Raw genomic sequence first — 72,089 nt, 5'->3', positions numbered from 1 at the left:
TACACAGGAGTTTTAGCTATAGTTGAGAACCTTTATTCGATTTAAGTTACTTATATTGACCCCGAAATGACCTCATTCAAATAAAATCTATACATATCTCATTAATTTAATGTGATGATTAATTTTGGTTATTTTGACCGCAATTAAAAACACAAACAAAGGCTTAAAAAGAATAATTTCTGGATAAAAATTGAAAGTCATTCGTAAAAAATTACATATGTACTATTGTCCACATTTAAATTTGTGAAAAATTATCAAAAATGTATGAAATATTTCGCATAAAACTTCATATAAGTTCATCAGAATGAAGAATTCTATGAAGATTTTTTTCGTTTTTATAGGTAGAAATTGTAAATTAAAAATCCTCGAGAATCGGTCAAAAATAGGATCTCATTAAGCAATGGTGTCCTTGAAATAGGGAGCTTCAAAAAAATTATTTAAATACATAAAGTTCCAAAAATTATAGTTTTTTTATTAATTCGGATAAGGTCAACTTTTCACCTAAAAATAGTAGTTTCCTTTCTCCATATTTGATTGTATGTATGTATATAATGTTTCAATCCTACGTATTTTTGGTATGTAACAAAAATCAACATGGTAATCCGGACGGTTAAAAGAATATTGAAGGAATAACAGATTAGCTATCATGATATTGAATTAGATTAGCTGCAAGCAGCTGAGGGAGGAGATAAATAAACACAAATTATACTCATTATCTAGCAAGGACATATATTGGCAGGACTTACTCCGTTTTCGAACCTTCAGACTACTTTTAGTTCGATAAAGTCTGATAACTCCTCAAGAAATCATCAGTGTTACTCTCTGTCATTCAACTTATTTTAATTAATTTGTACTGAGCTCAGAAAAAACTAAACACTAGGAACATTTGGCACAATATAATAATTTTTGACTTGAAATGAACTCACAATAAACCAGGGGACTCCAGGAAAATATTGAAGACTTTTAATTTGTGAGCAAAAACTTTAGACCTGACTCGGACTTGAATTACAAGGGCTTTTATTCATCTTTAAGGTATAAGAAAATCTTGATTAGGATATAATAAGACATCAATGTATGTGATTTAAAAAACAAAACATACATTGCATTGATTATGAATAGGGCAGGTTTTAGCGTAAAGAAGGCCCGAGGCACTTTTTTTTTATATATATGACATTTTCACTTTTTAAGCAGATATAATGCGTCGTCTTTTTTATGACTAATTTTTTGAATGACCTTTTTATGAATATTTATTTAATTGTGGTTCTGTATAAAATAATTTTGTGTTTAATTTTGTTTAGAACTTATTTTTTAAATGTTCCTTTAATTGGTTAGATGGAGTTGCAGTGATTAAGTATAAGTAAACATTATAGTATTACAATTACTCCATATTACCAAGGAATCTTTTGGTGGAATCCATATACATATAGTATATTTCTTTCTCTAGGAATCACTTGGGCAGAAACATGCACACATTGAATTCAAGAGAATAACTTCTCCCGAGTACATTGTCCATACGCTACGGCGAACTTTTCTACTGGCTATTGAAAAAATACAAAGAGTGAGAACCCAAAACCTGCAGTAACACGACTATATTATGAAAAAACAGGATTTTTATTCAATCAAGATACGACAACTCAAAAACAATTTGTAATATGTATAAATATTATATTTAGCTATATTTTTTATTCAATAAGACCCCCTTCAAAAGCAATGACAGCCACAACACACCGGCGAAATAATTGGGAGCTCCTGACGATGAAGTTTGTGCCCATTGCGTACAACGCTGTCATGATTGCAGTTCGTAGCGAATCCAAATTTGGATGAGAGGTGCGGTAGGTATTCTTCTCCCAGATGCTTCAAACTGCAAAGCCCAGAGGTTAAGGTCGGGCTAGAGGAGAGCTTGATAGAGATAGACTATTGCTGCTCCAGAACTTTTGGTCTTTCTTGGCTGTATGAGGTTGTAATGGACTTCTGAATGTTATGGGAAGTCAGGATAGAGATGCAAGCGGCCCCTTCAGCCTTCTCGGCACTGACAATAGCTCCGAGGTGATTGTACAAACGTTGGTTCTATGCTGTTGTTTATTCTTCTTTCCGCTGTCGTTTGGTTGCATAATAAAACTTTGTAATTACGAATATCAGGGATTAAAACTTATTTAAATGCTACTTCAAGTTTTGAATCCTAAATCTGTATTCAATGTGTACATTTTTGACAAAAAATGTATCAAACTCGGGATCCACAATCAAGATAAGGACCCAGGACAAGTTGCCCCTTATTACGGCCCTGGTCATGAGCAATATTAATAGAAACAAGAGAATAGACCATCATAGAATTGGGCTTGCTAGCATTTTTAATATGATGTACCGTACCGACTGCTAGGCAACATATATAGATTGTGACGTCATAGAGTATAACATTAACAGTTAAGGAAGGTGATATATAGCTACTCTTGGTAACCGTTCTACTTATGACGTCACTATTAAAAGTGTTATTGACGTCAAACATCAATCGGAAAAGTGTTATGGTATAACCTTGTACTTCTATTATTATTGGTCATGAATTGAATTTACATCAAATTGTTGAGGTATTGTATTTACATCAAATTGTTGAGGCATTGTATTTTCCATTCATTCCCTTTGTCCATTGAAAATAATGATGTGTGGATCGATGCAAATAAGTATTCAAACATTTTCCAATGGGTTTCTTTATAATTAGAAAATATTTATAAAATACTAAATAACCGTTTATGATGTTTTATTTTATTTATGTACAAGACTTCAAAACAAATCAATATACTATTTACATAAAACACACCTCTTTCAATGAGAACTTTGATTTTTTTTCCTTAGGTATTGTAAATTTTTACATAATATGAGTTGGCGAAAAAAAAATCTCGCATCATCCTTCTTAAAGAAAAATTATTATTTGTTGATTAGGTTTGAGTTTATTTATTTGCTTTTTTTAATAAGGATAAGACGATTGTGAGTAATCAAAAAAAAAAAAAAAGAAGAATGTCCTATCAGAGCCATCACTAATTTAAAAACGAATGTACAATATCCATGTGTTTTTCTGATAACTACATACATACATACAAACTTGGATATTGAGAGGAAAATGAGGCACATTCATACTTTGTGTTCCTTTTTGATCGTCTGAATGGAAAATTCAATTATAAAATATCGTATAATAGCCTCCATTTAATGGTCTCTTTTTTGTTTATTCATCCCCAAAGAAATGTTTACCCGCAAGGTCAAAGTTAAAGGTTTGCGGTGAAGTGACCATGATTAATTTTAGTACAAATTTTTTGGTCTCCGGTACTTTCCCTATAAACTATTTTCCTTAAACCATTCCGCCTTAGAATATTTTGCCTTAAAGTCCTTTTGTCCTTACCAATAAGATCTCACACATCGTCCTTACTTTTATAGTATCTAACAATCGTTCCTCACACAAAAAAAAAAACATGGAAAAAGGGTGCTAAGTAATATTGCTTTAAAGTATTTTGTCTCAGGACATTTTGCCTTAACCCATTTCGCCTTAAAGCCATTTATCCCCAAGGATATTTCCCCTTAAAATATAAATGAATAAGGTTTATACGTCATTATTGTTTAGATGTGGTTGAAAAGGATGTTCCTTTTTAATTTCTTCAATCAAAATATGTAAATTGTATTACTATAAAACATATTAATGGGTTGTTTTCTGTTGGAGTAATGATAGAATTATGCTCTTGCCTCATATTATGCTATTTCGTAAATCCATCTTTTATTCGAATCGTTTCTTATTATACTAACTTAATTACCTATTTTGTCTCTGGTTTGAATTCATTACATAGTGAGAGTTCAATAGTCTATATGCATTGAAACTTTGGTGCATAATTCCACCATTTTTCCAATAGAAAACAACCATTTAATGTTTTTATCATCAAAATAATTACATATTAAGATTACAAAATTACAAGGAAACTTCAATTTCAACCAAAAATTTACAATAACAACGTTTAATCCTTATTCATTTAAATACTAAGGCTAAATATTCTTGTGGCAAAATGGCTTAACGGCAAAATATCCAGATGAAAATAGTTCAATAGGAAAATACCTTGCGCCAAATTTAATTTAAAGGACTGACGTAGCTCAATGGACAGTGTAATGGGGAGAAATTATTCTATTGAACTCAATGTGTGTAGGTTAGGGTCTCAGTGGTTCCTAGAGAAGGTAATAAATATACTTTATGTATACGTACTCAAAAAAATTCCTATGTCAGATGAATTAGCTGTAACACTATAATGTTTAATTGTACTTAATTAGTGCAACTCTATCTGGCCACCACTATGACTGGGTGTTCAAGTCTATTTGTCCTCCAAGATCCCCCTAACCTGAGTCCGATTGATTATTTTATTAGAAATACTTTGAGTTAAATGTTAGTTGATGTTTTCAAACAACAAACAAGTCATTGATCAACTCTATCGTCCTGTAATGCTAGAATTTAGATTGAATTCTAGTTTCCATTTTCTGCACAAATTATGTTACCTGAATTGAGGCCTGTATTGAGGCCAACGGAGGCTAATTGTATATGCTGCTCATTTTTTTATTTTTTCAATATATCTAATAAAATAACCATTTTATGTAAATTTAAAGTATATAAGTCAAAATCGCCGGATTACGTTGAAATATCCTGTATGTGAAAAAGTTACCAAGTCTGGTCCTACAAAAAGGACTGACTCTTACCGATACCGATGAATCCACTAGTATAAACTTAATGTACCCAATTCTATACATCCATTGGTACAGGGGAATGCGTCCGAATTGGAGATAGAAGTCGTCCCCTAGAGCAATATTTGTATGATGATGTCATCATCAATCAACCTCGAGCATCTAGGATCCAATATTTATAAGAATGATTAATACTTTAATTAGACTTATATGAATCACGATAACAAACTATTATTGTGTATTAAAGATACTTACAGATTTATTAAACTAATTTAATTTAACTTTATGTACAAAAATATTATTAAAAGACGCTTTTAAATTAAGGCCTTTTTTTATAGATAAGATCAATAATAAGTCCCTGACTGATATAAACCTATTTGATCACCATTGGTTGGATATTAACCAATATATTTAAGCAATATAGAAAACAATCTTGTAAAAATTTATTGTAAAAAGGATACCTTTCCTATGGCTTTGAAAAATATCCTTGACAGTAGTTTTTAAATGTTCATCTACACCAAGCCATAATACTCACTTTTATCTATATATTTATCAAACACCTTGTAAACTATTATAGGATTTCATTTCAAGGATGACCTTAAGCAATGATAATGTCAAAAGGGGTAGGGAATGGGCTATAAAAATTAGTTAATCAACTTTTGAAAGTCATCAAATCATAATTTGAAAAAAAAGAAGAAGAATATATTGGAAATTCCTTTATGAACATACAATATTAGATTTTAAGACAATCAAATATAGAACCAACAAGGAACCGACATTTTGATCAAAATGAAGATAACTAAAAATTGAGTATGGAAACTAAACATTTGGATATATTCAGTATGACAGTATTGATCTCTATTTTAAAACAAAACAATGTATCACTCCTGATTATTCATAATAACTCTTACATCCTTCAATCTAAAAGGATGTACCATTAAGAGAATAAGGGCATTTCATAATGGGATTATGAGGTTTCAGTGAATTGATACAATTTGACTTAATTGAGTGAAACATCTGTTCTTTTGCAAAAAGTATTGATATTTCTCGTGAAAATGACAGGAGCAATAAGTTGACTATTTCTAATGTTGTTGAGCACTCAATCATTTAAAAAAAAAACCCCAAAGGTCTACATAGCGTTTTGCATCATTATTTACATTGCAAGGAATGGCGGTAGAGGTCAGGTGGATCTCACTTCACTGCTTTGTCTATTTAGTTCACTTGTAGGTAAGCTTTGGACAAGGAAAAAATATCATAATTTGTAATAGCATTTAACTAAGTGTAACCAGAGCTACTAATTGGTACGTAATTGTGCCCATCTGGAGGGATTTTTTTCATCTTCTATTCACAAATTGGTACACCTATGTTCCATTTCATTATAAAATGTATGAATTTGTTTGTTTTTTAAATTTTCTTTAAGACATATATGAACAAATATGAATGCTAAATGCATATTCAAATTGTTTTACAAGAAAATAATTTGGCCCTTAAAGGGTTAATAGAAGTTGAACTAAACGCCTGCGAGATTTCATTCATTTGATAAAGTTTTCCCCGTATGTAAACTATACTCCCTTTTTCATAATACTCTATTGATATATAATATACATCAGGAAGCACTGTGTACCGTCCACCCTATGATTTCTTTTCATACACACAGATATTCATACAGAAAAACTTTCCTTTATTAATATAAATCAAATTATATGATTAAAGGTGAAGACATTTAAGAAGACATAAGTTAACTTTGTATTACAAATAGACGGAGATTAGGACATGGAACTCTACTTGGACTCGAGTTCATATTTTGAAGACTTGGAACTCTAGGTGTACTTTAAAACTAAGACTCCACACTTGACTTGGACTCAAAAGTTAATAAGTTTGGAAGTAAACCCTCCATTTGTCAACATATTTTTCTTTTACGTAGTGTGTGAGTATTTTTAAAAACATATTTTCATCAAAACACCATTTGTGTTGGTTCTTATTTTTTCGGTCCAGTTCTCTAAAGTTTTAGTACCCGTCTTATTGTTCTTTGGTACTGGTCCTTAGGACTGTTTGTGCTAGAAATCATTCAACAACAAAGAAATAAAGTTGAGTTACGTCATCCAGGAGGGACTTTTAAAAATAAGCTTTTAGGACTAATATGCAGGACTTTACTGGAACAGACCGAGACGGAACTGTACGAGACTGCAGTCTTCAATCCCAAAAAGGACAGACACAAGACTAATCATATTGGTTCTTAATCTGTTTCTACATTCTACACTGTTAATTCAATGTTTTTATAGATTCATCATGAGGAACATTATCTTTGTGGTTATTATAATAGTCTGCCCACAGTTCAAAAATGGATTGTTATTTTTTTGGTTCTCCGAATCAATTAATCAACTCATAAATTAATGAACCTGCTGATACTATGATTTTTTTCCTCTTCTATCCCTTTTTATTTGTTATTAGTCATGAAAAACAATAACAAAAAATGTATAAATAGTGATCCTCTATCCCCTCGCCCCCTCACAATCCTGGTGCTGATCTCAACGCTCAAAGGGTGTCCGGTAAAATGATTGTGGTAAAAAGGTTACAAAAAGGTTGCGTGGTAAAATCAATGTGTACGTTATCATTGAGAAACAAAATTGCTGTGGGTAATATCATCGTGAAGGAATTTTATTCCAAGCAATATGATTCTAAGTAATTAAATTGCAAGACATTATTGTCGTATTCCATTTCGTTGCAATTTATATAATATTCTCCCATTCAAACTAGCCATGAAAGACCACAGCAGACATGGGTACACACGTAAAGTCATTGCAGAATTGTTTGAGGCCGGCATCAGGTTGCAATGTGGCAAGAAACTCCGCCAAATTTGTAAGCCAAATCCAGTCATTATAAAGCTATTAACTCATAAGTCAAACTTCACCTTGGACGCTGTCTACAACCAAAAGAATGACTGTTGTCTGGCAGAGGACAGAGGTAATATCCCTGCTGTGAAGAAGACCAAGTTCCCTTCTCAAGTTGACCTCCTCAGTGTACTTGGACCTTGTTAGGGATGTTGTGAAGGCGTGGATGGAATCTACATACTCTCCAGTTACAAGGCTCATGAGGATTCAAGACTCAGGGCCGTGTCAATGTGCCGAGGGTGATCATATTGAGTGATACAACAGATAAATGTTCAATTTAAATTTCAAAAGGAATAAATTTTGTCTTCAAATATTACCTACTATTATTTAAACTTACTTGAAAATATTGTACAGATACTTTTGCCCATCTTGTATATTGTTAAAGCAAAATTTGTATGTTCGCGAACGCCTAATAACTACGGACATTGCCGGGTATCACCGCTTGTAGACTAATAAAATGATATTTTTCCTAATATATATTAAAAAAGAGGGTTTATAGTTTTTTCCTTTCCCAAAATGGCCGACATCAACAAAGCTGACGTCACATGGACACTCTCTATAAGACTTATAACTTTTGCACAAAGCTAATTAAACATTAAAACAAAAGGCAAGTAATGTTCATGTTGTTAAATGGATATGTGTGGGCATATTTACATGTGTTCCTGCAACGTACTCCTCTTTCTAGAACCATAAATCTTGTTTTAATGAGCTGTAATAGCGTATAAAATCCCCGACTACTCCTTACACTCTGGTAAATAAATAATTCTAAAGAAGTCTCAATGTTTCAATCGTGAAAGAGTAATAAAAATTACAACATTATTTCTTTTTTTCAACTTTCTTAATTGAAAAATAAGGATGAATAAAATATAATATATTTTGTTAATTACTTTATTCCTTATTTTTAAAGTCCTTTAAAAAAAAATAAGTATTTCAAAAACTAATAGCAATATAGGTTTGAACCTTTGAATTCTTTTTTCCGTTCATTTATATTACAAAATCCCTTCAGCAGCTCCTTTCTTAATACCTTTGCGTTCCTCTGTTCATTTTTTTAACGAAACTCTGACTAGATGATCCATTTCTGTTCAAACTTAGCTGACTAAAGTCAACGAATTTTTACTTTGAGAGATGTTTCTTTTTAAGATATCACAGATGAAGTCAATTTATCATTGTTCACGGAGCCAATACAATTTCACTCCTCTTCCCAATACTCATATGGAAGGTAGAGCAGATAGTAATTGAGTAACTCATAAGAGGCTCAAGGCTCCCTAGTGGCAAAAAATACTTTTATAGCCAATTAAATAAGAGAAAAAGGTGATCACAAGACTTAGAAGTTTGAGCAATTTTTTTGGCCAAAATGAGCAAAAAAAAAAGACTGCATATTTGAAAAATATCAAAATTGAGCAATTTGTATAAAATGATCTTTTAAGATAATTAGTGTCGTTAAATATTTATCATGATTTATTCATAAATTTGACTATAATATATTGACAAATCAAGATTTTAGAAAGATTTTCTTCTGTTAAATTTTGCCTTCGATCCGTATTGGTTGATTTAAACGTACTAAAAGACTGTTCAACGTCCGCATTAGTAGTTGGTATAATCTTCAAGCGCCTTCTTAGATTCTTTCTTTTCCAAGAAGTTTTTGCAGAGGTTGGAAGTATGTTTTGGGTAGTTGTCTTGTTCAAAACTTCCTTCCAATTCATCTTTGTCCAGAAGGAATGGCATTGCGTCTTCAGGATATAATTATAACCAATCTGAAGGAATTAACTACCAATCTCTCATACTTGCTAGAGAAAAACATTTTATAAGAAAATAAGCCTGGCCACAAATGCTGGATTTTTACAAACAAATAATTAAAAATTATTTTGTGGATCCATTTTTTCATAATAATTTTCCTCGGGTTCAAGCAAAAAATATTGATAAAGCTATAAGCATAGATGAAAATGACGAAAAAGTACTTTTATCCAAACTTGTTCTTGCAATTATATCAATGATGTAATACCTGATTTTTGTTTGAAAATTGCTAATTTATTTTGAGTATTCGGTGGTACGTTATAAAGTTCCAATATCCACAGTTTTTTTTTTAACTCGTAAACACATAATAAACAATTAATTTAAATAGATCCAAAGGGAATTATTAAGCAATTGCAAATAATTATATAAAAATGGGGGATGTTATAATAACGGATTTAACATAGTAGAATATGTGATTGAATCGATAACTAATGTATTAGTTTAGGCACGAAATATAAATATTATTTTTTGATATAAATATACTACTCTTTCGACAATCTTGTTTAAGTGATTTTCCTATAAAAAGCCTTCATTAATGGTCATTTAATTTACATTCTTTATGCCCCTCTCTCAATTATTTTTGACCTCTTGCAAATACCCAAAACAGTGGCCAGTCAATTATTTTTTACTTCATGTAAAGAAAATGTATGTTGCTGAGAATTATGGTTACATAAAGGATGGGCTATTCTTTATATATCTTCATTTACGTGCACGGAAAATAGCTAAGATAGGGACATCATGTGGGTTAAAACCACTGCATCCACTTTACGTAGCATTTAGGGCTTTTCCAAAAGCTCCAAAATAAACTCCGGCCCATGGTTTTAGTAAGGCTACAGCAAAGATACAATGCATGTTAAAAACCACCACCGCTGCTTCATAAAGCATATATACACCTTCCGAAAACTCTAAAATAAACCCCGGATCTATGGGTTGATTAAAACTGCCCACCAAGTAGGTTTAAAATCACATACCACTTCACAAAAAAATTTAGACCCCCTCAAAATACTTTAAAATGAATCCCAAGCCCATGGATACGGCAAATACACCAATCTGCTTAAAAACCATTCATTTTCAATTATTAGGAGGGGCCATCAATTTTTATGAAGTCTTGGCAATGTTTTTTAACCTGCTTGGTATATTTTTCCATTTCTTAATCAAGCTATGTCCCTGGAGTTTATTTCGAAGTATTTGAAGGGAGCCTAAATGCTTTGTGAAATAGTAGCTGTAGTTTTAACCTGTATGGTGTCCTGCTGTAGTTTTAAACGGCCCTGGGACTTGTGCTTCATTTTGACGTATTCGGAGAGGGCATTAATGCTTTGTGAAGTGGCAGCAGTGGCTTTTAACCGGCATGTTGGCTCGGCCACTGCACAAAAATTTTTCGAATGACAATTTTACATACTGGCAATTTACTCCAGGTCAATTTTACAATAGCAATTATCCTAAACCTAATTAACACTTATCATTCTTTCATTTTTGTGTTGTGATGAGATAATGATTCATTCTTATCTTGCACATTGCCTTAGAGACTAATAACTCTTTAAAGGCAATTTAAAATAATTATTTGAGATGCATAAAGATTACATAAGATGTTATACGATATTTATTTGCCATGATATATTAAGGCCCGTACTTTTTATTCATTTGAAACTAAAAATGAGTTGTGCTTTTTAATGTATTTTTGCATGGAGAATACAAAAAGGATATTTTCCAGAATAGTTAGACAATTCTTGGCTACATCAATTTTAATTTAAATGTATGTTTAATGGTTTTATTTAAATTTATTTTCAAAGATATCTATTATACATACATATAAGATATAATTGAATATTAGAAATTCGTGTTTTCTGCACTAAACGTAAAAAAAAATCATAAATAAAATAATTTTGCATATGTCAATCTAAAGTTACAAATCTTTAGGAGTTCTTAATACACTTATTTACTATAATCATTACAGCATTTTAAACAAGCACATAGGCATGAATGACTCTGAAGTTGATTTTCAATTCTACTCTGAGTCCAAAAAGGGTGTATATATGATTGTTGTAGAAAAGGAAGCACACCCCCAAGGAATTGAATAATAACCACAACAGCTTAGTAAAGTAAACTTTATTCTTCAGTTCAACAACTCTAAAAAAATGAGCGATCAGTAACTTTCAAAATTTGAGGACAATCTGTTCTTAAGTTTGCAAGTGTTTATATAAGTGAAACGCTACTTTTGTAAAACAATGGACAAAAGCAATTTCGGGTTTTAATACTACAGTGCTTCTTGGTGGGGAAAAATACCATTCCAGCTAAACAAGGGATGGAAAAGTGTTATGGGACTCTCTTCCATAGAGTGAACACAAAAAAACAACTTTGTTAAAACGGTGACTTTTCAGCCAATGACTTGAGTCCTTTCATCTGTTCAACACATTATTGGTCAAAGAGATATTCTAGCTATCATTCATTTTTTCTTTTCTTTTATATTATTCAATCCTAGCTATGAGTTAAGAATACTTATAAAGATAGTTAGAACCGTAGGACTGAAGGACCGACGTATCAGTCCTTAGAACCATCGAATGTTAAAACAGATCGAACTGATAAAAAAAAATACTGAAAGGGCCGGGATTTGGGACTGATTAGGAAATCAGCCCTAGGACCAATCCAATATTAAGGATTGTATTTTCTAGTCCTATAACAAAGTCCATTAATTTTCAAGTATTTACAAATAAATAGCTTTAAGAATAAACAACTTTCTAAGCAAAGTGAAAATTAGTCATAATTTAAAACAAATAATAGCTATAAAATCCTCACTTTATCACCTTTTCAAATGACATATATACCTGTTACGTGATAAAAGACTAAGTGACCTTTTCTCGTTTAGAATGAATAATGATGTACTTTACAGTATTATTCATTCAAAAATAAATAAATACATATATTATACATGGAACTATGAAATAGAAAAAGGACGGATCTTGGAATCAGATCCCAAGTACCTGGATATAATATAAGTAAACTTGTGGTATCCAAAAGGATTCCGCTACTCGAACTTTTACGTATCTTAGAAGAGATCTGATGGATTTTTTGGATCTTCAGAGCCTATATAATTGGTTAATATAGATAGAACATGTCCGGGATTGAATCTGAATCTGAAATACCCAGGTTGGGTATATGTATAAACTTGTATTACACTGGGGAACACAAAATTTCTACCAATGAAATGAAGCCAAAAATATAATTTATCTTTGAGCGCCAAATCCAAAACTAGTCTCGGTTTTTAACTAGATTGTCAGGTTTCCGAAATATCTGAGATTATAGTACTTCAAGACTATCATTATTCATAGTCAATTTTCATCATTAAGGAAATCACCAAATTGAAGTACGATGAATTAAACTTATATAAACAGGGGTTTCAGGATTATAAAAATGTTTTTATTGATTCTGTATCTTGTTTTGAACTAGACATATTTTCATTTTTAGACTGAAAAATTATGATAAACAACACTCTTCTTTAGACCATTATAACTTATTGATTATTCATGTGATAAGGAATATCATATTATAAAAGAATATTCGATGTTTTATTTATAAAAATACCTATTGAAGTATCTAAGGGTTTTGGTTCTATTTTGTATTTTTTGAGTGATTCCTATTTTTTATGGGGTATACTAGAAAATATGCATCATTATTTTAATAATGTTTATCATTTGAATGTAACTATAATGACGTCATACCCGTAATAAATTATAATAATTCATATCAGAATATCGATGTAATATTGCGTTTTGTACAAATTCAAATAAAGTAATTATTAATTATATTTATGATATTTAAATTCCCTACTCATCGTAAATGGATCTCTTTATTGTTGCAATCCAAGTATCTTTGTCCCATCGAAGGTGTAGACTCTGCTCTCTAATGAAGCTTGGTAGTTTTCCTCTGATAAATTTTCGTCCCATCGTCACCCTTGGAATATAAGTTCCTAAAAAAAGCATATTTCTCAAAACCAACCACCAAGATAAAAACTGAGAGCAGTTTTGGATTCTGTGCTCAAAGATAATTTATATTGTTGAATTATTTGCATTACTAGAAATTTTGACTCTATTATAATTGTTCCCCTGTCTTATAGAAATAGATCTTACATCCCAAACGGGCTAATGGTTCTATGACTTTTACAGATCTTAAAAAAGATCAAATACTTTTATTTTATTTTAAAAAGCCTATAATATTAGTCAATATAGATGGAACAGGTCTTGGTTTTAGTAAACTTGTATTATTTAAAAAGTTCCGAGATCTAAGAACTGAGCCTACTTCGGGTACTCGAACTTTTACAGATATTAAACTACCTTTACTATTGCTAAATAAAGATAGGCAGGTCTGAGATTCAGATCCGAATGACTGAAGTACGGTATAAATAAGCTTTTATTATACAAAAAGGTCCGAGATCCAACCCGCCTTCAAATACACCAACTTTTTACGGGTACTAAAAAAGAACCGTGGGATAGTATGGATCTTAATAAGCTTATTTTATTACTTAATAGAGATAAAACGGGTCTGGGATCCGGATCCAAATAACTCAAGTACGTTATGGGTAAACTCATAATATTTTCCTAAAAGATCCAAGATCTGAACCCGCCTCGGGTACTTTCACGAATCTTAAAAATAGATCTGAGGGACTTTTGGGATCTTATAAAGCCTTTAGTATAGCTGAATAAAGATAGGACGAGTGTCAAAGTATCTCGATACGGTATAAGTAACTTTGTATTATCCAAAAAGATTCGAGATCCATACCTGCTGAAGGTACTCAACTTTTTAATAAAACATATGATTTTGCTTAAAAAAGATAGAACTGATCTTGGATTTGGATTCAAAGTACCCGGGTACCAGATAAGTAAACTTGTATTATTCGGGATCCGAACGGGCTTAGGCTACTCAAACCTTTAGGATTTTAAACAAAGATGGAAGGAATTTTTTTGGATCTTAAATAGCCTATAGTATTGGTTTGAAGCCAAAGTCCCAGCAAGGATATAAGTAAACTTGTATTATTCGGTATCCGAACAGGCTGGGGTTGAAGCTTAATGTAGATTTTCTGACTGATGGACTTCACCTTGTACCCCGTCATGTCAGAGTAACAGATTTGTGAATTGCTTCATTCATTTTGTGAAATAAATTGTAATATACATTATCCTTCAATTTTCCGGATTTATAATCCCTTTCCTGTATGTCCCATTGTGCCACACAGTACGTCACATAGTATGTACTTACACAAAAGAAGAAAAGTTAAGTTAAACGACGACTTGTCTTCAAATAAAGACCACTTAAATAGACATTGAATGATACTTGAATTCTATTGATTCTATTCATATCATATTATAATCGTACATAGTATGTTTTTATTTAATATTACTTAAATGTTTTTAAAAAAAGGTTGCAATGGTTTTGTCAAAAAAGAAAATCATTCTTGTTGAACCATCTATCTACGATAAAATCATTATGTTATAAAGCTTTTCTTCAAAAATGAACTATGTCAATTAACTAGGACTGTAGTGAGTTAACATGACAACAATATTGAACAAAACTTTCGTTTCTACTTCCGTCTGAACCGGTGTAATTTCGTTTTCTTTTATTATAGGTTCGATAGAAAGGACATTTTTTTAAATGAGGAAATTACTGTTCACGTTTTGAACAAAACATATGAATAAATATAAATTCTTTGTCCTAATTCTCACTTATTTTTTTTTCTCTAAGCCTTTTGATCTCTTTTTAAAGAAGTGTAATTCTTAAAATTATACGATCTTTATTTTGTTGTAGTTTGAAGGCGTTTGTTTGTCAAAAAATACTTCATTTTGTTTTTAGAAAAATGTTATTTTAAGGGCACCATGGCCTTGAAGGCTAAAAAATTTGTAAACAGAACCATGTTTAAAATCTTAATAAGCTACATGAAAAGTATCACCAAAATCCACACATTGGCAACCGTGGGATTCCCGGACAGACACTTACTATTTTTGAAAATGAATTTACTCACCAATAAGTAAACCCTACACAAATTTATTAATAATTATATATCTTTGATTTAATACAATAATACAAAGTTTAAAACCAGTTGTAATAATATAAAAATCATACGCACATGTTTTCAAAAAAAGAAATTAAAAGTCCTTTTCATTTTGAATAGATTTGTCTTTTTTTTTAATAGTAAATAGTAAAATATATGTTTGTACTAATGAGCAATAGAAAATACGATATACTTGGGCATAGAAACATATTTAAAGCACCTTGAAGTAGTCAAATATAAAATAAAAGAAGATAATGAAGTGTCTAACTTTGTATTTTTAAGGAGCAATGAATTGAAATGTGATTCTGAATTTGAATACTCCATAGGCTGGTGTGATCACAAATTGTCTTTTGATAATGTAGGACTCTCCCTTCCTCAACTGTTTCTGTTGATCCTTAAAATCGATATCCAAATCCATTTGATCATATTGTACTTCTGCATCCTCGATGCCGATTCGTACATAGTATCCATGCGTAAGAACAGTGAATTTGAATTGCGAATAATTGGCTGCAGTGACCCCCGGATATCCGGGAGACTGAATCCATCCAAATGTTTGATTAAGTACTGAGTCCTTATCCTCATTGTCGCTCGCATCATCGAGTGAGAGAAGATAACCCTCATAGGATGGGCTGACCGTATTGGCAGTCATGAAACGAAGGATATTTCCGTTCCTAGTAGATTGAGAGGATAGCGCCGGAGTCTGAGAAGAGGAACCTGGCGGATTGTAGTTTTGCTCACAAGTGTTTAAAGGAACTTCATTAGGGAGTTTATAGCGCCCATCTGGGAAGCAAGAGAGGGAATAGGTCACATTTGGACGTTTGATACAGTGGTACTTGATTTGTGTATTTACTAAGGCATGGCGTCTTGGGATTGGAGGAGTATAGCCTTGATATTTTGGTGCAGGGTCTAGACAATATCGGGGATCTTTACAGATTGGCCATTCAGGATCACTATCCTTTCTCCGATACATCTTCACCAAATAACCATTGCTCTCTCGACATGCTACAAAGAAACCACGCTGATTAGAAATGGGATCGATTACTTTTCCATGGTTACACATGTAGTATGCTATTTCTCCGACTCGAAGATACCGGTCAGGCCGATTAATCGTTATGCCTTCTTTTATAAAGGGTCCAATGAATCCATGGACATAAGGTGGCTTATCCAAACATGATCCTCCTAGTCGTTGAAACAATACTGATGTTATATCCACTGAGTGAGGAATGGGTCCCTGTCCTTTATCTGAAGAAGTTGACTCATCTCGAGATCCAAAATGTGTCAATCGTGAGGAAATCAAGTTGCTTCTATAATTGGGGGATGTTGTAGTAACAAAAAAGTTTTTGGGGGGTTGTTGAAACTGTGTGAATCCCTCTAAAACTATCATTGTCATTGTCCTCAGCACATTTTCTGAGAAAACAGGGTCGTGTTTGTGTAGGTTGTCCATAACATTTCTGTCCCCCATGAGCAGGAGTTGGCGAATTACATGCTCTTGTCCGAATTATTTTCCCTCGTCCACAATTGACAGAACAAGTACTCCAGCGACTCCATTTACTCCATCGTCCATCTATTGGATCGCAATCTTTTAATTTACAAGACTGAACCTCTTCTTGGGTTTGTATAGGAAGGTCCTCACTTTTTTCAGCAATCCTTGGATGCCGAATCAATTCATCACTCACATTTGAGTTGTTTTCTTCACAAGGTCGACCCCCATTTTCAGGAGGAGGATTATCACAAGCCCTTGTTCTTGTTCGATTACCAACACCACATTTAGACTGGCAGTAGCCCCAGTGACTCCACTGGGACCAATCTCCATCTACAGGACAGTCGGCTCCGCTACATCTCTTTGTTTCAAGATCATCGCCGATGCAGGGTTTTCCTCCATAAAGATGTGGCAGAAGGACTTTTCTTTTTCTAGATGATCTTCCAGAAGTGCCGCAAGATACAGAGCAGGGGCTCCAATCACTCCATTCACTCCAAACACAGTCCTGAGCACATCTATTAACGATACATTTCTTGCTCTCATTCTCTGTTCCACTGCATAATCGAGAGCCATTTTGGGAGCGGCTCCGACTGCGTCTCCCTGGAGAATTACCACAAGAGACAGAACAGTGTGACCAAGAGCTCCATTTACTCCATCGACAGGAAATGGAAGAATTTTGTATTATTGCTGAGAATTTAGGAGAAGAGTCTTTAGTCCCATCTGTATCATTTGTGCCCAAGATCTCAAAAACTGGATTTGGAGCAGGGAACAAATGAGTCGTTGAGTTTATTTCTAGCGAGCAATTGATACCAACATTGAGGAAAGGTTCATATAATTGACTCGAGGTTGTCCAGGCCTCCATAGAAATGACCATATTATGTCCACATGAGTTAACTGTAAAATTAGCGTAGCAGGAAAACTTTGAATCTCCTCTTCGATGGACTTTGTAGCTTGGGCACAAAAGGTTCTTCGTTTTGGTTTTTTCATCTTGAGCAAAGATGACAAACTCTGAAAACTAAACAAAGAATATAATGAGTCAAGAAAAGTTAGAATCAGTGTGTACACATAAAAATAGTGATGTATTGGTCCTTATTTATTGGATCCATTCCAGTCTTAAGATCGGTCCTTCTAGTCCTTGGGACTTGCTTTTAGAACTGATTTAAAAGAGGGTGTTTATTATCATCGAGAATCAAACGTTATCAGTTTTAGGACTGATATGTAGGATTTCACTGGACTGAACAGAGACTAGAATAGATGGGAATGTAGTCTTCCGTTCTAAATAAGTACCGATAATACACTACTTAAAAACATATGAATTCTTACGCATTTTGTGGCGGACAGTTCCTCGTTTCCCCAAGTAATATTCCCCATCCTTGGTATCTGGATCGTGTTCAAGTTCCTTAGAGACAGAAATTTATCTGCAAGAGAGTCGCAAGACTCTTCCTTTTTAACATTCTTTTGATTTTCATCCTGCTCCTTTAGCAAGGATTTGGAGGAGATGATGACCTTTGCTTCAGCATCATCTGGCTCAGGAGCACGTATGGCAATGGGTAACGGCTTAACAGTAGATCTGGAAGGCGTACTCTCTGTTGTCGTTATACTTTCATTACTCAGTCCATGACTTAAATTAAGAGCAAAAAGGCATAATAGCAAGGATGTCCAATGAAGGTGATTGCGCTTCTTTTGAGTCATTGTTAGTCTATTTGTTTTATCTCTTGTCAATGTCTATCTAGCAAATTGAAAGATATCTTGCAAGTAACATAACATTCTGAAAAATTAAGAAAATAACATTATTTATTATAATAGGGTTGAGTGAGGCATTGAAATATATCAATAGATATTTCCCGAATAACTGAAATTCCCTACAATTATCTTATACTTCAAGGATGAAGCCAGATGTCCTTCATTCCCTATACAATATTGCTCATATGTCCAATAGATCTCCCATCAAGAATTGTTTATGTACATCCATAAATTAAAATTTTGATAATTATGAGACATCATTCAATTGAATAAATATGTAAGAAAAAATTGCAAAAAATAAGTTTTTCAAATATTTTATTCCTCAAAATGGAAACCATCATTATTCATGTGTAATGTACATATATATTTATGTAGAAATGGTTAAATATGAGCCTTCAACACACTGAAAAATGACGAGGCAAAAGAGATTGTTAACACCTATGTAATTCCACCCTTTCTTCATCGCTGTAACACTAACACCTTCACACAACCATAAGGTCAAATCATTACCTATGTATATAATTTTATCCAATTCCTCACCAATTTTCCATACTTATATATGTGAAGAGATAACAGAAAATAATTCTTGAACAAAAATCAGGAAAATGGGAAATGCTGTATTGTAATTGTGAATTTGTGAAATGTTGAGCTCGGAGGATCTCAAACTTTTTTGTCTATAAACATTGGTTATAAATTTTGAACAATGTCAACAATGCTTTAGAGATAGCTCAACGCCTCCAAAGTTTTGAAAGGTTACGATTTTTATTCAAAAAATAATGTTTTGAACTAAATATCGTCGAAGCTCTTTGTGTTACAACAGATCCTAAAGGACAAGAAATTTAGGCAAATAAATTTTCTGTTGAAAATTAGAAGAGTATTTTTTATAACTTTTCTTTTTAATTGGTCAAAAGGAGAAAAGCCAACCATAAATTGCTTTAGGTCCATCTGTCTGATCGTAAAAGAAAGGATATCCATATTTACAATTTATATTGTCCTAAATCAATAGCAATGGTTAATTTATTACTTAAAATAGAAAAAAAAAGTAATTAAGTTAGGATAAATTTGACCTTTTACTGACCTTTTTTTTAATAAAAATATAATATAAACTTAATCCCTTTTTCCAAAACTTTAGAGCCGTTAAGCTATCTCTTAATATCTTTCAAAACTGTTTATAATTTATATACGATGTCTTTAGTGTACCCTAAAAGGAAAAATTTGCAGTCTTCAGAGTTCAACATTTCTTTGATTAATTTATAAGCCACACCCTGATATATATACAGACTAATTTTGGTGTTTATATTCAAATTTCCTGGATGAGTTAACATGCACAATAATGTTAACTATAAATCAAAATCTTTACTTGATCTATAAGACTGTATTTGGGCCTAATATGTTCCCTCTTAACAATATAAATGTATCCATTTCTGATTATTTCACAGAGATGTCGATTTACTATTTCAAGTGGTTTTGCTGCGTCTCTAACGAATTAATCAGAATAAGTTGATGGTATAAATTGACAAAAATTATTTTGGGGGTCTTAACATTCAAGTTTTCTAAGACTAACAACATTTTTTTCAGTTTTGATCAAGGACATCCTTTTTGTGTATTTGGATGTCAAAATAGGGTTGTTCAATCTTTATCTATTTTCCTTTAAAGTTTGCCTGAACTATTTTTTACTTTCATACTAAGTCTATCCAAATCAGAGTGACCCTAAAATCCTTTAAAAATTGCTATTTTTATACATCAAAAATAACATTTGTTGAATAATGCAAAATAAATGCTTTTTTAACAAATAACATTTTCAATCATTAGATCTGCCATTTTGAGTGTATTTTTTAGCTGTGCTACTACAAAAAAACATTTGAAGCTTTTTAGGATTTTTTTTTTGCAATTTTTTTTTTAAAACCTTAGTTTCTCAATAAATTAATGTTAATTATTGTAAGGTAGTTAATTTTAAGTAAGTAAAAATTTGAATTCCTCGGAATTGAAACCAGTTGAGATACTGCATATTTAAAATGTATATATCTAAGCTTAAAAAAGGCTCAACTTATTTTTTACATCATAAATTCAAACCAATGACTTATATACATCCGTGGGTCACCTATAGGCTATATACTCTAATTTCTGGCATGAGTTGGAAGACATAAGAATGTTAACTATATCTGCAGGGTTCATCTGAGGGTTGTATATATTTTGTTATTTTCAATTTTTTTGTGGGCAAAATTTAAATGAGAGCTCATGTGAGCACAATTATTTTAACAAAATAATCTGCAAATATTGCTATACAAAACTTTTATTTAAAATATGAGCCTGCATCTCTAATAATTTCTTCAATAAGAAACCTAAACCCCTTGCAGGCCTTGACTATTAAGTTAGACTCAAGCTTGGTCCAGTCCTTCTTGATTGAAGCCTCTATAGACTGGGAGGAGTTGCAAAAACCCTCTACTACAGAAGCACCTAAGTAGAGTACTCCAAGGGGATGACGTCTGAGAGTAGGTTGCCACATGTTGAGGTACTAATAGTCCGGAAAGTTTTCTCTCGGGAAGGTCTGAGTCATAGCGTCGTGATGACACAGAGCTCCGTTTTATACAACTCTAAATATAATCCTGCCTCAATTTTAGAGACAAATTATTATGGCTTGTGTTTGTTTTGAAGACAGAGGCGTCCGCAGGGGGAGGGCTGGAGGGGATGTAGCCCCCTCCTAATTAATGAATTTTTGATTCTTACAAGAAAACTAAATAGTTGATTTTTTTTCTTTTTTTTAATTAATTAAATTTTTCAAATTTTTTCAAAAATTAAATTGTCTTTAAATAGTAATGAATTTTTGAAATTTCTTTTTAAAATATTTCATAATTGGAAAAAAAAAATTTCATAAAAATTTCAGTTTTTACTGAACTAGATCTTTTTTTCCAAAAAACATTAATTTTTTGAGAATACCTATGGATCTTTGAAATTTTTTTAGAATAGCTATGAATTTTTAAAATTTTTGAAATTTTTAAATTTTTAAGAATAACTTTGAACTTTTGAAATTTTTCTACGAAAAATTTACTATTCAAAATCTTTTTGCAAAAAAAATTATTGTTGAAATATAATTTTAGAAATTACAAAAAAAAAAAAAAATTATTGTGTGAATAGCTATGGATTTTTGTAATTTTTTTACAAAAAATTAATTTTTTCACTTTTTTTTTCAGAAAAAAAAATTCAAAAAAAAATCATCCCTCCCCTCCCCCCCCAAAATAAATAAATAAATATAATCCTGCAGATGCCCCCATATACCTACATGGTAAACATTATGTGATATTATGGCATAATGTACCTATAATCTACATATTATATAGGTATATATTTGATGAGAGGGGAGGAAGAGGTTACGCAATTACATAGGTAGAAATGTACATTAGGGCGGTTTGTATTTCAACTTTTTTCGAAGTTTGATTATGAGAAGTACAGATAAGTTGTGATTTGGAAGTGACATAAGCCCCATGCAAAATGCCATTACCCTACAATGTCATCTTTAAGTAGCAATTCGCGTTCAAAGTTTGAAAGGAGACAAAATTTCTTTATTACGTCAATAAAGATTAAAATACTGCATTAATCATTACTTTGTATTTATTAATGATTAGCGGTGGATTGCAGCATTGACTTGAGATATAATTTTGCTTTCATAATACAGAAGATAATAAATAGTGTTGGGTTTCGGTCTGGAAATCCTAGACCGGTCCACTTTTTTGTTGGACCGAATTAGATCGGTCCAACAAAAAAGCTCTGGTTGAACCGGTCTCATATAAAAATTCGGTTTAGATTGGTCCAAAGGAACAATTTGGTCTTGTACCATCCCAAAAAAATTGGTCTAGACCGACTTTACCGATAAATTGGTTATAAAATGACATCTAATGTTTGTTTTTCAAATACAATGACGTTTTTATACGGAGTTTAAACAGAGATAGCTCGGATTAATTTTGATCCCCCGTTTTTATATGTATACAGTATTTGTTCTAGAACTGATCGCGTCATTTTGAGATTTTTTTGGAAAAAAAAAAAAAATGAACGTCAGTTGCTGGGAGTCAAACATCAGTCGGAAAAGCGTTATGGTATACCCTTGTATGTTTTTTTTAACTTTGGAAGTACTTCAGCTCGATGTGAAACCTCATCTAAATATATACTATTTTTTTAAATTTTATATAAAGTACTGCCTTTTTCTTTTCTTTTTAATATGAGTTGAAATAAACTCCTACAAGATTTTATTGATTTTATGCAGGCCTCCCTGTATATTATACACTCTGTTTATTCTTTAAACTGTACTTGTATATGGATCAGGGTGCACTATATACAGGTCACCTGGTAACGGATTTTAATACATTTATAAACAATTTTACTCACAAAATGACACGTAAGTTGAACCAATATAACTTTTTAACGACTTTTTTTACGATAATTAGAAATATCTTTTGTAAAACAGGAGATATTTTACCTAATTAAGTCAAATTGTATCCACTCACTGAATACTCAAATTATATCTCATAGCCTTATTATGAAATGCCCTCACTTACTTGATAGAATATCCTTTTAGATTGAAGAACGCAAGAGTTGACGTTATTATACTCCAGAGTAGAACATTGTTTTATAAATAGATGTGATAGACATTATTCAAACCTATAATAAATATTCATAAAGTTTTTTTCTTAAGCTCTATTCTGGAGCAAAAGGAGGGAATAATGTAATTTATTTTTTTGATACTTCCTTTCTGACAGTGTAAAGAATTCCCTTATTTTTTTCTCTTTTGTTGTTCTATAGGAGAATTTAAAAAAAAACAAAAAAAAACTATTGCAACATTTTTTATAGGTTAAAAAAATCTCTATCAAAATTATTTAATGCAGAATAACTAAAATATATTTTTAGTATCAATATATACAAAGTAAAGTGTTTGTGTCTTTTTTTCATAATTAAATCAAGACGTGACACCTAAAGATGACCTTCATGGACAAACAATTTTGCATAGGTTATTCTCCTATCATATCACAACTTTTCCATTGTAGCCAAAATCCAAATTCGACAAAAGTTGAAAAACAAACCGGCCTAATATACATATCTACATATATTCTATTTCTCTTCACCCCACATGATTCCAAGTACTGAGGAAATTGAGAAGAGTTATTACCTATGTATGTTGGGATATGTGTATTATACATGATGTTTGATTATAATTATTTCCGAACAACACGAAACAAAGTGTGAGTACTATGTACATAGGCTCGATTTATCTAGACCAATTATAAAGATCTCAAGATTGAGCATCTATGTAGTTCATTTACCAACCTACATAAAATCAGTGTTGTAAAACGTAAGCAATGTTATAGTCTACTGGGTTCTATGCTGCCACTTTGTAGCGCTGTTTTGTGCAAACGCAGGCAGTTAGGCTACTGATTTTGTTGTTGTTAGATAGCTTGTTCAAACCTGCACCAGTAGATAAAAATGAAATCAAGTGACAATTTCGTTGTACCAACTATTTGTAAAAGACAAGGAGCCCCCCTTGGAATTCGCTCCGGAAGCGATAACATAACAATTGTTCGAACTCTGGGACTGAGTGAGACGTTCGGTTGCAAGATTCGTTTGTAAGAAAGAATTTGAGGTCTTTAAGGCACTTAACTCCCTCCCACCTCGAAAAAAAGTATCCAATGCCCCCAAGACAATAATGAGGAGTCTTTGTGCTCATGAATGTGGAGGAGCCACGCTCGCTTTTTTCTTTCAGCTGTTGTAATTAATTTCCATAAGTTGACTATTACAATAATTTATAAATATTATCTTATTAATAATGAACCGTATACTACAAGAAAATTACAAAATGAAAACTACCAGAATGGACTACTAGCTTCATTCAAATGCTGTCCTATTTCCTAACTAAGTAGGATTTCAATGCATTCAAATTTGAATAGGTATTCCCTGTCCATTAAAAGTGCACCAGACTCAAATATCCATCGTATTCAAAAGCTGGGGAGCTATTGTCGAAGCCTTTTTTCTCTAAAATGAAGTTAAAGTAAAGAATGTTGTTATTTTTGATCCACCATAGCACAAATATAAGAGGTGTATTATCGAACCTGCTGTTGGAAATCCAGAGGACCATTGATTTTTGCCCAATTGATCCTATTGGACGGATCAGATCAATATTGACCAAAAACCGATTAATTGTGAGTTACATTTTGGTATTTAATTAATAATGTTTATCATCATCAAAAACAATGTCAGTAAACACGCCAGACTTCAACTGACAAAAGAGCTTCTCTCCTTTCTTTGCCTTGATCTTGAACGAGATGCCAAAATATGTGTTAAATATATATTTTTGGCAATTAATATATCAAGAAATGCTTACGATGATACATTTAAAACTATGATTGTATTTCTCATTGGACAAAGTAAAATCCGTATTAAATCACAAAAAAAGTCAATATCTCTGTTCCTCAGTCCTGTATGAGCTACGCAAATCATCTCCTTCCACCACCTGAGAAATGGGTCGTGTATCGAGTTGTGCCAGAAACACTGGAGGTATCAGGATACCCATCCGATAATCCAAATTGATAGTTATTTTCTTCAGAAAGAGAGACAGCCTCAAATCTTCTGTAGGGGTGTGTTCAGTTTACTATGCTCTTCGAGAGCTGGTAAAGGAAATCTTCAGAGACTCAGTGAACAGAGAGGGATTTTTCACACTGGCTTCTAATGACAAAATATATCATCACGTAGTGATCGTGTAAGTGAAATTCTGCATCTCCGCCATGAAGGCATCCGTTTCCAAGCTTGACGGATACGTGATAAATATTCAAAAATATATATGGGCATTTTAAATACAATTAGGCTTAGGTTTTGATCAATTTAATCAATGCTATTTCTAAAATTTGATGAGCTATATTTTAAATTTAAGCAGTATTACAGGTTGACAATGTATATATTAGTTAGTTAAGAACTTATTGCTGTTCACGATAGTACATACATACATTATAAAATAGTATATATATATGCATGCATTACATAATTATACATACTTATGGCAAAGAACACGACGATATAAAGAAGTATATGTCCGACTACAGCAGAAATGGATAAGTCCTACTTAATTTTTATAATTATTATCAATTTGTTTCATTTGTGTACATTTCATCAATTTAAGAATACGAAGATGTTCATTCTCTTCTTGCATGGCTTGGTATCTCTCAAGTGATGTTAGTAAGGTGGTCTACCCTTTGTGGTTCTTCCATACAAATATTCCACCTTTCACTTGTATTTTTCCATTTGCTCAAATGGGCCAAAAATGGACTTTGACATGTGTAGGTAAGGAGCATGTAAGTTCATGTTTTGACGGGAAAACTTGACTATCCTTGATATTGGTTTCTTCAACATGTGATGCGTATGTTTCATTCTGTGATCTTCCCTGTATCTGTTGAACCAAACTTCGAAGAAGAAGAAGTCGTCCACCATCTTCTTAATGCAGCTAAAAGGTGATCCAATGCACAAACGACTTTGTATATGTTATCATATTAAATTTCTAAAAATTAGGAGTGTTCTTACCATATTTAAACATAATATATACATCCATTTTAGCCAATGATTATATCACATACAGTTAAACGGTCAAAACAAATCATTATTAAAAAGGATGGTCCCTCCAAATCACAAATGTTGTTAGACTGGTAGTTAAACATAATAATACCCTATGCCAAATACGGGCATGTGTTTATATCTAAGAATCTCTGATGACAAAGTCTATCATTGAAATATAATTTATTTAATAACACATTTGTCATTTTCCACCTTTGGAAATATCTCATAATTTATAGTGTCTTCACGTAATGTCGTCATTCTGGAGGTACAGCATTTGAGAGAAGGATCAAATTAACCAAGATATAATAGGATTTACGAGGTGGTTTCTGATTTTGACGAAGTAGCTGAGGAAATAAATCTGATTATTTAAATTACCAATTCCAAAAAAGCAGGCCAGCGAAAAAATAAACACAATTTACGACACTAAACATGGTTATTGATCACAGACCATAATGTAAATCTGGGGTGTTTTTTAGCTGGCTGATTAATTTGTAATTGATAATATAAAGAATGAATTTTATTTTTCTTAGCAGTTGTCATTATTATTTAATTCCTGTGTAGTGAACATCCTTTCCTAAATGGATTCAATTATATTCCAAACCTGTTTGAATTCGTGTGTGTTCATAAAAGACGGAGGATTTGTTGTGGAGTTATAATTATAAGTCCTTGTTGGACTCCCGAGTAGAATTGGCGATCGACATCGGAGTAATTCTAGCCAATGTTCTTGTTTAAATCCGTTTTGACATCCTCTCTAGTAATAGCTGATTGTTGAGGGCCGATTTCTTTTTATTTAACATGCCCATTCTACGCTGGATTTTCCTCATTGATCATAGATCCCTTGTAATAACATCTTTTATTTCTCAAGTATCTTTTTCTTAAAGAAACGAACAATATAATTGCACTCTTATGCAACAATGACCTAGATCTTGTTCAAATTATAAATAGTCATAGCATACAGGTGTTCACGTCTAAAACTGAGCACTCCTTTAAAATTTAGGCGTTTTTCCTTGTCTACAGGCTTGAGGGCTGGACGAGGGAGTCTCTTGTAGACCTTAAGGCCAAGATCTTTTTTAACTAGCCGGTTCATGGTCCTTCTGCTGACGTTGAACTCCCTGGAGAGGCCGCTGACGGTTACCCTGCCTGTCTTGTCCTCGACATACTTTTTCACGGCAGCAAACATTTCGTCTGACCTTCGAGGCCTTGACTTAGATCTTGTGGTCACCTCAGGAGTCCCTTTGGCTACCACGCTGTAAAGGGTGGTGGGGCTGCAGTTTAGAACCTTGGCAATTTTAGTGGGAGTTTTTCCCCGCGCGGAAAGCTCCAAAATTGCGACTCGACGTCTCTCCATATTATCGGTTGTTGTTTCACTGTTGCTATTTAGATTTTGCTGGAGTTTTGTTTATAACTAGTCAAGACCCTGATCTCGAAGTATAACCCAGTTTCAACTCAATAAAATCACGAATATGTGCATGGCGTAAAATTTAAAGGAGTGTTTAGTTTTAGACGTGCATACCTGTACAACAAACATAATGATATGGGTGCACCTGTTTTCACAACAGTACGAATCTATGATAATAATCCACTAACTTTATAATAGTTAATATATCTTCTGAACATTGGGTTTAATTTCAAAACTTAACAGAGTTGAGGAAATGGTACATCAACAATCAGACTGCAAAATTATAAACTGTGATTGGTTAGTGGTAACGGCGTCCCGTTCCTCAGAAAAATGAAAAGTAAAGGGCTAGATAAAAAAACAGACGCTCTTTGTAGTAAGAACGAATAAAAAGGCTCAAGGGATGAAACTGTTGATCAAGAGATTAATATCAACGATGAAGAGTTTTGATAAGTTTGGAATACTAAAAAGTAAACTCTATTTAACAGTTTTATATTTCCAAATATATGTTTTTAATAACAATCTTTATTCTGGCATCGTCTTCTGACTATATATTTTGAAATATCTAATAGATTTTGTGCTATCTGTGGAAATTATCATCCTTGATTTCCCTAAAAAAGCTTAAAATGTTTCAAAATTCTACAGAGAAGTAATTCTTTTCAGTGGCCTAGTTTATTTCCTTCTCCTCCTCTTCACAGCTGCTTGTAGCTGATCTACTGAAACGTCATGGCAGCTAAACTGCTGAAGTCTCCCAAACTTTTTCCATAAATCATGATTTCCGGTTTCTTTTCTTTAAGATACTCAAAAGGCTAATGATTTTCATGAAAAGGTATTTTTTGTCAGAATAGTGCAGTCAAACATATATTTACGGACCACCCTATCAATGTACTATTTAAGTATCCTTTTCCTTTCGTTGATCAATCCTTTTTCGATGGGTATTTACATATTACCTATGTAGTATTAATATAAATAAAATCATTACAAACACTGCGTCGTCAATTAAAACAAAACAAAACTGTAAAACGTATTTCAGTATATTATAAAAAATAAAATCACCGTTATGGCTCATTTCCGTTTCACAGGGGATTCATGGAGTAGTATTGTGTTGATCGTCTTTAAATAGCACACCATATTTATTATCCATGTTTTCTTTTCTTTCATTCAATTACATTTGTATCATTTTCAGTCAATGCGTTTGTAACAAAGTCAACATAAAAGCAAGCTGGAATGATTTTTAGACGTATTCTTCAACGAATTATTATCTTTTATTTCCATCAACAAGGATTATTGTAATTAATGCATTAATAGAATTGTAGATGACAATTTTTCTGCAGGCAATTTTTTCTTTTCTTCAAGATTCTTTTTTGTTAAGATGTGTCACAAAAGATGAGGGAAATTATACCCCTCAGTTCTTTGAAATGATTCAAATCATCAAAGTTCTTGACAAACCGCCCTCCTTGGCCATATTTGTTATCAGTTAACTGTTTTTCTGTACATTTTACAGTCCGAACGTTCTCCCAATTACAATGATGTGTGTTCTTAGCTCTATTAATAATTAATTTAGCCGCCCTTAGCGGCAATGATGGCTTCGAGGGGCCGGCGGATGGCAAAGCACCTGCTGCTGAACGAAGGACAATGCAGGCCTCCCACTCGACACGCTCCCAAAAGGTGTAGTCAAGAGGGGTTAGATCAGGGCAATAGGGGGACAAAAGTATCAAAAGAGTTCAAAAGACTCATTTAAATGAGTCTTTCAACAAGGAGATGGGTTTCTTTCATTGTTGCTGTCAATATTTGCCTCTCCATCCTAACAAGGATCTTTCCACCCACTTTTTGATAGTTCTCTGGACCGTCTGATGTGAAACCCCCAGATCTCTTGTATGGGCCCTCATGAACTTGAGGTGTTTGGCCTTGGCTATTCTCTTTAACTTCTCTGTTTGACCTTTTGGACGGAGCCCTTCTTCCTTTCCAACGTTTCGGACTTTCGGACAGAGTAGACGGTGGTCCTGGATACCCAACTGCTTGGATCGAGCGAATGGAAATTCGTTTATCACGTTCATCGGTCATTTTCTCATCTTGTACGTCAGATAGAGAGATCAGGTCACTTTTCTAATATTTTATACTCTAATATATCAAAATTTAAATGAATTTAAATCACTCAACCTTAATAGATTATTAAATTAGTATGTGTTCAGATTTCAATGGACGATACGATTATAATATTTCACGGAGCTGAGGCTTATTGAGTGCTACATAATCCAGAATATATGTAGGGGTAATTTACTGACATTATATTAATTTTGAACTAATATTCTTAGACAATACATATCGTCTGATAAAATTTAAGTGTGAAACCCCAACTTTTAATACCAGAAGAGGTGGATTCACTCAGAGCGTTTTACAGCCAATCAAGTCGTAGATTGTAAGTTTTGGTGAATAAATATTACGTCCAAAAATATGGAGACTTAAGACTTTTGGACAACCCTGTATATAGGTATGCCACAATATAATTTTGTAAAAAAGAACCAACATTTAATTATAGGTTGTGTAAAGTAAACATAAATGCTTTAATGTGTGACTAATTAGGTGTAAAAACATAATTACTAAAAGGCCTTGTTTATTTTGTAAATATATGTATATTTGTTGATTTCCTTCAAAACTTCCGTCGATGAGGTATTATATTTAAACAAAAATGTTTAATTATAGTGTTCATGTCTTTTACATGGAACGAAAAATTTCAAATATAATTCATATTTACTTTTGTAAAGTCGATTCAATTAATTAATTAATCGAAAATATATATTGGCCAATTTTATATATATATATAGAATAAGAACCCCGTTATTTTTAATTACGAGGTTTCGTTACAATACCAAATAACGGCAGAAACAAAAATAAACAAGATTAATTTATGTCCCATATTTCTGAGTGTGTAATTGTCAGAGGAAATACAAAAACTTTCTTTGCCGGTGTCGGTGAAAAGAAGGCTACAAAAACCGTAGAAGTCTTCATTTGGACTGATTACAGCAGGGGTCGGCAACTTCTTACAGAATAGGGACCAAACAGCTATGTAGTGTCTTGACAGAGGGCCAAAAAGCTACCACTCCTGAGTCATGGTGGAAAACTATGTCATTGAATTTATAATTGATTTTTTCTGGGCGTTTAGAGAGAAAAAAATTATTTTATTTTCAATAGTACCTTTATTTTTTACAAATTTTTTTTAATAAAGAAATAAAATATAAACACAATTTATAGGAAAAATCTATATTTCACTAAAACAGAGAAAAATGAGGAAAAATATTAATTATTTAATGAGGCACTTGTTTCTACTTATTTTGTGATATTTTTTCTACATCAGGTGAAATATTTATCAATAACAAGAGTCAAACTTTTATAGTGGTTATGTGAAGTTTCATAGTGTCATTTAACGTAAATAACATTCATTTTGGAGGATTAGTTTGCCTATATTTAGAAGATTGTCTAGGATAAGATGGCGGGCCGCTCAAAATTCACTCACTGACAATATGGCTCTCGGGCAGGGGGTTGCCAACCTCTGGCCTACAGCATCAAGAAGACTATTACAGTTCCATAAAGCAAAGAAGAACTCAAACTTACGCAGCAATAATATGGCTGACTTCTGGCCTCATGTGGCCTACCTCCAGCCTTGATCTCAATTTCCTAAAATTTGCAGTTTAGTGCGTTTGTGAGAAGAATGTATGCCACATTTTTCATTCGAATTTGGATACCCTGTCATCGTGACAGTGTATTACGCCTTGGACACGGCTTTTATCTCCAAGACCTGACAATTATTTTGCCAGAGTGTCAAAAATGTTATTCCTTGTGAAGGAGGACATTTTTAATAAAAAATATAGTTAAACACATCACGAATGGGGTTTGAGTTATATTTTCTTGATTCCATAAAAATAATTGGTCTTTTAATTTAGAGTCATGCTAGCCATTTTGAACGCGCAGTTCATATGTAAAGGTCGTTTGAGTGAGTTGATTTGAGTTTTTTTTAATGAAAATAATGCTAATTTTATGTTATTTTTCAAGATAGTGTCCTTGTTACTCTACAGACTTCTCTCTGCAAAGTTACAGAGGTGGGATACTCGCTTGGAGAAGTGTATAGACATACAAGGGGATTATGTTAAAAAAAAAAAAAAAAAAAAATTCACATCCACTTACTCAAACGACTGATATATATAGCAATTGCGCGTCCAAAATGGCTGAAACTTTGGTGAGTAACTTACCACAGAAAATGATTCTCTATATAGAATTATTCGATTATACTAATATTTATAATAGGAATATGTTACGTTGTTGCCGAAAAAAACCCTTATAATTCTAATTCTCTTGATATGATAATAACGATGGAGTGGGAAATTGACTGTATTTTATACTAAATATACTAATCACAATGTGGGGGGACGGGGGGGAGGAACACCATTGGTTCTTGTAACCTTAGTAGTAGTATTAAGAATTTAAATATATATATATATATTGTGTTATAAACTTCAAATAACATACTAACATATATCCATCAATTAAGTTGTCTAGATGGGAAGTCCATTTTTTATTGTTGTCGAAAAATTGCTAAATTGAAATTTGTGGAGAAATTTACAAAACACTTTTATGTCTTAATTTTGCAAAAAAAAAAAAAATATAGCATTTATTGGTATTGTAATAAAAAGCAGAAACCCACGAATATTTTTACCGTACTTACAAAAAAAAGTTATGGAGAATAATGTTTTTGAAAAAAGAACCCGCGATAACAGATTTATTTTTAGAAATATTGCAAAAGTTATATAATAAAATGTTTTTAGATATTGAAAATATAATATTGTACTGTTTAAGTCTAAGATTTTATGTACAAAATGCATTGTTTTTTGGCATTTCTTCTTAAAAATTGAAAATTGACGATGAAAAAAAAAAAAAAGAAAGAGACATAAAGGATATAAAATGAAAATTTAATCAGAAAATGACAGATATTCCAGTTAAAAATCAATTTTTATGTGTCGAATTTGTATGCAAACAAATCTCCCGACAAATTTCCACAAACTTTATTTTATTTACGAATCTAATATTTTATTGGAAGTTGATTTTTTTGCACCTGAAAAAACTAAATTTCAGTTTTTGCACATAACTTCTTTGATTTTGAATAAATTTAGAAAATGTACTCATTTATATAGTTGTATTTTAAGACGCCAATCACTTTTTGATAATTTACTTAGCTCCCTATCTAGTCTCCTTGAGCTGAAAAAAACGTTTTTTGTGTTTCGGTTATAGCATAAGGGCCCTTTATATTACCTTCCCAAAAATTGGTACCCCCGACACACACACACCCACTCAAACTCTATTGTATATACATATTTATATATATACAGATTATAAATCAGCGGTACTCAAACATTTTACATTGTCATGCAATTAATTCGATAACTGATTAATTTAAAAAAATACATATTTCATATACTTTTTAGATTATAAAGTACAAATGTTCGAGTATCCCAAAAGAGTTGAAACTTTCCACTGTTCCTACCTCTGATTTCGGGTTAGAAAGAGAACTTATGACGGGTGAGGAAACTCTACCCTTAAATGAATTTGCAGAATTTATTCTACATTTATATAATTCAATTATTGTACTCATGTCAAGCTTGACTTATCACGTTAGTCCTCACTAACGGGAGGTGTCTTGAATTAACAATTCGTGAATAGAGTACATAGTCGTAAGTACACACTATATGAAATATGAATTCATGCTGTTGTTTTGATGACTTTTATTCGTGGAAATACTCTGAATGATACTTAACTGTATTATATATGTACAACATTGACTATAATTGTCTGTAACATGTTTAATAAATCCTCATAAAATGAAAAACCACAGACCAAAATAAAAAAGACAATGCTCAATTACATATTATAATTTGGTAATTTGCGTGTTGAAAGGGGTTATTACTGTCAGACTATAATGAACTACTAGTCTAGTGTAGAATCATTCCACCATCGCACGGGCGAATAATCCTTTTTATAATTTAAAACAGCTGTATTTTAATTATATCAGCAAACATTTTGCTACTATATAGTGAGATACCGGTGGTTTCATTGTTATGTTGTATGCTTTTAAAACATATGTATTTAAGGATTGATAGTTTAGATTTCTAAAGTTCCGATAGTGGGCGGTCCATTGAAATCTGAAGGCTAACTAATTAAATAATTAATGAAGGTTGAGTGATTGAATTTGATTCATATTCCGATATATTAAAGCATAAACAATTAGTTACTACACAAAACTAATCTGAACCTTTTTTGTGTACGTACAAGTCAATAAAATGACACTTAAACGTGATCCCCCAATTTCCATTCGTTTATTCCTTGACGCTAGGCTTCCACAGGACCACTGTCTACGCCGTCAGCAAGTTCGAAACGTTGGAGAGGAAGAAGGGCTCTGGTAATAAGGGGGAACGGGACCCGGTGGAATTACAGTATGAATCTCAGGACAATCTCCTCAACTCTATGAGGTACCATGCTAGAGACCTCGGAGTTTTACATCCAACTGTCCAAAAAATGAAAGTTAGAAGCCTTGTGAAGATAGATAGGCCACTTTTGACACCAGTTATTAAAGAACCGCATCTCTTTTGTTAAAATACTCTTTTGAATGAATCTTTTAAGTTCTTCTGAGCTCTTTTTGATATTTTTGGCCCCCTACAACCTTGATGAACCTGGACTACACGTTTTCTGTGCATATTGAGGAAAAGGCCTGCATTGTCCTTCATCCAAACACCGAGGCCCTCAATGCCACTTTCAGTCATCACTGGGATGCCATGAGAGATGAATACATCCGCAGCGTATACCAGGTCTTCCACCGCTGCCTGGAAACCATCATTATTGGCGAGGGCTGTTGCATTATTGATTAAGAGAGCTCAGACACACATCTATTTATAGTATTAATTTTGGTGAAACGCTAATGTTTATTAATAAATGATATCTTGTTGAAGTTCAAAATTGAAAGTGTTCAGATTTTAATCTACTACTCAGTATCTATAATTAGCTTCGTTGTGGAGCTTTATTCTAGTTTGTCTAGTCAAATTGATCGAGTCACGTTAACCATCAATGAAAAAAAGGAAACACACTCTCAATGACGTCATGAGGGATAGATTTTACTTTCTTTAAGGACTGGCAATTCAACTGGAAATTCTTAAAGAATAAGCCGAATCCTTCAATTACTGACATGGAAGGAAGATGAACAATTCCCCATCAACATTGTCCAGGAGACGCCACAACAGCACCCGTGCCCTGAAGACATCCTTAAACCCAAGCCTGGGCATCCACAAGCGTCTAGTACATTCAGAGGCTCTTTAGCAGTTTCCACCACCGTTTGGACCTCACCATCAATTCTGAGGGGGGACACATTGACCATAGCATGTTCTTTGGGTTTCAATTAATAAACTTGTCTTCTAATTCACATATGATCCTACGATGGATTCAATAATTTGTGTATTAAAATAATAACTGTTGGATCTGGTGGAGAGGAAAGTAGTGAGCTTCAGATTAACTACAGAGCGGACAGTGTGTTTTCAACATGTATTTTCATAATAATAAGTAATTAAGTCTTTTTTTTAAACTTTAAAAGTTATTAAGAAGTACTTGAAATACCTTCAAAATGGCTAAACTGCAACATTAATTTTACCTTTGAATCGAATAAGGACAATAAAAGTCGAATAATTGGAGAAAAATATCTCCTCCTGAGTAATGTATCAGTCTAAAATATGTAAATTAAAATATATATAATGGTATTTCGTGAAGACATATTACATATTAGGCTCTGATATACATATAATAAAGCTTAGTGAATGTAACATCAAGTTCTACTGAACACGTTCAATTGTTCTATCTTACTCAATTCAAGTACCATAAATTAAACCTTTCAAATAATATTATTTTTCATTTTCATTAGTCGTTTTTTGTTTAGTGTTTTAAAAATAGATATCCATAAACTAGATTTAAAATTTTGAAATAGCTATATGTAGATTTCTAAATTCTAAGGACTTTCTATATTTAAAAAAAAGAAACAAATAATGAACGTGATCACCCTGACAACTTGAACAATGTTTTGGAGGATATCAGTTTAGCTTTCATTATGTTTCATTAGACTATTTGCAAGCAGTCCTGAGTGGAAGGAAATTAAATCAAATCTTCCTCTGTATCTAACAAGGACAAATGTGATATGTCAACATTAAAACAATCTTGAAGAAAAATCTAGAAAAAAGGAGGAAACCCCAATATAATTTTTTACTTTATAACATTACGTATGTACACGTACATACCACCTACTATTTTATAAACATATTTGAGGCAGTTTTAAGCTTTGTATTCAAATTTTCTGGGATGAGTTAAGATGCTCAAGAAGTTGAACTACACTTTAGTACCTTTATTTTATTTTAGAAACTTATATTGGCCCCGATATAGCCAATAAAAATATGTCAATTTATTCTTCTTTTATTGGGACGATCAATTATAACTAAATTAAGTGCAATTTACTGCAATGAAACATCATTCTAGCTTGCTTTTGTGTTTATGAAGGCACATATTAAGGAGGGAGTTACTTTGTTTTTGATCCACAATTATACTTGTATGCTCCCAAATAAATCATTAGTGTTACGTTCCGTCTTTTATACGTAGGAGTGTAATAAATTTTACTTTGTATTTAAGATATTTACTTCTAAAGAATTCAAGATAGCTTTATAAAACTTTAAAAACAAACCTTAAATACTCTTTCGAATGTAACTTATCCTATTAAGTAAATGACAATTGGTTAAAATAATTTTACATTTATGATTATGAACGTCATTCTAACAATGATTGTCATATTTTTATAGAGGCAATTATGAAGAGAGAAAAATACATATAGGGGGTTAAGAAACAAAACATGGACACCAGATGCTCTTTAGAAATACTTCAATATTTTTTTTATATTTTCAAAAATAAAAAAAACTTCTAAACAAGGCTTTTGCAAACTTGGTCACTCAATATCGGCACCTTTAGCATCAATCACAGCTTTTACACGACGCTGGAAAGGCCTTGCAGGAGTTGAAGACAAACTTACTCGAAAAGATGTCCCATACAGCCACTATGTCAGCCTTAAGTGATTCCACATTTGGGTGTTGAGTTTTGTTGGTTTCCCTCTTCAAAGTGTCCCCCACAGTAAAGTCCAGTGGGTTCAAATCTGGCGATTAAGGGGCTACATCTCTTTACTTATTTACCTATCCAGGCTCTTGGCGTTCATGACTTCTGTCAGATGTTGATGTGAGGTCTTTGTGTATGAAGAAAATTCCAAATTGCCCTTCATATCCCTCCTGATGGTCCTAGCAGCCACGGATAAGTAATTGCCTAGGGATTCATAGATTTGATGGAGTCCTTCGTGATGTTCTTCTTCAAGCTGGACAGGATCCTCAGATCCCTCTTTAGAATATGCCTCCACTTCCTGCTCTCCTGGAGAGATTTTCTCCATCATTCTTCATCTTGATTACCTTGAAAACCAGGCTCCGGGAGTACTTCACAATGCCCATGATCCCCGCCACCTAAACTTCAGCATCCAGGAGCTCTTAGGTAGACTTTTTGCTTACTCAGGATGACGAGATGACAAAGATGTTTAGTATGGTAGTTTTTTATGTACAAAGGATGCTTGAACCAAAGTGTAAAAAAAAAATAGCACTAAACTTTCCTATATTAATGAGAAAATGAACATTAATCTAGAGAGTTTTACTGGCCAACCCCGTAAATACTTGAGGTGACAAAGCATTGACTTGAGAAAATATGACTTTTTGTATGTACATATTAACATATGTAAGCATGTATCTATTTAACTTCTTCAAACAAAGAAGGATAATAATGATTATCACTGAACGTTTGTTATGCCTTTTTTATGAAGATTGAGATATGGGGCTTTAAACCTTGAATTGTTCATTAATTAAAAATTATGGATATGATGAGTTAACAATTTTTGGAAGGATAATAAATGTATTTAAATATAGGCATACTGAGGGTCAAAGTTATCGACATACGCCAAGAATATTATTATAATAATAATTGGTATATGTACATATTTATGTTGACATAGCCAAATGATTTCAATGTTTCTTTTATTAAGTATTTGTGCCCTCTCGACACAAAATCAAGCTGGGGGAATTTGTCTGAAAAGGGAGTATGGATTACATTTGTATTTTTTTACAAATGATCGACAGTTTTATCAAGCAATTTTGCATATTATAGCACACAGGCTGAAAAGTGCCGGGGTAAACAAAGAATACACGTTTTTTCGTTCAAAATTGAATTTAGATTTGGCTATTTATGAAAAAAAAAAAAAAGATGGATTTCTTATCTAGACAAATTTTTTCATACTTATATAAAAAAGTATCTTTACTGTTTCAATTACTTCCGCAATGGAGATGTAATAAGGACAAGATGGATACGTCAATTACAAATTTAGACGTATGTATTTTTAAAACATTTAAAAAAACACATGGGCTGTAAAGTCCTGGACATAACAATGGAAAAATCTTTTTTTTTTCGTTCAAAATTGGCTCTATTCATCAAGAGGAAAATAATCATTCCAGCATCACTTCAACATTTCATTGCCTTTTTTAAAAAAGACTTTATATTTTGTCTCAAAATAGTACTCAGTTTCAGCAATAACCTCTACATTTGAGGGAAAAATTTATAACTGGCTAGCACTTTTTATGAATCAAAGAGCCAATAGTCCCTGGGAGTCAAATCTTGAGAATAAGGTGGATGCGGTAGTAATTCGAAGTTCAATTAATTTAGTTTTGCAATTGTTTTGGTATATTCGTAAGCCAGTGCTTCATCCTGGTGAAACAGCACTCTTTTTCTTCTTCAAATGAGATTTCGTCGTTCCTACCGATTTTATAAAGCTATTTAACTGTTGATAATATTCTTCTTTTCAAGGTAGTCTATGAGTATAATGCCACGCACATCCCAAAAGACCGAGCCCCTAAGCATTTGAACTCTTCATTACTTTTTGGGGTGTTTATCCACTACTGAAATATCTTTACCCGATGAGTGAAAAAGTCTTACGCCATCTATTTAACTGTATCTTCGAGAGGGTCTAGAAAATGCCAATCGTAAAGTTGGCCACATTAATAAATAGCTGCAGTTGTCATATTTCAAAACGATATTGCAAAGAAATATATTTAATAAATAGCCATCTTTTCAAACACGCAGGACACAGATGGAAATAAAAAGTTTGTGGATTGCAGCTTTGATTCGCGCCAATTCTGACACCCAATAAATCGTCATGCAGTTGGGGTCAAGGGCAACAACCTCTACCACGTATAAAGTTCCTCGAAAATGGTATTAGCCTCAATGGTCGCCCTTGAAGCGGTTTGCCAGTCAATATAACCTCTGAATCTGCCAAACAATCTCTTGACAATAACATGGCTATGCCCATGGGCGAATTTGCAAAAAAGAAGTCTTTTGACCAATCTACCGTATCAAGGGTGGTAAAGGCTGCTGGAAGGAAGTCAAATAGGTTTGAGGAGATACTTTTCTTGACTCTAAATCATATTTTCAAAAAAAATCATCATTAATAAATGACCACCTTTTTTAATTGGTTTAACATATTTTTGACCACAGTGACCAAACCTCAACCTGCTGTACGGCAGCCACTTGTGGTAAGTAGCATCCAAAGCCTGCCAAGTCAGCCACAGCAACATTGCCGATCTTTAGTACTCCCTTGGATAATGAGTGGAGGAAGATTTTCTACATCTCAGCTTCCAGCCCTACCTTGAGGTACATATACTGATTGTAAGTTATTTTTGACATGAAAATATATGAAAACTCCTGATTGCAAAGAGTTCTGTGAACAAATAATTAATCGTCCAAAGGGTCCTTGGTTGGATCAACCTTGTCCATGTTGTTTCTATATGATACATAAGTAATTTTATTTGGCCAAAATGGTATGATATCCTCATTCAACAACGTATAGTTGGTAATTAAAATGACTGGTGTTATTTATAACATAATTATATACTATGAGACGTCCAAATTACAACTTGTACTCTGTACAATTAGCTTGTATAAGTTACAAATTGTACACAGCTTATCTATCAATAACATATATATATATATTTTATACTCATATTTTTAACCAAACAAATTCTTTTAAAAATATTTTAATTGGTTTTATGATATATTTAACTCACAGTTGAGTACAGCCAACTTGTTCTATTTATGAATATATCCTTACTAACCAATGATGTGTATATCATATTTTCCGTGTGTCGAAAGCTGCCCTGGAGAAAATTGCCATTGAGATGCGAATAAATAGCTTAGGGCCTCTTTAAATATGGTTAGAAATGTAACATTATTACAAACAAATATGCGTTGGATATTTGTCATAAATATGTAATATTAAGCTAATTTATAATGTGTTATTATTCATCATGAAGTTTGAACAAAATGCGACTAATTTTCTCATGGGCAATTTTCCTAACTAGCAATTTTCTTCCATGACAATCTTCCACGGGTAATTTTCCCGAGGGAAGTTTTCCTAGTAAAATATTTATATAATATGTATAAGGGTTTCGTGACCAGGATTCCTTTTTCACAGGCCTCTGGTAGTTTTACACCTATAAGGTAGATTTTGACTTCATTTCATGAGAGTTCGAACCACATTTTCTATCAATAACCAGGAAGAAATGGTTAATTAATTATTTTTATTTGTAAAAAGCAATACTAAAATTACTCACACAAGAAACCTAAACATCGACAGCTGACACAACAAAATACACTTTATATTGTTTGTTAGTGAGTTAGCATCGTGATTTATTCGGATATATTCATGATTTTTGTTAGAAGGGTCTAATAGCTATTCGAGCCAAACTGTTGAAGTATCCTTCTAATGAAATCAATCAATTAATTAGTAATGAATGAACACTCTATGATTGCAATTTGTGGCAAATAATAAAACATTTTATCTATTAGAATAAATATAATTACATGGTATTGTACAGCATAAATCATTATCAAATGTAATTATTATTTTTTCAGCGAAGTGGTCGTTAGATGCAATCATTAGCCTTTCATTTGTTATCCTTGCGCCGTAGCTAAGGACAAGTTTTTATACCATTTTTCCTCAAATCATAAATTGCATCATAATTGAAGGAAACGTCCATTGAGCTCCCCGCTCAAAGCGTATATTTGTATTACATAGAATGGACAAATTTCCATTAACCCTTAATAAAACTCCATCAAATGGTTCTATGAATAAAAAAAAACCTTAACATCTGCATAAAAATACTAGATTACGCTAATTATAAACAGTTATATTATAGTCATATGTTCTGAAAATCCTTAAAAATGGCTGGATTTGTAGAATTTTTTATTTTTGATGGACTAGGGATGAGAAAAGTATGATTTTTTCATATAAATATCGTATTCTTTCCATTGTAATAGGGATTATATTTTCTACAATATGGAAATATGATTGTAAAACAATGTACTAACATATTTTTAATACATTTTTGGTCAAATACATAATAAAATATGGCTTTTGTGCGGTAAAATTGAAATAAATAACATGTTTTAAGACCTTTTATTTGAATATTTTTCAGAAACTTGTCTACTTAAGTAAAGTTTAGTTTTTTATAAGTTCGAACAATACTCGGATCCAATACTACTCTTTTTATGACAAATGAAGAATCAAAAATATATCCGCCATATATTTGAACATAATAATTATTTCAGTAATTATCTATCAAAGAATCTTCTTGGTATATACAATATATAAGCTAAAATAGACATGAACGTAATTGTAATTATCATTTCTTTTTATTATGATCACAATATGTCTTTTATGCATGTTTAAATACAAAAAATAATAGCTGATGGTTGTGTCGAAGTTGTGATTTATGAACAAGTTGTAACTTGTATAAGGTGATTGTACAAGTAGCAAATTCTACGTCTGATTACTTTTTATTACCTTTACTGGATGTGTAATTGGAAACTAAACACTTTAAATCTGGAATTTTAAGAATTTTTATTTATGAAACTATGGGAGCTTCAATAAGTAAACTTTCTACAGATTTTGGCAGATGTGTTGCCATTTCTAATCTTCAATGTAAGCTCTATCGACTTAAATAATGACCTCTATGAACCACCCTAAGCTCTTAGTGGGAGTGTTAATATAATTGGGGTACTCGAGGAAAATCAAGCGGGTTCCGACCTGATAAGAATATAAACCACATTGTTTTTGGCCAGAAATGAATGTTCGTCTCTAAAAAGGATAGTTTAATCTCAGCTGTGTATCCCAGTGCACTATCTTGTTAAAGTACAACATTCCCGTCCGGATCCAGTCCCTGATCCAGGGAATCATCTTAGACCTCAACATGTCAACGTATTCAGTAGTGTGGAACCAGATGAGTGACATTGGATGTAACAAATTCCAAACTCATAACCGATGCTTGTTGCTTGGTAGTCATAAGGGTGCAGGCTTGATCTCATTAGTAATACGGTCATTAATGGCTTCTTGACGTGGTAAATAAGCTTCCTTGCTTGCCTTAATGCAGTTTCGTATATCAATTGGTGTGTGTTCTGTGCAAAATAGATTTTTTGTCTCATTATGAGGTCATTTTTCGAATGATTCATTAGTTTTTTTAGAGGCCAATACACACAGTTTCGTCGTTAATATTCCTCTCTTTATAAATCTCCAAATTTCAACAACGCACTCTCTACAGTGCAAGACATTTTAATTACCTATTAATTATATTTGATGTTATCATTTCATTTTGATCCATCAAAATTACATATTTATTATGTATTTATAAATAATAAAACTCTTGGCATTTGAACTTTAAAATGTGCCACATAATACTATTCTAAAAGAAGGGGAATACTATGGTGATCTGTTCCAGGGCTATACTTGTAAGTCCGTGTTGGACTCGGAGTAGAATTGAGGATCAACACCTGAGTAATTCCTGCCTATTTCCTAATTTATTTCAATCTCCCAAACCCCTTTTTCATGACAGCTAATTTACTCTCTTCTAAAACATTTTTCATATTGTCAGGGTTACCATGTTGATTTTCGGTTACAGATCACATCACATTTTTGCATCACTCCTCATAATATATGTTTTGTTTATAGAAATGAACAATAATGGCAAAGGAAAAGATCATATTCCAATATGACAAAAATCTTTCTAGCCTGTTTTTGTGTTGACAACCTGCCACATTTGTATACAGGGTATGGATGCAAAACGTGGACGACTCGAGAGATGGATTTAGAAATGCATGAATAATTTTATATTTTTAATAATAGACCAAAAAAAAATGGTAACAAAATATGTAGATACGGTTTTTGCAAAACTTTTTTTACTCAATATGACCACCTTCATGATCAATTATAGCCTATACACGTCGCCTGAAAGCCATGCAGGAGTTGAGGATAAACTCCTCTGATAAGATGTCCCATGCAGCAACTATGGAGGACTTCAGTGAGTCCTCATTTGGGTGGAGTTCCTCTTGGCTTCCCTCTCTAAAGTGCCCCATATAGAAAAGTCCAGTGGCTTCAAATCTATCAAAGAAGGGAGCCATATCTCTGTGGACCAGAATCTAGCCATATTATCTACGGATAACTTTTGGCACTTGGGGGACGTGTGAGAGGGGGCACCGTCCTGAGTTTGTATGTAGTTACCCTCTGGATAGTTGATCTTCATCCATGGCAAGATGTGTACCTAACCATCTTATATTAGACCTCCTGGTCGATATTCTGCCCAGCCTTGAAAAAGAACAGAGGCATTTTCTTTTCATCAGAAGCCACAACGCTGAAGAACATTGTTCCGGCTGGATATTTGCTGTGGTAAACCCCTTGGACCCCTTCTTTTGTTTATGCAAGCCAGCGGTCGTTCAGGTGGTTGTTGAATTGATCAGCTGTAAAAATCTTCTTGGCCGAGAAATTACTAATACCTAGTGTTTTGTCTGTACTTGTTTAGGACTGACGACTCGTATTCAGTCTCGGTCCAGTCCTGCATATCCATATTAAAACTTATAAAGCCACCTCACTTTTTTTTTAATCAGTTCGAGTACTAACAGTCCAATGGACCGACAATCTTAAGGACCGTTCCTAATACTAGACTGGACCGAATAATTACGAACTGACGTCAACACTACAAATATGCATGGAAAATATGCAAAGAATCATGTCTTTACAAACACTATTATCAATACGGAAAACATCACTTCGTTATGAGATAAATCAACAGTCTTCCTTTTTTGAAAGACTTATTTTGCAAGTCATGAATTCGTACTCATAATTAAATTAACTTTCTTTGATCAAAATATGATCAAAAAAATAATATCTGACTAAGGATCCTTGAGAGAGTTACACAATTACCAATGAGGAAGTAATCATAGTTTTCATGACTAATTCTATATAGATATCTAATAGGAATCATATCGAGTCGTCCAAACAGCTTTTGAGTTGTATTTTTTTATTCTTCCCATCTTCTTTCAAAAAATACCACTCCTAAAGGAGTAAGAGGTCATAAGGAAAACTCCTTTTTTGTTTTTGGGTGGTTGGTGGGTAGTAGTGATGTACTGCGAGTATACATCTTCGAGCTGGAGTTTTTTTCTAGTTTCTTAAAAGAAGAAAAAATTACAGTCTGTGAGGTAAAAATGTAGATTTTTTCACAAAGAAAAAGATATGGTAAACTTTTGCAAGAATGTAAAGATCTCGACATTATAACATATATCGTTCTATTTTTCAAAATGATATCCTTTGGATATTTAAAATGGCCTCAAATCCGGGCTTAAAGGCGTCAGTTCCCTTCTTGATAAAAGCCTCGAACATGGCTGTCATCCGCTGTAAATACGGAGGTCTTGAGGTCATCCAAATTTCGATGAGGGGACGCATAGGGTATTTTCTTGACTACACCTCAATGGTATAGTCGAGGGGAAATAAGTCTGGAAAGGAAGGTGGGCAAAATGATTCATTATGCTTTAACCAAGTCAACAATTTCTGTTCTCTTTTACCCAGTTGCCCATGGTAGCTATTGAATAAAGTTGCCGATGATGTCGTACATAAGAGGACTTTTTCAAATCATCCATATACTTCTTCACACTTCAATTTCTGCCATTGAGAGTCTTAGCCTGTTGTCTCATGCACCTGTCCGTTCTTCGGATGATTGCGGTGTCCACATACTCCATGATTCTAATATTTCGGCATCCACCACTGCCAGGGTATCTTTATGTATCTGAACTGAAGTTACCATGCTTATAATCTCGCAAACACGACTACAGGAGTACCTTACGACGTTCCTGATGCTCCTCACCACTCACATGGGCGTGGAGAAAATAGGACACCCTTTGCCTTTTGCCTCTATGCTGACAACTATTAACTTTTTTATTGTTTATTAACCGGGATCATCCCTCCTTTTAATAGACTAGTATTTTAAAATATTCAACCAAAAGTAATCCATATTAATTTAAAGTCAAGTCCACAATTTTACCTCGCACACTATGTTTTATTTGTAACTAGGGGAACACTTTTTACTCGACAAAAACTCCAAGGATAATCTTTTTTTGAAGAACAATAAATTAACTTAAATGTTTTATATTAAATTATGAATAATATTTGTTAAGATATAATATTATTCATTATTTTTTTATAATTACGCTAAAATTTGGATGATTTATTAGAATGTAGGTAAAGTTCATGACATATTTGAGTCAGAAAAATTGGAATGATCTTTCTTTTTTAACGTTTACTTTGAATAAATTGACTTTTATACAAAAAGGCCATTCTAAAAAAAAGAAAGAAATATTACTTCTGTTTTGAAATGATGAAATATGTACCCAATTGATTAAAAAGGCTATGCCTTTTTTAAAAAGATTATTATAAACATTTAAAAAAAGTATGGGCATGATTTATGAAAAAAGGCCATAACACCGTAGCCTTTTCTTAAAAGGTTATTTTAAATATTATAACCTAATTATAACTTTTTTTTAAATTTCGTATTAAATAAAATATCGATACAATTTATTAAATTTTGCAATTAAATGGCTTGGCTTTTTTAAAAAAGGTCATTCTAAAAATTTAAATTAAATCATTTTTTTGCATACAAAAACAACAAAACAATTTTTTTAAAGGCCTTAAAATTTATTTGAAATTTCAGGAGAGTTGAAAACAAAATAAGAAGTACGTCGGAAAGTAACGAAAAAACAACATTCAAAGAAAAACCCTATCGATAATCCTAATTACGTCATTCCTATCAGTAATTGGCCAGTTCCGAGTAAGTCACGGGTTTTACATGGCACCAGCCTCGAGTTCTAATAACCGAGTTTTAAGTGTGACACATCACTAGTGGCTAGCACACATTTCCTTTATATTTTTTTAATATTATATTTCGTATCTTATATGTGAATATTATACAATAAGGGGTTGAAGAAGAAAAAAAAAATATATATGTATAGTTTTGTAAAACGCAAGATGTTCACAGGGGGTAATGACCCAAAAACCTCATCTCATGTATAAAAAAAAATATATATTTATTATTAGATAAAGTCTTTACTCATTTGAGATACATCCCTGTATGACAAATTGATATATATTTTAATAAAAAAATTAGAAATAGAAACCAAGATGTATTTGAGAATATCCACTGAATTATAACTGAAGCCTTTATTGTCAGAGGTTTTGATATAGGACAATAGCTTCGGATATAAGACAATGTTTTAAAATTCAAAGTGTTCAGATTTTAATGGACCAATCGGTATTGTGTCATTTTTTAAAACTTTAATTAACGCACCCAACCTCTGTACTTCATCATCCCTGTGTCATGTGTCCTTCAACTAAGCCACATCCTTTAAATCCAGAGTTGAGTGAGGGCTTTGAACTCTATCGAGTGGTCCATTAAAGTCTGACCACTTTGAATATTAAAATTCAACAGGATATAATTTATTCATTAACAATTGAGTCTAAACAAAATTAATACTCTACATTGAGGTCTGTTTCAGCTCTCGTAATCCTTAATGTAGCCGTACTTAGTGTCAATGATGGCTTCCAGGCTATGGCGGAAGACTTGTCACCATCTGTGGATGTAGTCATCTGTCATGATGTCCCAGTGCTGGCTGAAAGTGGCTTTGAGGGCCTCAGTGTTTGATGATGGACACTACCGGCATTCCATCGAAATGCTCCCAAAAAGTGAAGTCGGGCTGGTTGGCAGCAGGACTGTAGGGGGCCGAAAGTGTCAAAAATATTTCCAGAGAGTCTTGTAACGGAGGAGATGGGCTTCTTTCATTGCAGGTGTCAACAGTGGCCTCTCCACCCTCACAAGGCTCTTCCAACCACTTTTTTTGATAGCTCTCCGGACAGGCCGGTGTGAAACCCCGAGATCTTTATCTTTCTTTTGGAGTGCGCGAATGGAAATTCGTACATCACATTCAATTGTCTTCTTTTTTGTATGTAACTTATTGCTTATGTTTAAATATATCGAAAAATGAATCTATTTCAATCTTTCAACCTTTATTAATTATTGAAGTACTAAGTTATCCAATTTCGATGGACCACTTGGTATATAGGAATACAAGAAATCCTTAATGCCTACACTGGAATGAATGATCCTAAGCTATAAAGGAAATCATTTGACAGTCCAAGCCCGTTACAAAATACATCATTTATAAATCTTGGACTGTGGGTTACATCTAACTGGATCTTGGGGAGTGGGGTCAATTGAATGATAATGATACTAACGACTCAGTCATCTATCAAACAAGTGATCTCTTTCCAATATTCTCAAAAACAAACATAATTCATATGATGGTTATAATTTTTCTACGACGGTTTATATGTTTGCTTAATTCAAACGCACACAATTTTGTATTCCATCACAGTTTCGTGTGTGGCTATTAGATTATCATCAAAACAGATATAGAAGTTTAACATGAACTAAATAGGTATTCGGGTTTTTCATTTCTACGGGAAATTGTGTGAGTGGGATAAAGGGAAACCCATTTTTTTAAATTAGGGTATCCAGTTAGTCCTAAGATAAACACTGTCAAATCTTAGTATTTCTTTTTATATTTTAAAAAGAAGTTGTATACTTTTTGCCGGTCCTACCGAATTTGAAAAAAAAACCGCCCTAAAAAACGTTTGTTTCAATATTTATTTTTGCATTTCACTGGATTCTGTAACATTAGATACAAACATTAGATTGTAAAGACTACAAGAAAGATAACTCAATATGTATACATCTGTACGTTTCGTAGAATATTTTATCAATTGTTGTCATCATAAATTTTCATCTATATATTCATTTCATTTCAAAATATTGTTTTGAATCGACATTATACTAAATAAAAAAAAACATCAGTTAACAAAAGGTTTCAAAGGCCAAACCTACTTCGATCTAAAATCTTAAGGGTTATTTTTTTGTTGTATGGCTGTAATAACTATGATAATTTGGGTTTTAGACGGTGGGAAAAAACTTTGTTGCAGCGTGTGAATATTTTGGGTCGATCCTTAGTCATTTTTTTCCTTATTCCAGTAACAAACACGCTTTATATATCAATAATATGTATGTTAGTGTATGCATAGAGTATTAAATAAATAAAAAGTAATGGATATACAATACAGCTGTGTGAACGGTAAGTTACCTCATTCGAAAAAAATGTGTGCTTCGTCGGGAATAATTAATTACTAATACAATTTGCAAAGCATAAATCGTATAAAAATCGTCAAATTGAGTAATTATTCAATTTGTAGCGTTTAATGCTTAGTTTAATGAATTAACTCAATATAAATAATATTAGGAAGTAGTTAAATACTAGATTTCCCTGGAATTTCCCACATGAGTAAAACTTACGAAAAATCCCAGAAAAAAAATATCTCAGGAGAGAAAACCCCTGGGTTACTGAGTAAATACAAAATATATTAGGAGGTGAGTTAACCCATAAACAATCTGGAACGCAAACTAAAAAAAGAGGAGAAATGCACAATATGTTTACATATTGAATACATGAATTCCAATATTTCATAGACATATTTTGGTCAATTCTAAGTTTTGTTTATTCAAAGTTTGTGAGATGAGTTGAGATATACAAGAACTTTAACTATAGTTTAAAACAAGGATGTCCAACCTTTTAATATAATGAGTCTCCTTGCCACTTCAAATATTTGAATGAGCCACACAACCTATTAAATTAATTTTGATCAAAAATTTCTTCATAAAACATAACTATTAAATACATTTTTATTTTAAATTTAGGACTAATCTAATTGTTCAAAGACAAACTGCTTCAAAAAAGGCCAATCCGGCAGTCTTATTCAGGGGTGGTACTCAGGATTACATACATAAATCTATATATTTTTTTGTGTGTATCGGGTGTTTGTAGTTTAGAACTTTAAAAAACCCGCTAACACTTTTTTCCCCACAGAACCATAATTTGTCAAAAACTCCTTTATTTAGCAATTATTTTTCAACGTTTCTACGTAATAAATGTTATCTTTGGATTTTGATGATGTTGTGACAATTTTGCTAAGAAATATTACTTGAACTGAGATTGATTAGTGGGCCGCATTTAAATATTAAGCGGGCTGCAATACAGCCCGCGGGCTACAGGTTGGACATCCATGGTTTAGATCCATTATTTGCTTTATCGCCCTTTTCAAACACATAAAGTTAATTAATTCCTCATATTTTCATTGTGAGGAAATATTTTTGCTAATTTAATTAGCAATGTGGGGGTTTTCGAAAGGATTAATCAGAAGAATTTGTTTAAATACACTGATGATTATAATTTGTCTTCAAATACAAATGTAATTTAGACTTAATTTAAAAAAAAATCGATCTTGTTTTTTTTTTATCTTTCTGTATTTTGAAAAATGTTCGATCGATTTGTATATAAAATCATTTTCCATAATTAATGATAGTCATTCGTGAAAGAAAGTTAATACATAATCAAGCAATACTTTAATGCTTTCAAACCCATGATCATAGGTGTCAAAATATAAGGAAGTACGGGGTTAGTTGGCCCACTTTATGACAGATTTCTTAGATGTTAGAAGAGATTTTGAGGTTTTAGTAGTTTGTTGCATATTGAAAAAAATATGCAAACTTTTCCCACATTTCAACACATATTTAATGTTATTTTAGTTGTAATATCAATTTTAAAGGTGAATTAACCAACTTGCCCCATGTACTATTTAGCTAATAAATCCCCAAAAAATAAATTTTATTTAAAAAACTGTAATAAAAAATGTATTTATTCTTTAAAAAAAATTAAATTAAATTGTACTTTATATTAAAAAACTATGAAAAAAGTAATATATATATACAAAATGTCATTTTTATAAAATGACTATCAAAAAAAGTATTTTATCATAAAAAAATCCTTATTCAAAAAGTGTAATAATATCCAGCAAAAATTATTGTCCCCCCTCCCTAAAAAATTGTAGTTATCTACGCCTATAATTACGATACACAAAAGTGATTAAGAAAAAAAATTGTTCTTATTGATAACTTCACTCTCTGCAAATGAAATCAAATAGACGTGAGTTAATAGGCCTAGGTATTGAGGCAAATGTGCTCATTCACTCCATCCATGCAATAAATTACAAACTTTAAAGGCAAAAAAAAAAAAAAATGCCGCATTTTTCTATCTTAAAATAATAATCATACACTGAGATTATCTTGTTTGTATTTATTTCTCCTTATGAAGGAATTGAGAAAAAAATGACGTTGAGTCTTTTTTCCCCTTTTTTAAACCAATTACTCCTTTTATATTCATTTTCCTCATATGGGAATACAAAATTAAGCAGGATTATTCCTAGTCTCTAGAGTTGCAAGCACAAACTGACGGACCAAAATGATTTTGATATTTATAGGCCAAAAATCTGGGATGTAAGTTATAAGTAATTAGTACAAAAAAATGGTGTAGAAGACGGGCGAAGTCGTTTAGGTGGTTTTTAGCAAAACAATCAAACCGTGTGCCTCTCCTTCAATTTAAACAAACTTAACAATGTTCAATTAATTAATTTGGATACTCGGTTAATTAATTTAAAAAAAATTATTATTATAGAAAGGTTTTTTAGACTCGTTTCAAAAATTAATCCGGAAAACATAAATTTTATTTAAAAAATGTCTTTTGTATATAAACAAAATGTACTTTATTTTTTAAAAAAACTACGAAAAAAGACTTTTATATACAAAATGTCCTTCCTATAAAATGAATGGCATAGATTGTATTTTAAAATACAAAACCCTTTTTTTAAAATGTCCAAATATTCGGCTAAAATTAGTTCCCACCTCTCAAAAAAATTATAATCATCTGCACCTATAATTACGATACACTTAAGTAATTAGTAAAAAACAAGCTCTTACTTTTAATTTTACTCTCCGAAAAGTAAATCAAATGCACATGAGCTACTACTAGGCCTCAGTTTTGACTAGTATGTACTCACTCACTCCATCCATGCAGTCAATTAAAACCTTTAAAGCAAAAAATAAAAAAAAAATAGTGGTTTTTTTCTTCTATAAAAAAACAATCACAAAAATAAAATATTATTAAGAAATATGAAGACGACGTTTTATGCTATAAGACACAAGAAAAACTGTTTTTAATTTTTGTTTTTGGATTTCTGTGTCTATATACCATACATACGCGTTTACTACACGGAGTGAAAATATACTCGTCGAGGAGGGAGTGTGCGTGTAATAGAGGATAAGGAGTATCCGTAGTTTGGCTGGCAACAGACGGACCCGAACACTCGTTTATTTAATATGGAAGAAATGCAATTTAAAAGGATTTTGCCAGAGCGCAACAATGTGTTTATTTGGATGTATCAAAGTATGTAGAATCATGCATTAAATGAATCTTTTACATATATAAACATAAAAACAATATGTACGAGGAACTATGTATTTATTTAGGAGAAAATATTTATTTATTCATCAATATTTAAGGTGAGATACATCACACTTGTGCTGCTAACGCTTTCTCCAATCCCCAAGCCACTTCTCATTGAACCTTGAGCTCTTCCAGCAAAGTAGTCTTTATCTCCTCAATCGTTGCAAATCTCCGCCTTTTCATAGATCTATTCAGTTTTAGGAATAAGATAAAGTCACATGGGGACAAATCCGGCGAATATGATGGCTGAGGCATGATTGTGGTCTTGTTTTTGGCTAAAAATCTCTCACAACCAAATATCAAAATTAAACAGTTCCCCGAACAAACTTCGCTGACACTCGTCCCATGCCCAAAACCCTCAAAAAATCAATGGCATGAGCCAACTGATATGTGAATATCCTAAGCAACTTCTCATATCGTAATTTTCTTTTAATGCTTCAACGTTTTCATTAGTTGTTGACGTGCTTAAGCGTCCAGAGCTTAAGGCTCTGGCATTGCCATTGGCATCTTCCGGCCAGCTTGGAATTTAGTTTGTAGTACTTGTCAATTTTTTGATAATAATTGATACACATTTAAATTGAAAAATAAGTTATTTGTTTGTTAATTACTTATTTATTTTATACTAATATCTCAAATTTTGAGATATACATACAATTTTTCTTGAAAGCGTGTGATTTTTACCCTTAAGACATTGGGTGTGTATAAAAATTAAATAGAACGTTAGGGATAATGATTGTAATTTTAATGTTGAGACGACTCTGGGCCTTATGATACCCTACGTCTAAAAAGAAAATTAAAAGTTACAAAAATTATTATATTTCAAAAAATATAATCAAATATGGAAAATTTAATGCACAGATACACTCAAGGGACATCTTCTTTACATAGTCAATATATATAGCCGCATTTTGCCTTAATAACCAGGCACAGCTGTGATAATGGGATTATTTAGTTGGTCCTTTGTTGTGTATCGTAGTCCCAAAAGTTCCCCCTTGAGGTACCTCAAAGTACCAAAATCTACAAGAGGGTGGGGCTGTTGTACTGTGAGGAGGCAAAGAGTCTTGCTTTTCAAGCATGCTGAGGAGGATTTTGCTCCGGCGTACACGCTTTACTCAATTCAGAGGCTTCAAACCCTGATGAAGATTGATCTCTTGGAGATTAAAATACAAAAAGGCCAAACTGGACCCGGAGAAGTTAAAGGAAACAGTGTTTTAAGAGAGCTTTGTAAGGGACAGGGGCCACATTTGATACTAGAAATGAAAGAAACCCTGCTCTTCCGTTGCAAAATTCTTTTGAACTCTTTTTTTGACACATTTGCCCCCCCCCCTACAGCTCTGATGCCAACATCTTGGAATTTCCATTTTGTGTGCATGTCAAGGGGAAGGCCTGCAGTGTCTGTCATCCAAACACCGAGGCCCTCAAAGTAACTGTCAGCCAGCACTGGAACGCTATAACAGATGATTATATCAGCAGGGGGTGCCATGACTTCTACCGTCACCTGGAAACCATAATGGCCACTAAGAACGGCTACTCTAATTATTAGAAAAGCTCATACCCTCATCCATTTATAGGATTATTTTATTTTTTAAATTCTATTCTAATTAATTAATTATATCTTGTTGAAATTTAATATTCAAAGTGTTTAGATTTTAATGACCACTCGGTATTTCTAAATATATTATTTATATTTTCGATTTTTTTTCCATGTTTACGTTATTTTTTTAAATTTTAATATTCTTATCTCACATAAACTACTTTTACTGATAATGGTAATTTTTATATTTTATAAATATCAACTATAAGTCAACCCTTATAGTGTAAATTTAATTTCAATTATTAACCCTTGACAATTTAATAATATTTTAATAATAATTCAATCAATTTTTATATTCTGTTATCTTACAAATACTTTGTTTCATCTTTGTGTTCCACGTTAATCTAAATAATTATTGATCCGCCTTACTAACTCATCTGGAGTGAACAAAAACTATAAACAGCAATGAATTATGATGCTTTAAAATTAATACAGTATGATGATTTTAGAGGAGACTAGGTTTAGTTGTAACTTGTAACAGTACCATTTTCTCAAAACATCAAAAAGTTATAACAGTGATACTTTTCGACAACTTCTTTTTTTTTTATATTGGATAAAAATTGTAATTTTGAGGGGTACAAATAATGTTTTTTTAAGGATCACTATTTTTATACTATTGTAGTCATTTTCTTATTGTTTTTCCTGTAACTGAAATCATTTGAATATATAAATTTAAGAATAAGGGAATTACGTATAGATACATTCAAAAAACATTATAGTTATTTATATAAAAATTGTATAGAATAAGATACAAAGATAAGCTTTTCCTCAAATTCTGTAAATTAAACTGTTAAAAACTCTTCCCTTCTTGGATACCATAGATGGAAGATACTTGATCACTTCTGATGCTGTGGACCTTGTGTCCGTTCCAATGTTTTGAATACTCAGAGATAAGACCACATGTTAAACTTCTGTTCTCTTTAATCATTGGCATATTTATAAATTCCTCCAGATCCTCTACGGAATCATGGTATACTTCTTTATTACTACTGAGTCTCTATCGTCATTGGAAAACAAGTGCAAGATAATTCTCGACTCGTAAAGATAATCTTCTTCTCTTTTTTCGATATTTTGGTCTCCAATGCATATTCTATTCTGATATTACATATAAATAGTTATTTAAACTGGAGAGACCCGCAGTAAGAAATAGTTCCCGAATGAATTACCCAGTGAGGAATAAAGAGTTTCATTTCTCATCCACAGTTCCTTCGTTGAAACTCTTGAATCCTGTTCCTTCCAAAGTCGACTTTTTTTTCGTCTCTTATTCTGGGGAAAATGTTTCAGGGTTAAGAATCCTTCAGTTTCCTTAATGTATATAATGCAAAAATCCCTTCGAAAAAAGTAAAAGTGAATCTTAGACTCTCAATGAATATGCACCCTTTTTTTCTCGATACTTTTGTCTGCTGTACATATTATATTTTGCTACTATCTGCATATATAAGTTTGAGAATTATTGAGTCCTAAGTGATTATCTGATAACAAATTATAAGTAACCTCTTAACTTCTGTAGACTTGCAATTTTGAAACTTAGTTAGTCTTAATCAAAAAGGAATCTCCCGTTTCTAATAAATTGACAAATAGCTTTGTAAAGCATCGTCTTGGGTTTCTCGACGTCAATAAAATTTGTCTAGTTTGTTCGCTGAGAATATCATATTGTAAAGCTGACTAGCATGTAACGTAGGTTAAATATAAAATAAATCTGAAACTCTTTTAAGACAACTTCTATTAGCACTATCTTGATAAGGTTCAATGAGATCTTAATCTTCGCCAGAAAATTCCCACACCATGAGTTATTGATTTCTCAGAAATCAAAAAGGTTCACAATCTTTCATTTTAAAAAACATAATGATGGAAGAGGCTATGTATCCTATCTGGACATATCAAATAATAGATAAATATATGAATTTGGAACAATTGGATCAGTCCTTTTCAGTTTTTATTTTCACATTCATGCTTATTTTTTGATTTTCATTTAATATTCTTAAGTTTCTAATTTTTTATTTTAACGTATGTACTAGGGGGTAACCGTTTTTTGGTAATCTGATTTTATGTTATGTATTGATGAAAAATATATATTTGAAAAGTTTTAGTCTTCCAATGCAATTTTTGTAACCTTTAGTCATTTGAAAATAAGATATTTTTAATAGAAATTATATATTTGTAAAGGGATTGAGAAGTTTCAATTTTAAAGTTATGGTGCTGAATTTCAAAAATTTCATTAAGATTCCTTTGTATAATATAATAAATTTTGTCATATTTAAAATTAACTTCTTTTTTAAAAGAAGTTGTATTTATCATGAGAAGGAGATCGCTCCATATTAACAAAAATGTTCATGGCAAATTCTCCTACACGGAATAATTTTATGGATACAATAACAACAACTAGTTTAGCTGTTGAAATAATTGTTTAATTATAAGTACGAAAAACACTCTTATATAATATATAAAACTCATAATGTAAGACCACAACGATCCCCTCAATATAGTTGGTTTAGTACCTCTTCCTCCGCCACAATTTCGTGATCCTCCTCTCCTAGAAGCACCTACAGCTCCTGTTCTTCATGATACTACTACGCCTATAGAGTTCACGACTGGAACGAAAGGATCCATGAACGTATGATATATATAAATATTTATTTACTTTAGAATTTGTATTGCGTGACTATTTGGTTAAATATATATGCTTAATTCGTAATAATAAAAAGATACCATTTAAAAATCTGGGGCATGTTAATCAATTTTAACAAGAAAAAATCAACTAATTTGAAATATCATAGTCACAAGTCCACCCGACGAAATTTGGGGAAACCTTGTGGACACCTGAGGTAGTGTGAAGGTCCTTATGATACAGACCCGCAGTTCTTATTGCTTTGATTGTTATGTTCACTATGTAGTTTGACACGAGGGCCTATAAAAGGTATGAACAAAATGATTTACATCGTATTAAATCCGCTCTAGTTGGTGTTCATTAAAAAAAAAAAAACTTTGCATGAAAGCAATCCATAGCATGGGATCTTTGGATGTAGACGGATTCTAATGGAATATGAGACAAAGGATAGACATTCACTCGATGAAAATTTGCTTTTGAACTGTTCTATTTGATCAGAAACTTACTAACGTGTTTACAACCCAACTGTTGGCAATGCATGCTACTCGCATAGGTAGGCAGTAAACATGATCATTCATCCATCCATCTAAGGAACTCTTGACGAGTTGATCTGGATCTAGGGATTGGTGAAGTGACCGAGCAAATTAAGTGGACCTCTCTTCTTCTGTAATCCACCTATCACATGACGACTGCTCCGATTTAGAAAAACGAATCCGTCAGAATCTTTGATTTTAATTGACCAATTGCAATACGATTTTAAATGATTGTATTATTGTTTTGCTTCTTTTCTCTTTCTTTCTTCCTGCAGCTAGATTAGCCCAATTCTTCCTTTTTTTAAAGATTTCGGTTCAAACTACCAATTTATCAATATTTTTAGGATCAGTATAAAATGATTTGATTGGTGGCTACCTTATTTTACTATTCGTTGATACTGGGTGGTCCATTGAAATATGAACTCTTACCAAGTCAATAATTAAAGAACTTTGAGTTGTTAAAATTAATTCATATTCCGATGTATTAAAGTATGAGCAATTAATTACAAAACGAAACAAACGTGAATTCTCTAGCTTACGTACAAGTCGAGAAAATGACACTTGAACGTGATCGTTTCATTTCTATTCGCATACTATCAGCAATTAGGCGTATCCCGGACCACTGTCTAAGCCGTCAGAGAATCCGAAACGTTGGGAAGGAATAATGACTATGTCAAAACGCCGAATTGGAGGAGTTAAACAAAAAATCGTTGGTCAATCGGCTCAAATCCATGAGGTCCCATGCATGAAATCTTATGGTTTCACCACGGACTGTCGAGAGAGCTTTCAAAAAAATTGAAGGAGGGGAATGAGCCTTGTGAGGGTTGAGATGCCATTTTTGATAGCAGCAATGAAACAAACCATTGCTGGACTCTTTTGAGCTCTTTTTTAACACTTTGGAAGCCTTCAGGCCTCATTCCAAACCCACAGACTACAGTTTTTGGGTGAATGTCGAGAGGAAGGCCTGTAATCTCTGTCATCCAAACACCCATGCCCTCAAAGCCACTGTCAGTCAGCATTGGGACGCCATGACAGGAAGACTACATCTGCAGTGCATGCCAAGTTTTCTGCAGTCGTCTGGAAGCGATCATTTCCACTAAGGGCGTCTACACTAATGATTAAGAGAGTCCATACACACATCTATTTATAGCATTAATTTTGGTGAAATTCTACTATTAATTAATAAATTATATCTTATTAAAGTTTAAAATTCACTGCGTTTAGATTTTAATAGGTAAATGGGTATACATAATATAATAACTAACTCTGGTATTTCTGATCCATCTAACTTAAGTTAACATAAAAATGTCATTTTTTAAGGAATTATTAAAAAAAAACTGAGCATCAGATACAATAATAGAAAAATAAATATCACTCAATATAGCCTTCGTTGGTCTTAATAACGGCCTTGATTCAAGTCATGAACTGTATTAAGGCCCTAGAAATTAGATCCTAATCTAAATTCTTGCATTTTAGAATGATGAAGTCGATATGGAACTTCTTGGTTGTGTGTTGACCTCTGTTAAACTTTGACTCAAGGTATCTCCAGACAAAATAACCCATTGGGTTCGGGTTGGTATGCAAGGAGGCCTAATATCCTTACACATACAGTCGTGGCAGTCCTCTTGGAGCCAATGACGAGTGGTTAGTCTCAACAAGGTCTTTCTTCAACCCTTCTACAGTTAATGCTTGTCATCTTTGAGACATTTTGTTGTTCACCAAAATTATCATAACAGCGCAGCTGAGTTCTGCTCAAAGAAATGTGATAAACAAAATATATTTTTTGGTTGACAACAGGAGAGTTTTTTTGGCTACTAAGTGAATGTTTATTTTCCCACAAAACAAGTATTTTACAAACTTGTCATCATATATACGGTTAAATAGAAAAACGTGGATTTTATCTTTAATGTAAGAAGGTTTAGTGACTACTTTTCATTATTAATCATCTTGTCATAAAGACTGACCAAAAAAGCCAAAAATTAATGCATCTCAGAACTCTTGGAGGCTGAAGTTGAGGTGGCGAGGATTATGAACATTCTGAAGTGCTTTAAGAGCCTAATTTTCAATGTGGCCAAGATAAAGAATAGTAGAAAAGACCTCTCCAGGAAAGAAGAAAGTAGATAAAATAATTTAAAGCCAGATTTGGAGCTTCTGCCCAGTTTAAAGAAGAAGATCAATGAGTAATCCACTAAATCGATGAATCGCGCCAACGACTTCTCTGCGTCTGCTAGGACCACCAAGATGGTCATTATGGGCTACTGGGAATTATCTTCATACACAAGGACCCCACGTCACGTTCTGATCATGAAGACCAGGAGGCTTGAGAGTCCACTTTTACCAAAACCTACCCTATATGCCGGAATAAGCAAAAAATATGAAGCACTGGATTTCATTGTTGAATAAAGTTATTTTATCCATATTCAATGGTGACTCACTCAGTGAGGAGAATATTGAGATTACAACAAGTGCAGAAGTTTTTCTTGTGTTGTTAATTCTCCTTTATTTTTTTAAATAATTAAACTACACATCAAGGATGTTTTTAGCTGAGGAATAAATACTTATTTATTTCGTAGCTTCAAATATAGATTAGACATAGACATATTTGAATCAATCATAGGTTTTGTATTCAAACTTCTGGGATGTGTTAAGATCAGAATGCATTGTAGATATAGTTTTTGCACTTTTATTTGATTTACATGACTTATATTACCCCCAATATGGCCTCATTCAAATAAAATCTATCAATTTCTTATTCTTTTAAATAAAGATCAATTTTGGCCACTATATGTGCAATTTGTGGCCCATCCAAAGGGTCAATAAGAATAATTTGTAAATATAAATTAACGATAGTTCGTCGAAAAATACAAATTTAATCCATATTCAATTTTGAGAAAAATCATTGATGCTTGCTTTTGTGTTGACAGGCCACATACCTTGGTAAAATTAGACGAGTTTAAGTTCAACCCTCTTGGATTAGCCGATTCAAAAATTGTTGAAAGTATTCCCGGTCTCCCCTTATAAAAAATTTATAATGCTAATTCATTAATGTTGAACTATAAAATCTAATTTATATGCAATATCGACCTCACCCATGTTTGTTACATACTTTTTAAAAGGTAGACTGGTTGGTTGGTTGGCATGAATAGGGGGTTTTTATGGGGGGGGGAAAGGGATCTTGTGATGTCATCATTCTCGAAAATCAATAATTTATATTAACAATAACGTTAATAATTACACAACCAAAAAAAAACAAAAAAAAACGTTCTTTGCATTTAAAATTTCATGGTGATAAATTTGATTATCTGTTTTATATAATAGAGTTTGTGTGTATGTGTGTGTTTTTATGGGTGCCCACACCGTTGGGCTTAAAAAGCTGAAGCTTTGCATGGGTGCCTTTTTTAACCTGGTCAAGGTAATTATTCTATACCCAAAACAGAAAAATTGTTTAAGGAGCTAAAGAAGACTGGATAGGGGGTTGAGTGATAAATGAAAGAGGGACCTTTTCTAAATTTATTTTAAATAAAAAAAGTTATGGGTAAAAAAGAGAAATATGTTAAAATTGGAGATTCATTTTTATTTCAGGTTGAAAAAAATGGTTCCCAATAGAGTATTGGATTTGTTGACAAAATAAAGTTGTCAAAAATTGTTAGGAAATTTGTTTGCATAAAAATTTTGATAAATAAAATTGATGTTTAACTGAAATATCTGTCATTTTCTGAATAATGTTCCCATTTTTTTCATCAAGTGTCAATTTTTGCGAGGAAAACCCACAAAACAATGCATTTTCTACATGATAACCTAAACCTACAATATAGTATTTACAATTTCCGGAATATTTTATTGAATAATATTTCTAAAAGTTGCAAAATTGAACCTGTGATCGAGGGTTCTTTTTTTGACGACATTATTTGCCATAACTTATTTCCATAATTCTTGTTGGATGGGCTTACATCGGAATGGAAACTTTTTAAAAACAAGAGAGCATCTATAAACATTATAGTTGGCTTCATTGCATGGCATATTCCCTTAAGGAAGCATCTAAAGATAATGGGAATGATGGAAGATGCATCATGTAGATACAACTGAGACTCCAATTCATTTATGAATAGAGTGTGATGCCCTGGAGAGTATAAGGAGGGAAATATGGAAGACTTGGCCTAATAAAAAATAAATTTTACACTCCATTGACTCCATAAAGAAAACTGGCTACTTTAATGACGTTTTTTAAATCGGTGTTGCTATTTTTATAGACAGTTTAAGGGCCTTGTTATGGTCTTATTAATATTTGATGTAAAAAATTTGATTTTAGTATATGACAATATATCTCAGTCTTAAGGGTATATGTTACACAGTGTCCACATTTAATTGGGGTTTCCGTGGCTTTATGAGGAGGTGGCTACGTACCCTTAAGGCGTGTAATAGTAAAAAAACTTTTTGGTTTTGAAAATACGAAAAAAATCTTGGTAAATATATGTTTCTCTTTTCAATTCCAATAATGATATTAACTACTTTTTCTGCAATTTTATAGCCAAACAGTTTTTGGAATTTTCTTTACAAATTTCGATTTGGCAATTTTTTGACAAAAATAAAAATTGGACTTCTCATGTGAACACAATTTTTTTCAAATTCGTAATAATACATTTAATATAATATACAGGTACCTTATTATAATTAAAGATGGTTTTTATGTAAGGGCACAAGGAGAAGGAGGGATACATATGGTTCAGCTGAATTATGACCATTGTTAATATTAGCTGCATTTTTTATCATTTTAATGGAGAAAATGAATTGCAGCTATTAGGATAATGATTTATTTTATTATGCCTTTTTAAATCAATTTACAGCAAAGATAGGGGATAATTCTTCTTTTAGAGGGAGATGTTAACACTCCCACTACCTATTAAATAATGAACAAAAAAAAAAAAAAAAAAAGAGCACTCGCAAGAACCGTTTTTCCTTTTTTTATATATATTGACAAAATTTAATAAACAATAATTATAACTATATTTTACTTCAAAATCCACATGTGCTAGTGTACAAAAACATTATCTCTTAGCTTAATAAAAGAGTTATATATCCTTGAAATGTAATGTTTATTATACAATCCAAACTAGATAGCAGGGCTTCGCGCTAAATTTAAGGATGGGATAGATTTGGTTTTTATAACACCCATAAATAATTAAAAACTAATAAACTAGTGACCAGATTATGATTATGATGATAGCATAATTTGAATCTACTAGCCTTTAAATTGGCCAAAATATAGCCACCACAGTATTCAAAATTAAATATTCTAGTTCAAGTTTTTGTTCAGATATCATGTTAGTGATGAAAATCGGGGGTATTTTGGGCATGTTAAAAAAAGTAATCGAAAATCTTCATGATAACCCCGACAATTTGAAGAATGTTTTTGAGGAGAGGAGGTTGAATGTCATGCTGTTTCATTAGATTATCTAAAATCAGAATTATTCTCATGTCCATCCTTCGTTCTACTCAGTGTTCAAAAAGGCCTTAAAGTTATAATTCCGCAAGAAATGATACAGGTTACTACTCTCTGTCTTATAAGATCATGTACAAATGTTTTATCAGGTTTTGAAAATAATTGAATCTATTTAAGAAAGAAAGTTCACTACTCAGAAATAAAATATTAATGAGAACAGCTAAGGAAATGAAATTTCATTCTTACGTTTACCAATTTCTCAAAAAATAGGCTAGTTAATAAATACTCACATTATGGATTTTTAAAAACTATGTGATTGTAGATTGGTTTAAAAACTGTTGCATTCTTAAAAACCCTTAGAATGTTGAGCATTAGGAGGTTACATCTACTTTTCTAAATATATTCTTTGGAAAATGTTCTTCAATCAACAAAAATATTGAGTTGCGAGTGAAGTCTCATAATTTGCACATGTCTCAAATCCCTCATAAAAATATTTGTATCTAGTAGAAGTCCTTACATATTTTTCTAGTTTTTTCAAAGCTATAACGATAACTATTTATTCATTGATATCAATCTTATGATGTTTATTGAGTCGAACATAAATAAAAAGTATTGCCCTCAAGAAATCCTCAATTTTTCAGTAACATATCAGTAATTGTTAATACTTTGCTTTTTATTCTGACTTGAGTTGAGTTTTTCCCACAATTAATAGTCTTTAGACAATTACGATATTTCCTGTTAAAAAAATCAAATGATTGGAGGCTAAATACAACGTAATTATGCTGGTAAGAGGGTTTTATAGTTGCAAAAATTAGCTATTATAAAATACGTAGAATATGAGGAGTAAATGCGAACATGGGGAAGGGTAGGCAAAAAACTTTCTGCAAGGCCCCAGGTTTACTTGTCGGTAAATCATGTAATCACATAGGATATCCTTCATCTGAGCTAACGTTACCTTTTTACAGCTATGTGCTTATATCTTAATATTTTTTCAAATGACAATATTCTCCCCATGATTACTATTGCAGTAATATTTTTTTTTAAAACGTACAAATAGTTTCATAGAGTAGAAAATCTATGTAGTTTCGACATGCATATATAGGACAGAGCTAACCTGTAAATCAATATTCTACCATTGAAAATTTTTTAGAAATATCAATATAAAGGAATTATGAAATAGTACACCTATAATGAGAGATAAGGAAAATCATTTAAATTGAAGAGGCCACCAAAAAGGGGGAGGGGGACTCTCTGTATACATAGTGGAGTCTAACAGGGGGGGAACCCCACTCTTTGATAATTTACAACTATCTTATAGCTAGGCTCTCTGGTTACATAGTGAGGTCCAATAACTTGCATGTGCATCTAATTACGATTTTATTTCTGTTATTCTTTATTAAAGTGTTTCATTGGACAACAGCTGAAACAAATTAAAAAAGAAGCTATTTTTTCATCTCATGTCTCTAACTGCAAAAAATATTTGAGAAAAATCAAAAAAGGCCAAACATGTAAGATCTCCTCTACGCCAATGTCAATCCTGAGAAGGCTGCAGAGTGTTGGGTTTACAGCGTCAAGAAGTCCAGTACAGCCCGAAAGAGGCAGGAACAAATTTTTGTAACAACAACTTGGCTGACTTCTGGCCTGCCTCCATGTGAACACCCTCAAGCTCTGACCTCAACACTCTGTATTTTGAAGTTAGAGATGTCATAGAGAAAAATGTTTCCTGCACTTGAATTCCAAATTTGGATTCGCTACAAGCTACCATCATCACAGCATGGTATACCACTGACACGTCATTCATCGTCATGAGCTGCCAATTTGTTCTCCAGCATATTGAGGCTGATATTCCTTGTGAAAAAGGACATGTTGAATAAAAAATATAGTTAAATACAATTTTTGTGTCCTCACTCTATATTCATTTCCAAAAAAGGACATTTGATCCAATTAGTATTATATATATTTAGGGGAGAGAGGTTAAATATTTTTAAATATGTAAAATTTAAGGCATGGATTCCTTTTTTTTTGTTAAAATTGATTTTGATATTTCCATATTTCTAAATTGATTTTGATATTTTTAAATTGAATTTTACTCATTATTTTTTAATAATTTTTATTGAAAATATCTACTGTATATTAAATTAGGGTGACTAATCTTCCTCTTATACTCCCAAATGTTTATCTTTCTGAATCATGTATATCGACATAGCCCATTTAAAACAGGATATTTCATTATTATATAAAAGTTTCTCGTATACTCTGAATAGTATGTAAAAAGAGGATATTTCCAGGCAAATGAGGACGTATTAGGTTAGATATTAGGTTGGGATTTTTTTTTTTTTCGTATTTCCCGTCCCTATTTTTAAAACTAAGTATATTTGGTTCATTATTGGTCACATCGGATCATACGATACGGCATTGTAATGGTGTGAGTGTATACTACAAAGGCTTTTCGGAAAATATTGCGCTTGACCAGTTCATTTGTGAATTATCGCGCGTCGAGTGTGGAGGTCTCAAACGAAGAAGTTCGTAATATTTTACAATTTATCTACGTGAAAGCGACAAAGAAAATTTGCAATGTATACGGAGTTTGTATTGCACAACAGTGGTTCGAGCGATTTTTTTATTCTTTTCTCGCTCAATTCTCCCCTTCATTGTAAACAACTCGAACGTTTGAACCTGGTTTTTGGCCACAAGTCCAAGGCCTTGAATAATATAATCAAGTACAGTTCAAATCATTTTATTAGAAAATAAAATTTACTTTAAGATTATTTTACATCCACTAAATAATTCAAATGGTTTTTATTTCCAAGTTGAGTTGAGAGTTTGAGCTTTTGAGTCCATACCAAATATAATCTTTGATTCTGCTATCAAGTCGAGTCAAAAGTCCTACTCTTCGTCTATAAATCAGTGAGGGCCTGGACAAAGGTACACATGGAGGGACTATGTATATATTGCCATTCCTATACCACACATTGAAAAAAGATTCTGTGAGTTTTTTAATTGTCTTAAGCATGAAGTCTTCGCCATCCAAACACCTAGGCCTTCAATGCAACTGTCAGCCAGCACTGGGACGCTATCATGACATAAAATTCAATTGATAATAACACTGGTATCCTTGCACTGAGTTCACGTCTGAGTGTTTCAATTAAGAGGTTGAAGTATTGTGTATAATATAATGTGTTGACTGAGGAAAAGAAAGAAGTTAGATTGGCCCACTGCAAGACTCTGCTCTCTAGGCTCAAGATGTCAAATGCAGGTCACAGCCTCATTTTCTCAGATGAGAAAATATTCTCTATTGAACGCACAAGGAACTCTCAAAGTGACTGATGGCTTCCACGTCCGAGGAAAATGTCCCCAATGTGTACAAGTCCAAGAATTCCAGCTCCACCATGGTCTTGGGTGTTATCACCAGCAGAGGGAAGATCATGCCACCATTCCAAAAGGTCAATTCTACTGTGTATGTGGAGTGCTTGAGATCCACTGTCCTTATATGGGTGCAGGCAAACGTCTCTAATCCCTAAGTGTAATTCGATTCAACCCGCTGCCACACGTCCAAGATTAGCCAAGAGTTAATCAGGAACAACTTTTTACGATTTCTGGCCCTCGAACTCTCCCGATTGCAATATGTTGGATTACTTCTTCTACGGAAAGTTGAAAAAGGAGGTCTGTTCAAAGTAAATGTTGTTTTGTTGCTTACATCTCTATCAAGTCTACAATTTTAGAAAGAAACTTTTGTATTTTGTCCGGATTTATCTTGGCAACCCTGTACAGAGGGCGGTAGGCCTTCAGAGTTGCCTGGAAACCATCATTGCTGCTAAGGACGGCTACATTAATGATTCAGAGAGCTTAGACACACATCTATTTATACTATTAATTTGGTTGAAATCCGTTATTAATTAATAAATAATATCTTGTTGAAGTTTTAAATTCAAAGTGTTCAAATTTTAAGGAACCACTCGATAGTGTCGTGTTATTAAATATGCTGCAAACAGCAGTGAAATCAAGTCGTAAACATAAATCCCACTCTGTTTCTAGCATGGACTAACTCAGGAATTCCTCCGACGTCCATCCTCAATTCTGCTCAGCTTCCAACAAAGACCTACACTTATAATTTGCTAGTCAACCTTGATTGATTCTCTTTGTATATGACGAGTTCATCCACTTGTGATTACTTCATATTTAAATGTTCCCCTCTCAAGAATAACTTAATACTGATAACAGCTTTAGGAAATAAAAATAAAAACCTCTTCAGGTTGCAACTACAAAAAGTTTCTAGGACATATTTTATACACCTCTAATTATGACAAATGAAATATATTTCTAAAGTGATGGGAAAAAATAACTTAGCACTCCTTCAAAATGTAGATTAAAAAATTATTCTAGTTTTATACAAGACAGCTATAAGCATGATATATCAAAGATAGACAGGATTAAAAAACACGCCTAATTTTGAACTACTTTTGAGCAGAGATCCAATTGTCGCCAAAATATTTTTCTACAAAAAACAACACAAAATATACATTTTTTACCTTTTTTATTGAAAATCAAAACCATGACGAGCATATAGGTATAGAGTAGCCATTCATTCGATATAATCACCGTTGGCATCAATAACGACGTCAATACGGCCTCTGAACCGGCCGTAGGCTCTTCTGACCATCTCATTGTCCATGTTGCCGAATACCTCCTTGATGGAGTCCATCAGCCTGGCCTTGGTGCTATGGGGATGTCTGTTGGCATGTCTCTCGACATAGCCCCAGACAAAATAGTCCAAAGGATTAAGGTCGGGAGAGTTAGGAGGCCACAAATCCTTGGTTACGACGTCATAACAGTTCTTGTTTAATCACTGCATGGAGATTTTGGACACATGCCAGGGTGCTGAGTCCTGTTGCCACACCCAGGGCCTGTCTCCGGCCTTCATGGACCTGGTAGGGTCATCCTCAACCATCCTCTTCACCTTGTCGACAAAGTCGGTGTCTCTGACCTTCCTGTCGGCGCCCCCTCCTTGGGTGCCCTCTTTATGGTGGCATCAACATCCCAGGTGTCCTCTAGCTTCTTACAGATACGCTGAACAGTCCGTAAATTCACTCCTAAGGTTGAAGCAATCGTTGAATTGGAGATTTCACCTCCATTATTAACCAATGCCATGACTACGGCGGACCTCGAAAGCTCCTCGTTCCACTTATAGCTCTTTATCTCCTCATATGATGACGGCATGATGCTAACTGAACTACGTATCGTCAGCTGACGAGAATAGCTTTCCTATTTGGTAACCGGTTTTTGATTTGATAATGTCGTCTTCAAGTTCTCAAGGTTTAAAGTAGGCGACAATTTGATCCCCGCTCCCTGTATATATATGTCAATTTTATCATTAGCGTTGCTGTGCGTTTTTCATGTGCAAATAGTGATTCTTTTATATGTTACATCTTCCAAAATAGAAGATTAATGATAACAGCTACAGAAAACATAAATTCTTGCACGGGTTCTTCGTCTTATTTTATACAACTTTTAGTATTATGTACAAAAATAACATTTTTCTTTAATAATATATATATGGGAGACTTTAACGAATAAAAAGTAAGTATCGTAATCTGCTATGAAATTGATAGAATCTTATGACTGTGAATAAATAATGTTAATACCTTGTTAGTGCCAACTCAATTCAAAACATTCTCATACCTTTATGGACATTTGAATATTGATTTGTATAATCGTAAAATAGGAAAGTCACACAGTATTGCAAGTGATTTTCCTATTTAAAGAAATCACTATTTTATGCATTTATGTGAAACTCCCTCTAAATAGAAGCAACGTTGATTGTGAGAGAAATTCTTTTCAGTAATTACTTATCTATTCTTGCATTAAATCTATAATAAGAAAAACCGGAAACTATTGAAACACTAATGTTTTTTTTTTTGGTAAAACAACCCCAAACTTGTGTGATTTACAGTATGTAGTCACACCAAAAGGCCGTGCCAACTACCGGGCCGTGCAAAATTATTTACCGATGATGTAAATACACTTTTTAAGATGTTTTGTGGCAACCAATCTGATTGTTTCGTATTTTTACTGTTAAAATAAACAAAAATCCTTCCTGTGAGAGCGTAACAACTTCCATATGTGAGATCATGTCCAATCAGGAAACAAAGAAGATCAAAATTGCAGCCTTCCTCCGAGCGGGAGTACCTCATAACAACATTAAGGAACAGGTTGGGGCCTCGTTGAAGACAATTTACCACGGTTCCAAGCGCTTGGAGGCTGGGGGTGATCTCAAGCATTCCCCTGGGGCTGGCAGGAAGCCCACTGTCTCAACAAGGCAAGTAAAGGCAGTGTTCAAGAGGACTCCCAACAGGTCCATTGCCGACATGGCCAGAAAAATGGGAACGTCGACATCAACTATTTCAAGGGCATTGAAAAGGGCTGGAGGAAAGTCCCTGAGGCATACTGAACGCCCTCTGCTAACTGAACGTCAGCGAGAAGTCAGACTTGAGCGTGCCAAGCAAATCTTGAATGATATCAAGAGCTCATCTGGACGCATTATCATTTTTTCAGATGAGAAAACTTTTACGGTCGATCCTATTTTCAACAGACAAAATGACCGTGTTATGAGCTTTGGAGATGTTTGGAGATCCAACGGGAAGGCAATGAAGACGGTATGGTACCCCACTGGCTCAGATTAACAGCGGAGGATTATGTGAAGATTCTGGCGTCCAAGTCCTTCTGTGGATCAAATCCATAGTCGGCAACTCTCCTTGTGATTTTCAACAAGATGGAGCACCTGCCCACGCTTCCAAGAAAGCTCAGGAGTGGCTCAAGGACAACATGAACTTTTGGCCCAAGGACTACTGGCCCCCTCAGAGCCCAGATCGGAACCCACTAGACTTCTCTATCTAGACGCACGTGGAGACCAAGGCCTGCAAAAAATGACACAAGAACATAATTGCTCTAAGGCTGCTGTTAACAAGGCCTGGGCCTCCATGGACGCCGATTATATCCAGCAAGTCTGTGGCAGCTTCAGACGTCGCCTGACCAGTGTCATTGAGTCAAATGGTGGCTACATTGATTAAATTTGATCACAAACTATTTTATTGTTCTAAAAATGTATGAATAAATTGTTTCTCAAGTCATTCAAATGTCATTATTGTTCTGAACAAAAATCGGTAAATAATTCTGCACGGCCCGGTATTTCAAGCAGCAATAAAAGTAATGCACTTTTAAAATTATTCATTTCTCATAAAAAAAAAAAATTGTCATACTATAAGAGGTATTTGATGCCTAAAAGCGCAGTGCTGTTTAAATTGCCTAGTTGCAATAGTTTGATAGCAGTGATATTACCCACCACAATTTTGTCTCACAATGATAATGTACAGCACGATTTTACCAGGGAACGATATAACACCAACATTTTTGTCTGCAACCTTTTAACCACTACAGGACAACCTAGACAAAATATCGTATTATCCTTTACAAGCATAAACGTGATGATTCATTTAACATTCTTTAAGGTTATATATATATATATATTGTTCTTCAAGGGAGAAAAATCATATCATAAAACCACTGGGAGGGTCAATATGGCTCACTCCCTTGGTAGAAAGAGGTTAAAAGGATATCCCCTCTACCTCTCTGTAGATCCTTTTTTTTAAGGGTTTTAAGTGTCCATGCATGCATTCGGCTATGGTATGTACCTTCTATGTGAGCTTACAATTATTACTATATACCTAAATAAATAAAAATACATTAGCCATGTAAGATAGAATTAATCGCTCAAACCTTGAAAACGATCGATACTTGAAAAGAAAAAAAAGAAGAAAAATACAAGGAATTACAATAATTATTTTCCTTCTTTTTTTTTACCCTTACTCATGGAAAGTATGCTCTTCCCTACCTATAAGATATAAGAAAAATAAAAAATGAAAATAAATTCAATAAAACAGCATTAAAATTTATTCATAAAATAAAAATTCAATAGAGATTTCTATGTTTTTTCCCACATACTTATTCTGAGCAAATATAAGGATGGTTTGATATGTTTCCAACCTCAACGTAAGGATGACAGCACTCTTAAATACAATCAAGTCAAATTTATCTAGCGTCTGTTGAAAGTTACTCACCAAAGTGTCAGGCATTTTGAACACGCAGTCGTTACGTAACAGTCGTTTGAAGGAGTTAAATGTTTTCGTGAAAATGGAGAAAATTGATTATATTGCTGTCATTAAATATTGGTTTTTGAATGACTACCCATATAATAGATTCAAGCAATAGCAGACATATCAAGCATTGTTACGCTTAAATTTGAGGCGTCTTAGTCAATTGCACTCAGAGTAATTGAGCCAAAAACGAAAAGTGTTTCGTGAACAATTATTTATTATTCTTATTACGTTTATTATTTCGATTTTATTCGTAATATTGTAGTTGAAGGATCCCATATGAAAAGATATAACCAAATAAATAAAATAGTAAGAGAAACCCCCCTTAGTGGCCGGACTACAAACCCCAAAATTTATATTTAGGCTTACAACTTGAGGTGTATAAAATATGTCCTAGAATGGGGGAGTGCCTTTTTTTAGTTGGAAATCTATAGAGGCTTTATTATTTTCCAAATCTGTTGTCATTATTATTTAATTCTTAAGGACAGAACATTTAAATATAATTAATAACTAATGTGTGTACTCATGAAAGACAGAGGGTAACTATGAGGGTTGCCTGGGAGTTGTAAGTGGAAGTCTTTGTTGGACTTGGAGTAGGATGGAGGATAGACATCGTTGAAATTCCTCCCTTTAACTTTGCGTCCGCAGGGGGGTTCACATTATCAGGGTGACCAATGACAACGTTAATTTTCTGTTTGTTTTATATTTACATAACGGCAAGGCATAACTTATTCATCAATATATGTGACAACACCGTTTTGGGTAGGAATAAAATAGAACTGATGCTGTTAGACGATGTAACCCATTTCCTTGTCTTTTCCAAAATCTAATTAACAGATAATTTCTCTCAATAAATCACTAAACTCTTATGGAGTCTATCCGTGATTAAGGGGATCCAGGTCATTATCAACTTAACTTTATAACATCATTATTAACATATGATCTTTCATACATGCAATTTGGAATCTTCCATTTGAACAGTTTGACATTTTTTTGGCTCATAAAGTTAATTAATACCATGCACATATATCGTCAATTAATAATTAAACCGAATAAAAATGTTAATTTGTCACTTACGATATTTTAGTGTTACAAACGTATTGCCTCATCGGTAACATCGGCAAAGGAGCATATACCAGCATCAAAGTGATAATGAGTTAATATTTGACATCTTTTGAGAGATGGCTCAAATATCACTTACTTTCTGAAACGTTGGAGATGTGAGTTTAGTTCTTTAACGTGTATCTGCATGTTATGCATGAAGGCAAGCAATATTACTTAGCATCTTTTCCGGATCTGGAGGCTTTTAGAGAAACGTATGAACAGACATCATATTACCTTCTTGACAGTTTCGGGACCACAACTGATAGAGAACTATTTTTAGAAACTATTGTGGAAAGGGGAAAAACAAGGTAAGCGCCATTAGTACCAAAAGTTATATATGCAAAAAGGACTAAGAAAGGCTTCACCCTTCCAGACATCATACCCATTATTAACTTATACATCAAAGTTATTAAAGGAATTGACTCATTCTTTTGTTAATAAAATACTATTTTTTTACTAAAGATTATTTCTTTTTCTACTGTTCTTCCGTTGTTTTCATTTTCATTTATGTACCATTGTTTTGTATTTCTATGATCCTTTTTTTTTCTTGTTTATAGTGCTAAACTTTTGTCTTTGGATTATATCAAAACATTTATATTTTTTGCTAATAAAACAACGTATTGCCTCATGGAATAAGTACTAAAACTTGTTTTATGGAGAAAATTATTCTTTTGTTATAATCCATCAGTCAGTTATTATGAGTCAAAAAAAATTCTCTAAATCTTAAGAAAAATTAAATTTTCTTTTTATTTTGGCCTATTTTCAAACAAGCAAAAAAACACCTTTATATCAATAGAAACAAGGATTATAATTTCAAAAAATCAGGAAACTCTGACCAGGCATTAACCTTATAGGATAACCCTTAAAAACTTTTACATTTGATGAATTTATAAGAAGTTCCTGTGTGCTACGAAAGGATGTACAAATCCAACATGTCCTGGACATGAGAAGACGGTTGGTTAATCGATTCTATATACAGTTCAGATAAAAGGGAACAATTTTATCACTATATACTCTCCTTGTTCCAAGGGCCTAAAAATTATTTATTCCTTCTTAACTAGTGATATAAACCAGTTTGATACATTATATAAGTTTGCCCATACTTCATA

The 72,089-nt window shown here is 32.8% G+C and overlaps 1 protein-coding gene across 1 annotated transcript; it reads right to left on the bottom strand.

Moving 5' to 3' along the window:
* Positions 1-15,403: 15,403 nt before the first annotated feature.
* LOC121125241 (uncharacterized) lies at positions 15,404-51,323 on the bottom strand. The gene is made up of 3 exons (XM_040720394.2): positions 51,026-51,323; positions 18,230-18,674; positions 15,404-17,921 (listed from the first exon to the last, which is right to left on the bottom strand). Exons 2-3 carry the CDS (start codon positions 18,596-18,598, stop codon positions 16,731-16,733), a joined length of 1,560 nt encoding a protein of 519 aa, XP_040576328.1. The 5' UTR covers positions 18,599-18,674; positions 51,026-51,323; the 3' UTR covers positions 15,404-16,730.
* Between the last annotated feature and the right edge of the window lie 20,766 nt (positions 51,324-72,089).

The sequence above is a fragment of the Lepeophtheirus salmonis genome, chromosome 10 (assembly GCF_016086655.4).
Source record: "Lepeophtheirus salmonis chromosome 10, UVic_Lsal_1.4, whole genome shotgun sequence".
Taxonomy (NCBI): domain Eukaryota; kingdom Metazoa; phylum Arthropoda; class Copepoda; order Siphonostomatoida; family Caligidae; genus Lepeophtheirus; species Lepeophtheirus salmonis.
This window is presented reverse-complemented; position numbering and strand designations above follow the sequence as displayed.

Coding starts and splice junctions, on each gene's coding strand:
- LOC121125241 (XM_040720394.2), bottom strand. CDS start 18,598: ATGACTCAAAAGAAGCGCAATCACCTTCATTGGACATCCTTGCTATTA. Junction 17,922..18,229: donor AACTGTCCGCCACAAAATGC/GTAAGAATTCAT, acceptor TTCTTTGTTTAG/TTTTCAGAGTTTGTCATCTT.